Consider the following 68977-nt stretch of genomic DNA (forward strand, 5'->3'; position numbering starts at 1 on the left):
GGAGCTTGGCAGGGGAAGCCACCACACTAGCCTCTGGATGGAGCTCGGCAAGGCAGCCCGCTTCACTGGCATCTGGAGGGAGCTTGGCAAGGGAAGCCGCCTCGTTGACCTCTGGAGGGAGTTTTGCTGTGGACTTTGCTTTCATTTCATCTCCAGTCCTCCTTTCTGTATAGTAGCCGAGGGGGTTTGGCCATCAGGATGTGGACCAAAAAAAAAGAACGTGTGGCAACATAAAAAACATGACAGTTAGGAGTAGTGTGCCTTAGTGCTGCGGGCTGCTTATGTGCGCTGAGCGCCTCTGCTCACAGTGCTCAGTGCGAGGGGGAAATACATGACAGGGAAGAGTTTTTTACAGACGTCTATAGATTTTTCATTTAATTATCTTCTCTTGTGTGATTCATGAAATGATGACATGGTTTGTTCAAAAAGTCGTCAGTGAAAACAAAATGTTTATACAGAAAAGTATACATCAAGTTCTGAAGAGGTTCCTCATCTGTTCAGAGTCAAAAGCAGCAACGTGACACATTATTATGATACAAAACATAACCACTTTAAATTGTCTTATAGCCATAAACTAACATTCAGTCATGCTAGTTGCTTATCTGACGCTTTGTAAACAAGGAATTTTATATAACTAGACCTTTACAAATTTTACTTGAATCTCAAGCTGGTGTCTTTCTTAACCTTCAGGCTCCACACTATCACCCTGTTCATCTAAAAAACAGACTTATTTAATGCAGCTGTGTGTGATGTGTGTGCTACATAAAGTGCTAATCTCTATCTCCATCACATTAACACTTTACCCCCCTCCACCCCCCCAACACACACACAAGTTTCTGTTGACCACAAACAGCACCTTTTGTACTGCGGTCACTGTTCTCACACGGTGCCCTGCACTCTTTCTCTCTCAGATGTTCAGTCTTATTCATGTAAATAGTTTTCCGTTTACTAACTTAAATAACATTTTCATTTTTATTCTGTCTTTTTTAAAACTACTTTTAAAGATGCAAATAAAAGAGAATATTGTTCTTTAGCCCTTCACACTACAAAGGCATTCTGAGGCGTAAAGTACAGGCCATAATAATAATTAGGCACATTTAATTAGAGTTATTTATTATCTCTGTTATGTAAATTTTATGAAAACAGAATGATTATAGGCATTTGAACAGAAAAGTGTACATCAAGTTCTGAAGAAGTACCTCATCCGTCAAAAGCAGCAACATGATGCCTCACTACAAAACAAAACATAACCACTTTGAGTCGTCTTATAGCCATAAACTAACATTCAGCCATGATAATCTTCTATCCCATCCTTTGTAAACAAGAAATCTTATGTACCTGGTCCTTTAGAATTTTTACTTGAATGGTACTTTGTTAGCAATATTTTTATTTATTCCTCGTTCTGGTAGTGTTTCCAACTTAGAGACTGTGTTGCATTGGACGCTCTGTTTCTCTATTGTGCCGTGTTGTTTAACATAAGTTCTGAGTTTGGACTCTACAGATTTACTGTTTTACTCCAATAAAACTGCACTTGTTTATATGTGATTCATGAAGTGATGACATGTTTTGTTCAAAAAAGTCGTCAGTGAAAACAAAATGTTTATAGACGTTTGTACAGAAAAGTGTACATCAAGTTCTGAAGAGGTTCCTCATCTGTTCAGAGTCAAAAGCAGCAACGTGACACATTATTACGATACAAAACATAACCACTTTGACTTGTCTTATAGCCATAAACTAACATTCAGCCATGCTAGTTGCTTATCTGACGCTTTGTAAACAAGGAATTTTATATAACTGGACCTTTACAAATTTTACTTGAATCTCAAGCTGGTGTCTTTCTTAACCTTCAGGCTCCACACTATCACCCTGTTCATCTAATAAACAGACTCATTTAATGCAGCTGTGCGTGATGTGTGTGCTACATAGCATGCTAATCTCTATCTCCATCGTGTTAACACTTTACCCCCCCACCACCCACAACACACACACACACAGACACACACACACACGCACTAGTTTCTGTTGACTACAAACAGCACCTTTTGTACTGCGGTCACTGTTCTCACACAGTGCCCTGCACTCTTTCTCTCTCAGATGTTCAGTCTTATTCATGTAAATAGTTTTCCGTTTACTAACTTAAATAACATTTTAATTTTTATTCTGTCTTTTTTAAAACTACTTTTAAAGATGCAAATAAAAGAGAATATTGTTCTTTAGCACTTCACACTACAAATGCATTCTGAGGCGTAAAGAAGTACAGGCAAAAATAATAATTAGGCACATTTAATTAGAGTTATTTATTATCTCTGTTATGTAAATTTTATGAAAACAGAATGATTATAGGCATTTGAACAGAAAAGTGTACTTCAAGTTCTGAAGAAGTACCTCATCCGTCAGAAGCAGCAACATGATGCATCACTACAAAACAAAACATAACCACTTTGAGTTGTCTTATAGCCATGAACTAACATTCAGCCATGATAATCTTGTATCTCAACCTTTGTAAACAAGAAATCTTATGTACCTGGTCCTTTAGAATTTTTACTTGAATGGTACTTTGTTAGCAATATTTTTATTTATTCCTCGTTCTGGTAGTGTTTCCAACTTAGAGACTGTGTTGCGGTGGACGCTCTGTTTCTCTATTGTGCCGTGCTGTTTAACATACGTTCTGAGTTTGGACTCTACAGATTTACTGTTTTACTCCAATAAAACTGCACTTGTTTATATTTATTTTATTGTATGAAAAGTGAGTTATAAGTTTGGCTGTGAAGTGTTAAATGCTGCTCGTGTCTGTCTCAGGTTAACTGAAAACCACAGCTGATTTCCTGTGGAAGAGGTGTGGTTTTTCATCTCTTAGCGAAAGTGGAACATCTTGTGGCCCCTCGACCCAAACCACACTCTCCCATTCCTCTCATAAGTTGAGTGCTGAGGTGATACCTGCATTAATACGATTGTGTTCACATCACCATCATCACCATCATCATCATCACCATCATCATCACCATCAACACCACCATGTCCTCTCGTTCTCTCCTGCTGGTTCTGCTGGTTCTCTTCTACCTTCAGTTCTTCACAACTGCACAACTGTGTAAGATAAAGTTCACTTTTTGACGTTTTTACATAGTTTTCTGTTCTTATTGTTGAAAATAACCAACGTTAAGAAACAGTGTGTGTTGCTGTTGCAGTAAAGCACTAAGTGATGGGGTGGTGTGATAAAGCAGAGTTACTGTTTACAACCCCAAAGTTGATTATTTTCCTAAGACAGTGCATCCCCAAGTGTTTCATTTCTCTTATACCACAGCAATGTGCCAACAATTTATAGTTATCGTTAATGTTGAACATCTGTGAAACAATGTTATAGCAGCTTTAAACAGTTACAAGCCTCTCTTTTTTTCTCTCTCGAAATTCGTAAGTAAAAAAAAAACTCAACTTGACAAGTTACAGATTTACCTCTGACTTTTAGAAACCACTGACACTGTAACAGCTCATTCACAGGGACATGTATAGTGGACGCTCCTCATAAATGGATTAAAAAAGTAAAAAAACATAAAAAGAAACCTGAAATTTGCAGCTGCGCTACTGTTAGAGGTGCTATTACAGAAAATTAATCAGCACCTTCTGACCAATCAGAATCCAGAATCTAGAACAACACTTAGGTATTCAAAATATACCAGAAAAAAAAGCATTTCATTTTTAAAAAATTACTTAGTGAACATTTAATCAGAGTGCTAAACCACGATTGATAAATAAATGCATAAATGTTTTCACACAGATGCAATGGCACTATATGAATGCTGTTTCAAATACCAGCCACATCCAATCCATGCAAGACTCATTACAGGGTATAAAGAAACAGACCGGCGTCAGTGTCCAAAACCTGGAGTCATGTATGTTTTCAAACCCTTATTTCATTTTAATAATGAATATTAAGTAAATTATAGTTTTTCCATGTAAATCATTGCTTTATGGTTGTATAAAATATCATATAAATTTATTAGAATATAACTTAAAATAATTTTGGAGGTTTGTGATGCGTGAGAGTGTTTTATTTTCTGTTTTTATTGCAGTTTTAAACTGACCTAAATCTTCTCTCTCCTCTGTAGTTTCACGCTAAAGCGCGGTCGCCATGTCTGTGCAGATCCCAGAGTTGAGTGGGTGCAGAACATCATGAAAACAATTGACAAGGGCTCGTTTAGAAGCTGGGTCCAACCTGAAGGTGGGTAATCCTCTCTCCATAAATAACAAAATTAATATTCCTTTAAAAAATATCCTTTTATGTATCACTTTCTGTAACTGGTTTTGGTTAAATGTCTGTATAAGGGTTAAATTATCCATCAAGATTAAGATGATCTTTTAGTGTTTTAATCAGAGCCTGAAAAACCAGTTCCTACTGCCTCAGCCATAAAAGAATTTAAGAAAACTGTTCAGATATACAGTATTTCTATTTACTTGTTAGTATTTATGTTAGTATAATGGTGTCTATAGTGGTATAATATTAGTATTGTAGTATCTATAATGTTAAGGTGCTAGTATAGAAGTATAGACAGTTGTATGGTTTTAGTATGTGTTTGTATAAGGGTTAAATTACCTGTTAAATTTAATATGATCTTTTATTGATTCAATCAGAGCCTGACAATCCAATTCCTCCTCCCTCAACCAGTAGAAACAGTAAGAGAATTAATCATAAATACAGTATTTCTGTTTGTATATTACTATTTATGTTAGTATCTAAAGTAGTATCGTTTATAGTAATCTAATATCTATAATTGTATAGGAATATCTATGGTAGTATTTATAGTGTTACAGTCTTAGTGTAGTGTTAGTGTAGTAGTATTTATAGTGTTAGTGTTAGTATATGAGTATCTATAGTGGTATAATATTAGTATTGTAAAATCTATAATGTTAAGGTGTTGGTATAGAAGTATCTATTGTCTTTAGGTGTTAGTGTAGGAGTATAGACAGTTGTATGGTTTTAGTATGTGTTTGTATAAGGGTTAAATTACCTGTTAAGTTTAATATTATCTTTTAATTGTTTCAATCAGAGCCTGACAACCCAGTTCCTCCTCCCTCAACTAGTAGAAACAGTAAGTGAATTAATCATATATACAGTATTTCTGTTTGTATATTACTATTTATATTAATATCTAAAGTTGTATAGTTTATTGTACTCTAATATCTATAATTGTATAGAAATATCTACAGTAGTATTTATAGTGTTAGTATATGTTGGTATAAGGGTTAAATTACCTCTTAAATTTAACATGATCTTCTTTGTTTGAACCAGAGCCTGTTACTATTACCGAGCCAGTTTCTACTGCCTCAACCAATACAGAACGTAAGTAAATTAATCAGATATGAAATATTTCTGTTTGTATATTAGTATTTATTTTAGTATCAATAGTAGTATACTTCATTGTACTCTAATATCTATAGTAGTATAGGACTGTCTAGAGTGTTAGGATAGTATAGTTTTACCTGCAGTATATATAGAGGTATAGTATTACTTTTATAGTATAATGTTAATATGTTAGTACGTGGTATCTATAGTGGCATGGTGTTAGCATAGTAGTATCCACAGTAGTATAGTGTTAGTATAGTAGTATAGACAGTTGTATTGTTTTGGTATATGTTGCTATAAGGGTTAAATTACTTGTTAAGATTAATAAGATCTTATATTGTTTCAACTAAAGCCTGTTTAAACTACCCAGCCAGTTTCTACTGCCTTACCCAATACGGTTTATAGTACTCTAATATCTATAATTGTATAGGAATATCTATGGTAGTATTTATAGTGTTACAGTCTTAGTGTAGTGTTAGTGTAGTAGTATTTATAGTGTTATTGTTAGTATATGAGTATCTATAGTTGTATAATATTAGTATTGTAAAATCTATAATGTTAAGGTGTTGGTATAGAAGTATTTATTGTCTTTAGGTGTTAGTGTAGGAGTATAGACAGTTGTATGGTTTTAGTATGTGTTTGTATAAGGGTTAAATTACCTGTTAAGTTTAATATTATCTTTTAATTGTTTCAATCAGAGCCTGACAACCCAGTTCCTTCTCCCTCAACTAGTAGAAACAGTAAGAGAATTAATCATATATACAGAATTTCTGTTCGCATATTACTACTTATATTAGTATCTAAAGTTGTATAGTTTTTTGTACTCTAATATCTATAATTGTATAGGAATATCTATAGTAGTATTTATAGTGTTAGTATATGTTGGTATAAGGGTTAAATTACCTCTTAAATTTAATATGATCTTCTTTGTTTGAACCAGAGCCTGTTACTATTACCGAGCCAGTTTCTACTGCCTCAACCAATACAGAACGTAAGTAAATTAATCAGATATGAAATATTTCTGTTTGTATATTAGTATTTATATTAGTATCAATAGTAGTATTCTTCATTGTACTCTAATATCTATAGTAGTATAGGAATGTCTAGAGTGTTAGGATAGTATAGTTTTACCTGCAGTATATATAGAGGTATAGTATTACTTTTATAGTATAATGTTAACATGTTAGTATGTGGTATCTATAGTGGCATGGTGTTAGCATAGTAGTATCCACAGTAGTATAATGTTAGTATATTAGTATAGACAGTTGTATTGTTTTGGTATATGTTGCTATAAGGGCTAAATTACTTGTTAAGATTAATAAGATAAGATATATTGTTTCAACTAGAGCCAGTTTCTACTGCCTTACCCAATACGGTTTATAGTACTCTAATATCTATAATTGTATAGGAATATCTATGGTAGTATTTATAGTGTTACAGTCTTAGTGTAGTGTTAGTGTAGTAGTATTTATAGTGTTAGTGTTAGTATATGAGTATCTATAGTGGTATAATATTAGTATTGTAGTATCTATAATGTTAAGGTGTTGGTATAGAAGTATCTATTGTCTTTAGGTGTTAGTGTAGGAGTATAGACAGTTGTATGGTTTTAGTATGTGTTTGTATAAGGGTTAAATTACCTGTTAAGTTTAATATGATCTTTTATTGTTTCAATCAGAGCCTGACAGCCCAGTTCCTCCTCCCTCAACCTGTAGAAACAGTAAGAGAATTAATCATATATACAGTATTACTGTTTGTATATTATTATTGATATTAGTATCTGAAGTTGTATAGTTTATTGTACTCTAATATCTATAATTGTATAGGAATATCTATAGTAGTATTTATAGTGTTAGTATATGTTGGTATAAGGGTTAAATTACCTGTTAAGTTTAATATGAGTTTTATTGTTTCAACCAGAGCCTGACAATCCAGTTTCTACTGCCTCAACCAATACAGAACGTAAGTAAATTAATCAGATATAAAATATTTCTGTTTATATATTAGTATTTATATTAGTATCAATAGTAGTATACTTCATTGTACTCTAATATCTGTAGTTGTATAGGAATGTCTAGAGTGTTAGGATAGTATAGTTTTATCTGCAGTGGCATAGTAGAATCTACAGTTGTATAGTGTTATTATGGTAGAACCTACATTAGTATACATGGTACAGTATTATCTTTAGTATTATAATAATATAAATAGTGGAATATTAGTATATATAGTGATGTAGTATTACTTTTATAGTATAATGTTAATATGTTAGTACGTGGTATCTATAGTGGCATGGTGTTAGTATAGTAGTATAGACAGTTGTATTGTATTGGTATATGTTGCTATAAGGGCTAAATTACTTGTTAAGACTAATAAGATCTTATATTGTTTCAACTAGAGCCTGTTACTACTGCCTTACCCAATACAGAATGTAAATGAATGAATCATATATATATATATATATATATATATATATATATATATATATATATATATATATATATATATATATATATATATATATATAGGGGTGAGTCTTCCAGGGGGTCAGCTAATATCAGAGAGTTCGAGACAACCATGCAACTTTCAATCATTCCAGATTAATCAGTCGATTGTCTCAGCTGCCTGCTTTATTTAACTCTGATGTTAAATAAACTCTATGCAAAATGGTAAAGGTAGGCAGGTCTGCATATTATACGGTATATAAACCAATAAGGCTGCACAGTAGCTTAGTGGATAGTGTTACCACCTCACAACCTGTGTTGAGTTTCATGTGGTATCTCTGTGAGCAAATTTTTGCTGTTTTCTGTTTTAGCTACAAGTCATCCAGCTCAACAGGATTACACAGACGAACCGGGTAATTTATTTTGTCACTATTAATTTTTTAATGTGTGTCTGTGTTGTGTGTAGCCATTTTTATTAATTTTTCTTCTAATGGATTCCCAGAAAAAACACAATATAGGTGACGGCAACTTAATTTAATTAAAATCTAAAGCATCTTCATGCTATGATTGCTATTAGTTTTGGTTTTAAAAACTTGTTAAATTGAAGTGGTTCGATACAAAAGCCAATGATACTGCTGAATACAGACGAGTGAAAACACTCCATAAATGGTTTTTTTTTTCTGAATGGGAATTCACTTGGTAATGAATCACGCAAGTATTTATTATTTTTTTCGCAGCAAGTTATGTCTGTGATTTCTTCTATTTATTATACCTACAGTGAAACACAGAACTTTTGTTTAGGCTCTTCTTTCCTGTGTAATTCCCTAAATTCTGGTGTGGTTCATGTGACAATAGCCCCTAGTCGACACACTCAGGTTATATGCAAGTATGGAGACGTGTAAGCATCCTCGCATGACGTCCTGTCCTAGTCCCAGATACACACTCACAGAAGTATAAATCAGCCCAAAGTACAGCAGTGTAGTATCTACAGTGGTATAGTGTTAGTATAGTAGTATAGACAGTTGTGTAGTTTTAATATATGTTGGCATAAGTGTTAAGTTACCTGTTAAAATTAATATTATATTTTATTGTTTTAAACAGAGTCTGACAAGACACATTCTCCTGCCTCATCAAATATTGTAGGTAAGTGAATTAATCATACAGTGCATACAGTTTCTGTTTGCATTTTCGTATTTTTATTAGTGTCCATTATAGTGTCATTTATTATATTCTATTATCTATAGCTGTAGGGGAATGTCTGTGGTTGTATAGTTTTAGTATAATATGGTATTTTCTACAATGGTGGTATCGTGTTAGTATAGAAATATCTGTAGTGGTATAGAGTTAGTATAGGAGTAGGTATAGTGGTATATTGTTAGTATAGGAGTATCTACAGTGGCATAGTGTTAGTATAGGAGTATGTATAGTGGTATAGAGTTAGTATAGGAGTATGTATAGTGGTATAGTGTTAGTATAGGAGTATGTATAGTGGTATAGTGTTAGTATAGGAGTATGTATAGTGGTATAGTGTTAGTATAGGAGTATGTATAGTGGTATAGAGTTAGTATAGGAGTATGTATAGTGGTATAGTGTTAGTATAGGAGTATGTATAGTGGTATAGTGTTAGTATAGGAGTATGTATAGTGGTATAGAGTTAGTATAGGAGTATGTATAGTGGTACAGTGTTAGTATAGGAGCATCTATAGTGGTATAGTGTTTGTATAGTGGTATAGAGTTAGTATAGGAGTATGTATAGTGGTACAGTGTTAGTATAGGAGCATCTATAGTGGTATAGTGTTTGTATAGTGGTATAGTGTTAGTATAGGAGTATGTATAGTGGTATAGTGTTAGTATAGGAGTATGTATAGTGGTACAGTGTTAGTATAGGAGTATGTATAGTGGTATAGTGTTAGTATAGGAGTATGTATAGTGGTATAGTATTAGTATAGGAGTATGTATAGTGGTATAGTGTTAGTAAAGGAGTATGTATAGTGGTATCTTGTTAGTAGTGTATATAGTGGGGAAACAGTGAGCGTCTACAGTGAGGAGAAAGAAGTATTAAGACACTTTTGTTTTTCTTAGTTAATATACTTCTAGTGCATATATCCACTTCAAATGTACTCAATGTCTTTTCACTTTGTACTTATATAATAAGAATTTTTTTTTAAAGATTTTTTAAAGTTAATAAGAAGAGGCAGTGTGTCATGTTACCAAGAAACAGCAAAGCATAAACTTCTCAGTTCTGAAGATGTCAGAAACCTTAAAGTTACAGCTTTACTTCTGACTGTTACAAAGTGTAGATACTCTAACGGCTCATTCACTTTTATGGCGGATGCTCCACCTCACTGGATTAAAAAACCTAAAAAAAAATGTGATTTGCAGCTGCACTAAATTCTGAGCTGCTTTTATAGAAAATGAATCAACAGCTTATAACCACTCAGTAAGCAGAATGCAATACTGCCTTGAAATTTAACATGTACCTGCTATTAGAGCAGCTCATGTATTTAATCATTTAGTAAACATTTAATCAGAGTGCTAAGGCATGATTGATAAATGAATGCATCAATGTTTTCACACAGGTGCAACTGGAGCAGATGTGTATTGCTTCACATACTAGAAGAATCCAATAACTGTAAAATTTATTAAAGTGTATGAACATCCAAAAGCTGGAGCCATGTAAGTTTTCAAGCAGTTGTTACTCTTTAAATTTATATTATGATAAGTTATGACGACCAATTACTATGTGAAAGTACTTGATTTTTTTGTTTTTATTGCAGTTTTACCCTACAGGAGGATACTGTCAATTAAAAAAAAAAAAAAAAAAAAATATATATATATATATATATATATATATATATATATATATATATATTAAAGGATATTTTCAATTAAAAAGGCATAATTTTCAATTATGCCTTTGTTTCTGTTTTTTTTAAGTCACATTTTCACATTTAAAGGAAAACAATGTTGGTTGCATTAAAAGAATGATAATATCACGTAATAATAATATTGCACAATAATGTTATCTTTGATAGAGATGCTTAATAAAAAGATAATAAAAAAGTTATTTACTTAAACAAACAAACAAACACACAAGCAAATAAATACATATACATACCTAAAAAGACTATGGCTATTGCTTGTGAAAAACATTAGAAGAATTAAGGTCAATAAATAATCACTGTATTATGAGACAATACAGAAGTTCACATCCTCAACATTTCTATGTACATAAACTGATGGATACAGAAACATACATATAGATAGAAAAAATTATTAAGAATAGAAGATTCTAAGAATAAAAAGAAAATAAAATTATTTCCTAAAAAAGAGAAGGAATGAATTTCCTGTGGTGCTTTTCTGTACAAAATGCTTCACTGTCTATCACTGTCCATCTAGTGTGCAAATCTTAAAACAAAGCTCAGCATCTTTTGGAGGTGAAAATGCCCTGAACCACAAGCTGTAAAATGCCGCTGTTATTTTTGCGATAATAATTTCATTATTTCTACATATGGATCTATCCAAGCTTATTTCAATTTATACAACAGCAGCTCTGAGAGTAGCGCAGCTGCTGCACTTGTTCTAATACATTATCATTTCTATAGTAACAGTTCATTTACAGGGACTTGTACGGTGGCCAATCCACATATAAAAAAAATGTAATAGTTGATATGGTGAAGTTTTCCATAAGGAGATGTTTATTTATGGAAAGAGTCGCCAGTGTCAGTGCTTTGTAACAGTCAGAGGTAAAGTTGTAACATTAGGTTTTCTGACATCTTCAGGACAGAGGAGTTCACACCATGTGGTTTCTCGGTAACATGACAAGGTGCATTTTTTTTAACTTCATTAAAGAGGAAAAAGAGAGGCAGGTGAGGGAATGACTGTTTATAGCTGCTAACTAACTTTCCTGTTGTAACTATATACCAATAAAAAGTATGATGTATTGTTCTTTAATAAATAAAAAAAAATCATTGGCAAATTGCTATAGTGTATGAGGAGCAAAACACTTTGACATGTGCTTCAGAATGGTAACATTAACTACTCCATTACACACAGAGATTTATTCCTTACTTATTAATCAAAGAATCAGAGTCTGTGCTAGACTCATACACATTCAGATATTTATTTTAAATGTGTTTATCCTTAAAATAGACTATATCACATTAGCAGAAGTTGTACAAAAAACAAAACTAAACTAAAAACAATCTAGACTTTAAAATTCAATTACAGTAGTAAATATTCTTGTGTTAAACTGGCCCCACCTGCTGTCCATTGATATTAATGCAGCAGGCTGCATCAGGCAAACAGAAGAGAGTTTGGTGTTTGGAAAAAGTTGTCAATTTGCCTAGATCACTAAAAGATACAGGGGGGTCACAGTTAAAGGCAAAACAAAACAAAACAAAACAAAACAAAACAAATAAAATAAAATAAAATAAAATAAAATAAAATAAAATAAAATAAAATAAAACCAGTAAGTGTGTTACTATGGCTTTAAGCCACCAGAATAGCTTCAGCTTCAATACTTGATATGAGGAGTGGTAGTTCAGAAGGTTGTGAGTTCAGATCCCAGCATTGTCAAGCCCTTCACAGAATAAAGGTAAGGCCCTTAACCGTATCTGCTCCAGGGGTGCCGTATCATGGCTGTCCTTGTGCTCTGACCCCAGCTTCCTAACAAGCTTCCTAAGAAGCTGGGATACATGAAGGAAAGAATTTCACTGTGCTATAATGTGTAAGTGGCAAGTAAAGATGACAAAATAAAAAAAAAAAAGCCCTACACAGCATGTCAGAGCTACTGCGTTTCCTTTCATTTGCCACACATTTGTAGCTCACTGTGTGTTTTAGGTATGCTTACAGCTTGCTCTAGGCATGTCGACCTCATTTTAGCTAACAGGCCACATTTACTTAGGCCTTGTTATCAAACCTACAATGGGCATGTGAGCATTGCAGTGGCCTCATCTGATGAATCACGTTCTCTTTAATAAAAATATATACACACAGAGACACACAGACACACACACACACACACAGTATGGTCCACATACTTTTGATACTGACTCTTGACCATCACATGGATGGTCTCCACTGGGGAATGGGGCTCCAGTTTTTAGACTTACCTCCAGTCCCAGCTCCTCCCTCTCGGAAACCACCTTTGCCAGAGCCACAGGAACCGCTTCGCTCCATGGTTTAAGGAGACTGTGGTGGTATGCTTGAAGTGCATCACCTCTATCCTTTCACCTGACCACATAGTTGACTTCTCCGGAATAGCCGTGTGACCTCAAAGGGTCCTTGCCACTAAAACGAGCACTTTATGACCCGGTGCAAATTCCCATAGCCGAGTACCCCTGTTGTACAGCCGGGATTGACATTCCTATGCCTGTAACAAATTCTGTGTTAATTGCACAAGAGTGCGGAGTTTTGGTGTCAGGTCAAGAACGTATTGAATTTTGTTTTTGCTACTAGAAGGTCCCTCCTCCCAATTTCCACTACTGACAGTTAAGATGCCGCAAAGCTTGCGCCCTTGGATGAGGGTGCAACTCAGTTAAGATGCCGCAAGGCTTGTGGGACCTCTCATACTGCAAATAACAGGGGCTCAAGCCACATATCCCAATTCCATGCATCATTGTCAACAAACTTACGAATCATATTTTTAAGTATTTGAATAAGTGTTCGACCAGCCCACAATGGTGCAAATCAATTTAATTACATTAATTCCTACAGTTCACAAAGTGTCTGTGATTTGACCATAGTGCCCTGGTCAGTCAGGATCTCTTTCAGGATCACGCCACCTGCAAACATTGCCACGAATGCCCGGCAAATAAAAATAAGCCATTGGACGGTTGAGTTTTTTTTATCTTGGCCCAGTTGCCCAGCCATGGGATTATGATGAGCTGCATGGAACAGGAGCTCTCTGCGGCACATCGAAACTAACAACTGGGTCATCTCCTCCTTAGTTTGAGTGTCGATGTCACTCAATATATCCTATACTTGGGTGGGATATCGCAACATTAGGCTGAACTTGCTGACCGTCGATTACTCTCACTTGGTTGAAGCTATGCCTCAGGATCTTTTTGCCCAACTGCTCCAAGGGGAAATCCTAGAGGGGAATCCCTCCCCACCTTCCTTGTCCCCCTGACATGGAGCTAATGTCAAGTCAAGTGTTATTGTCGTTTCAACCATATACAGATAGTACAGTACATAGTGAAACCAAACAACGTTCCTCCAGGACCATGGTGCTACATCAAACAACATAGAACTACAGGAGACTACACATTTCTACATAAAGTGCAGCAAACATGTGCAAACAGCACAAGACAGTACAGTAACTACTAAAACAGCACAATAGCCACATTAAGAGACAGTGCAGTGCCGACTAGTACACAGTTCTAGTATGAAAGCATCAGGGATAACAGTAGTGCAAAAGAATAACAATATAATAAATTGCTGTGAATGTAAACATAACATACTATGACATAGCATTTGGCAGATAAGCTTATACTATATGTGGACATAGCAGTTATTGGGGTAGCAGCCAGGCGGAGAATATAGTAATGACAAGAAATTATATACAATATTTTATAAATACAATAGCAGCAAAAAAAAAATAAAAATCTAGGTAATAAACACAGAAATGTGTAAAATTGCAAAGGGAGTGTTATGGTGTTGAGTGTGTGTGTATGTGTGTGTGTGTGTACTGTCAGTCCAGTTTCTGAGTATTGAGGAGTCTGATGGCTTGGGGGAAGAAACTGTTAAACTGTTAAACAGTCTGGCCGTCAGTGCGGGGACATTGGGTCAATCGCCCCCTCAATCCCAAGCAAAATAAAGAAAAGCTGCACAAAAAAAACCCTAAAAATAATGACTAATCATTTTAAAACATAGCGATAATTCCCCTTCCTATACCCACACCTGTGGTGTTTAAACAGTATCATTATTCAAGAGCGCCCTATCTGAGCACGCAGAACAGTGTTAGTGAAACTGCTTATAAACAGAGAGCACAAGGTGTGAATTGAGCTGTGAATTAAACTGTGAATTAAACTGTGAATTAAACCATTTTGTTCACATTGTGACCATCATCACCACCATCATCAGTCATGTCCTCTCATTCTCTCCTGCTGCTTCTGCTGGTTCTCGCCTGCCTTCAGTCCTTCACGAAGACCAACAGTAAGATAAAGTTCACCTTTTCAATATTTAACTCATTTTTTGTCCTTATCATTATTATTATTATTAGTATTATTATTATTATTATTATTATTATTATTATTATTATTAGTAGTAATAGTAGTATCACTAAACTCCCCTGGTTTATAATGATGCTGAAATTCCTAAAAAGACGACCAGGTTGCAGAAAATAACCAGCGTTAATAAACTACTGCGTATGTGTCACACGGTTACAGTAAAATACTGAGTAACAGGGTGGAGTGATGAAGCAGAGTTACTGATATCACCCTCAAGTTGATTATTTTCCTATAACAGCACATCCCCAAGTGTTTTATTCTTCTTATACCACAGCAGTTTTTAACAGTTACAATTTTTATTTATTAAAGAATGACCTTTCATATGTTTTGTCCGTTTATAGTTACATTTAATGTTGGTGAAAAGAGTTAGTTCCTGTTCTCACTCATGTTATAGCAGCCATAAACAGTCGTTCCTTCACCAGCTTTTCTTTTATTCTCACTATTCAAGTTAATAAGACAAAAAAACACTGCTTGTCATGTTACAGAGAAAAGTGTAAACTCCTCTGTCCTGAAGATGTTGAAAAACTCAAATTTTAAAACCAAAGCGTTGACACTGGACACATAAATGTTAAATGAACATCTTAGAGAAAACTTCACCATATCAACGATTACACACATTTTCTAATCTGTTTCCGTGGAGTGTCTGCTGTACAAGTCCCTGTGAATGAGCTGTTACTATAGAAATGATAACGTATCAGAACAATGCATTAATATAAACCTGCACTACTGTCAGAGCTGCTGTTATAGAAAATTAATCAACATCTTCTGGCCAATCGCAATCCAGAATTCACAATACAACAACTGGCATCTCATAATAAAAGTGCCTAATATCTTATTACTGAACATTTATTCATGTAACTAAATGCATAAATGTTTTCACACAGAGGCACGTGGACCAGATAAATGCTGTTTCAGTTACCAGACACATCGAATCCCTGTAAGACTCATTACAGAGTATAAAGACATAGACCGTCAGTGTACAAAACCTGGAGTCATGTAAGCTTTCACCCCTCATTTATTTTTAATTATTTTCAATTAATAATAAAAAAAAGTTAGTATTTTCATGTCCGTTGTTGCTTTATGGTTATGTGTAATATAATCTAACTTTAAATACTCGTGGAGGTTTGGGACGTGTGAGAGTGTTTGATTTTCTGTCTTTATTGCAGTTATACACTGATGTAAATCTTCTCTCTCTGCAGTTTTACCCTAAAGAACGGCCGTCTTGTGTGTGCAGACCCCGATGTCGAGTGGGTGCAGAACAACATGAAAAAAATTGACCAGCGCCTGTATTTTACAAATGCACTTTTTATATAGCAGGACAGAAGGAATAGAGCTTTTTACTATAACTCATATTTAAACATAAACTGAGCCTATGTTTGACTTGTTTAACTGATTTATTCTATAGACTGTGGACATGAATTCATTTATCTTTTCTGTATAAATTGCATCTTAAATTTCAGGGCTTTTTTAAATTACATTTTCCCATTTTAAAAGAAAACAATATTGGTTGCATTCAGACATTTTAAAATGTTTGTTACATCTTTGATGCCAGCATTAATATAAACATATATGGCTAATACACACACACACAATCCCCACCCCCCTTCGCACACACAAACACACATTCCTGCTTTCCTGGATAAAATGACTTGGCATTTGATGGTTTTATTAAAGAGAGAGAAAGAAAATGAACAAAACAGAAGGGTGCAGTGTGTAATCAGAATGTAGAGTAAGATTTCATGAAAGAGTTTTGGCCACAGTTAGACAAAGAAGAACAATCACAGGTCATAATATCACAAACTTTGTCTTTTTTAGGGGAAAAAATGGCAATGAATCATTTAGGAGCTGAAATAATCGACTCTTATTAGTGAGCTGCCTGAGTCTGTGTGTGTGTGTGTGTGTGTGTGTGTGTGTGTGTGTGTGTGTGTGTACGTACTCTCTATACTTCTTGAGCAGCAGTGTCCTTGAGTGGTGGTTTCTTGTAGTAAAAATGTCCATGACCTCTGACACTGTGATTTTGAAACTCAGTGAGGAAACCATTCAAACAGTGCAACTGAAAACTCAAGGAAATCCTCAAAATGGGGAGACGTTTCAAATGGGAATGAGTCCCTGTGAATGAGCTGTTACCATAGAAAGGATAACGTATTAGAACAAGCACATTAATATAAACCTGTGATTTGCAGTTGCACTATTGTCAAAGCTGCTGTTATAGAAAATTCATCAACACCTTCTGACCAATCAGAATCTAACCCCCCCAATCTAACATAAAGCACATAAATCTAACCCCTCCAATCTCTCCAATCTCAGAGCTGCTGTTGGAATTCACCAGGTTAAATGTTACCAGTTGTATTCAACAGGTTGTAAGAAGTCTGTCACACACAGAAATACCTTTCCTACAGCATTCTAAAAAACAGACGCAGGGTGTGGGAGGCTGCGCTATCGGCCTCTGGCATGAGCAGGTCATGGGAGGCTGCATCATCGGCCACTGGAGTGAGCTTCCCAGGGGAGACCCCGTCGTCAGCCTCAGCCTCAGGCTGGGGCTCAGCAGGGGAGGCCACCTCACTGGCCTTTGGAGGGAGCTTGGCAGGGGAAGCCACCACACTAGCCTCTGGATGGAGCTCAGCAAGGCAGCCCTCCTCACTGACTTCTGGAAGGAGCTCGGCAAGGGAAGCCGCCTCATTGACTTCTGGACGGAGTTTTGCTGTGGACTTTGCTTCCATTTCATCTCCAGCCCTCCTTTCTGTATAGTAGCCGAGGGGGTTTGGCCGTCAGGCTGGCCATCCTCAAAAATTTTTCAAGGTCAGGGTTAAACTTGGCCCACCCATACACCACTCTCAGGAGACATAAAAACTTGGCTACCCTTCCTAGGCCTAAGTTTCCCGCAGCAACCGGGAGCTCCTCCCACTGGCGGGCTTGGCTGGTGAGCCAGGACAACAAGAACCTCAGCCCCTGCTTCTCTTCAGGCTTGGGGTCCAACAAGCTCTCAAAATAAAATTGGCACTTTAGCAAGAATCCTTCCGGAGGGCATTCTGTGCCTTCAAAGGGAGCTGGGGTGTCCAGGTGAATCCTCTGGGGGAACTTTACAGTGTCAAATGTTGGCATGGTCATCCCAAAATAACGCTCTTCTCACCTGCTGCATCCATGTTATCAGTGAAGTATTCTGTCATGTAAGGAGAGGTGAGACCGATGCAATTGCAGTAAAGTGTTATATCTTTAATGAGAGGCAAGCAGACAAATCCAGTAACCTCGGCCAAAATCAAGGTCAACAAACAGGCTAGGGTCAGGCAAGGAATAAACAGAGTCTATAAGGCTAAGGCAGAACACGAAAATCAGGAATGAGCAGAACTCAAGAAAACAAAGTAGCAAGCATAGAAACAAAAGGCTTAGTGAAGCCAGGCGGGTAAATACTGAACAATACTTCCCACAGGACAGAGAAACACGAGAGTTTATATACACAAACTAATTAAAGGGCAAACTGATAGCAGGTGCAAGTGATCAAGACACATGACAGAAACAACCAATGATGGGACATGGGTGTAGACAGGATGTGGACCATAAACAAACATGACATTTAGGAGTAGTGTGCCTTAGTGCTGTGGGCTGCTTATGTGCACTGAGCGCCTCTGCTCACAGTGCTCGGTGCGAGGGGGAAATACATGACAGAGAAGAGTTTTTACAGACGTCTATAGAGTTTTCATTTCATTATCTTCTCTTGTGTGATTCATGAAGTGATGACATGTTTTGTTCAAAAAGTCGTCAGTGAAAACAAAATGTTTATAGACGTTTGTACAGAAAAGTGTACATCAAGTTCTGAAGAGGTTCCTCATCTGTTCAGAGTCAAAAGCAGCAACGTGACACATTATTATGATACAAAAAATAACTTTAAATTGTCTTATAGCCATAAACTAACATTCATCCATGCTAGTTGCTTATCTGACGCTTTGTAAACAAGGAATTTTATATAACTAGACCTTTACAAATTTTACTTGAATCTCAAGCTGTTGTCTTTCTTAACCTTCAGACTCCACACTATCACCTTGTACATCATTCAGTCTTTACCTCCTTCACGATAACACTTTACCCCCCCTCCACCCCCAACACAAACACACACACACACACACACACACACACACACACACACACACTAGTTTCTGTTGACCACAAACAGCACCTTTTGTACTGCGGTCATTGTTCTCTTGTACTTCAAGTTCTGAAGAAGTACCTCATCCGTCAAAAGCAGCAACATGATGCATCACTACAAAACAAAACATAACCACTTTGAGTTGTCTTATAGCCATAAACTAACATTCAGCCATGATAATCTTGTATCTCAACCTTTGTAAACAAGAAATCTTATGTACCTGGTCCTTTAGAATTTTTACTTGAATGGTACTTTGTTAGCAATATTTTTATTTTATTTTATTTTATTTGCATTGGACGCTCTGTTTCTCTATTGTGTGATGATTTACTGTTTTTACAGATTTAATGTTTTACTCCAATAAAACTGCACTTGTTTATATTTATTTTATTGTATGAAAAGTGAGTTATAAGTTTGGCTGTGAAGTGTTAAACGCTGCTCGTGTCTGTCTCAGTTTAACTGAAAACCACAGCTGATTTCCTGTGGAAGAGGTGTGGTTTTTCCTCTCTTAGTCAAAGTGGAACATCTTGTGGCCCCTTGACCCAAACCACACTCTCCCATTCCTCTCATAAGTTGAGTGCTGAGGTGATACCTGCATTAATACGATTGTGTTCACATCACCATCACCATCATCATCATCACCATCAACACCATGTCCTCTCGTTTTCTCCTGCTGGTTCTGCTGGTTCTCTTCTACCTTCAGTTCTTCACAACTGCCAACAGTAAGATAAAGTTCACTTTTTAACGTTTTTACATAGTTTTCTGTACGTAATATTATTTTGGTTTATAATGTTGCTGAATTCCCTAAAGAGAAAAACAGGTTGTTGAAAATAACCAACATTAAGAAACAGTGTGTGTTGCTGTTACAGTAAAACACTGAGTGATGGGGTGGTGTGATAAAGCAGAGTTACTGTTTACAACCCCAAAGTTGATTATTTTCCTAAGACAGTGCATCCCCAGGTGTACCACAGCAATGTGCTAATGATTGCAATCTTTTATTTATTAACGAACGACACGTCCCTCTTTTAAACCATGTTTATTGTTGTTGAACATCTGCTAAACAATGTTATAACAGCTAAAACAGTTGTTCCCTCACCTTTTCTATCTTGAAGTTCATAAGACAAAAAAGCTTGACAAGTTACAGCTTTACCTCTGACCTTTAGAAAGCACTGTAACAGCTCATTCACAGGGACATGTATGGTGAACACTCCACATAACTGGATTAAAAAAGTAAAAAAAAAAAAGAAACCTGTAATTTGCAGCTTCAATACTGTTAGAGGTGCTATTATAGAAAATTAATCAACACCTTCTCACTAATCAGAATCCAGAATCTAGAACATTGCTTAAGTATTTAAAATATACCAGATAAAAAAGCATTTCATTTTTAAAATTACTTAGTGAACATTTCATCAGAGTGCTAAACCACGATTGATAAATAAATGCAAAAATGTTTTCACACAGATGCAATGGCACTATATGAATGCTGTTTCAAATACCAGACACATCCAATCCATGCAAGACTCATTACAGGGTATAAAGAAACAGACCGGCGTCAGTGTCCAAAACCTGGAGTCATGTAAGTTTTCAAACCCTTATTTCATTTTAATAATTAATAATAAGCAAATTATAGTTTTTCCATGTAAATCATTGCTTTGTGGTTTTATAAAATATCATATAAATTTATTAGAATACAACTTAAAATAATTTTGGAGGTTTGGGATTCGTGAGAGTGTTTAATTTTCTGTTTTTATTGCAGTTTTAAACTGACCTAAATCTTCTCTCTCCTCTGTAGTTTTACGCTAAAGCGCAGTCGCCATATGTGTGCAGATCCCAGCGATAAGTGGGTGCAGAACATCATGAAAAGAATTGACAAGGGCTCGTTTAGAAGACGGGTCCAACCTGAAGGTGGGTAATCCTCTCTCCATAAATAACAAAATTAATATTCCTTTAAAAATATCCTTTTATGTATCACTTTCTGTAATTGGACAGGTGGAATTAAGCTTTTTACTGTAAATCTAATTTAAAAATAAGGTTTTTTGAATTATTCTAGTATTATTTAACTGTTAATTATTTAATGAAACTATGGCCTGTGGGCATAAAGGACATTTCTAATAAGATATTATGTCTGTTTCTGTTTTATTTTTTTTAAAGGCACATTTTACATTGGAAAAGAAAATATTCAAAGACACTAAAATGTTCACAATGTCACATCTTTGATACCAAGAATTTAAAAAATTACATACATAACTAACTAACTAACTAACTAACTAACTAAATAAATAAATAAATAGTTACGCATAGTCAAAGCTCGGTTACACGGGTGTTTAATGTATTTTCAGGGTGTGTCAGTTGCTCTACTATAATGCTATTTTGTCTCATGAAAGTTATTATGCTAATATTATGACATCTAATTTACAAAATTAACAGCAGAACAGTAGAACCTGGACGAGACATTTGATGACAGGCGCTGAAAAGTATCTCAGAATTAATGAATTATTCTTTATTTTTCCACCCAAGGAATGATTAAAAATGTAAGTGGCAGTTTTTTTTACAGGTCTGTTTCTATTTGAGTAACACTGAATTATGGGACACACCAGTAAATAGAAAATATATATATATATGTACAGTCAGGTCAGGAAGTATTTGGACAATGACAGAGTTTTTGTGAAAAAAGCCTCCCATGTTCTGGAATAAGATTCTTTGGACTGATGAAACCAAGATTAACTTGTACCAGAATGATGGGAAGAGAAAAGTATGGTGAAAGAAAGGAACAGCTCATGATTCAAAGTATACCACATTATTTGTCAAATATGGTGGAGGCAGTGTTATGGCATGGGCATGTATGGCTGCCAATGGAACAGGCTCACTGGTGTTTATTGATGTGAGGGTGGCTGCAGTGAAGGCTTGGCAAAGCATCTCCAGGGAGGAAACTCAGAATTTGAGTTTTGAGAACATGGGCTCCAGACTTCAGGCAGTCATTGACTGCAAAGGATTTTCATCCAAATATTAAAATTATGGTTATATTTACAATTATGTCACTTTGTCCAAATACCTTTGAGCCCCTGAAAATGGAGGTAATTTGTTGAAAATGGCTGTAATTCCTAAATGGTAAATGCCATATTTTTGTGGAACCTCTTAGAATGAAGCTGAAAGTCTACACTTTGATCACATCTTGATTGTTTTATTTCAAATCCATTGTGGTGGTGTATAAAGGCAAAATCACAAAAACTCTGTCATTGTCTAAATACTTCTGGACCTGACTGTGTGTGTATATACACTGCCTGGCCAATTTTTGTTGCACTGCATTTAGCTTTGATTACGGCACGCATTCGTCCTGGCATTGTTTCAGCAACCTTATGCAACTTCACAACATTTATTTCCATCCAGAGTTGCATTAATTTTTGGCGGAGATCTTGCATTTAGGACAGAGAGTCTAACCACTCTGTAAAGTCTTCTCCAGCACATCCCAAAGACTTTCAAGGTCAGGACTCTGTGGTGGCCAATTCATATGTGAAAATGATTCCTCATGCTCCCTGAACCACTCTTTCACAAGTTAAGCCTGATGAATCTTAGCATTTTCATCCTGGAATATGCCTGTGCCATCAGGGAAGAAAAAGTCCATTGACGGGATAACCTGGTCATTCAGTACATTCAGGTGCTCAGCTGACTTCATTTTATTGCCGCACAATGAGGCTGAGCCTCGACCTGAGCAGCTGATGCAACCCCAGATCATAACATTGCCTCCAGAGGCTTGTACAGTAGGCGCTATACATGACGGTGAATCACTTCATGCATTTCCCTTCTTACCCTGACACGCCCATAGCTATGGAATAGGGTAAATCTGATTTTATCAGACCACATGACCTTTTTCCATTGCTCCACAGTCCAGTCTTTATGCTCCCTAGCAAATTGAAGTCATTTTTTCCGATTAGCCTCACTAACAAATGGCTTTCTTGTGGCCACACAGCTGTTTAGTCCCAATCCTGTAAGTTCTCATCACATTGTGCGTGTGGAAATGCTCTTACTTTCACTATTAAACATAGCCGTGAGTTCTCCTGTTGATTTTTTTATGATATGACATCACCAAGCATTTTAAAGATCTCCGAACACGATCATTCAAGATTTTTTTCCGACTACATTTCTGCTGTAAAGTTGATGGTTCACCACTATCCCTTCCAGGCTTTAATAATGCACTGGACATTTCATAACCCAGTTCCAGTGATTTCAGCAATCTCCTTAGTTGTTTTCTTTGCTTGATGCAGGCAAACAATTTTCCCCTTCAGTAACATCTTTTCCACGACCACGAAATGAGAAGCTACACACTGCATCAGTTAAGGTTAAAAGAATTGTTGCCAGGTGCAACATATTAATCACTGCAGTAATGATCCAATCATAGGCTCTTAAGTATTTGTTATTTAAACCCAAACAGCGACCTTTTTTTTGGCCAGGCAGTGTATATATATATATATATATATATATATATATATATATATATATATATATATATATATATATATATATATATAATGAAACACTCTATATACTTCTTTAAATATTTTAAATTCTTATATAATACCAAAATAAAATTAATAAATGTGCCAAAATGTGGCTGTCACCTTTGTGAGGTTTCATGGTAAAACTGACTTTTTTTTTTTATGCTCTTCACATTTCTTTAGCACACATATATTAAATTAAAATTTAAGAAGCAGTAACATTTGATATTAAAAAAACAATGCATATCATTTGAATGATTATTCTGTCTAGGATGTTTTGACAATAAAAGTTATTGTTAATTTATTTATTTATTTTTTAAATTCTGATCTGACTCACAATACTCCTGATATTCCTGTGAATGATATGTATTTTTCTGTTACTGTAACAATAGTCATACTGGGAAGTTGTCTGCATAGTATAGTATCTATAAATGTACAGTATAGTGTTAGTTTAGTTTATACTGTAGTATAGTAGTATAGACAGCTTTATGGTCGGTATTTGGTTAAATGTCTGTATAAGGGTTAAATTATCCATCAAGATTAAGATGATCTTTTAGTGTTTTAATCAGAGCCTGAAAAACCAGTTCCTACTGCCTCAGTCATAAAAGAATTTAAGAAAACTGATCAGATATATAGTATTTCTGTTTATATATTAGTATTTATGTTAGTATAATGGTATCTATAGTGGTATAGTATTAGTATTGTAGTATCTATAATGTTAAGGTGCTAGTATAGTAGTATAGACAGTTGTGTAGTTTTAGTATATGTTGGTATAAAGGTTAAATTACCTGTTAAATTTAATATGATCTTTTATTGATTCAATCAGAGCCTGACAATCCAATTCCTCCTCCCTCAACCAGTAGAAACAGTAAGAGAATTAATCATAAATACAGTATTTCTGTTTGTATATTACTATTTATGTTAGTATCTAAAGTAGTATCGTTTATAGTAATCTAATATCTATAATTGTATAGGAATATCTATGGTAGTATTTATAGTGTTACAGTCTTAGTGTAGTGTTAGTGTAGTAGTATTTATAGTGTTAGTGTTAGTATATGAGTATCTATAGTGGTATAATATTAGTATTGTAAAATCTAAAATGTTAAGGTGTTAGTATAGAAGGATCTATTGTCTTTAGGTGTTAGTGTAGGAGTATAGACAGTTGTATGGTTTTAGTATGTGTTTGTATAAGGGTTAAATTACCTGTTAATTTTAATATGATCTTTTATTGTTTCAATCAGAGCCTGACAACCCAGTTCCTCCTCCTGTACTCAGTAGAAACAGTAAGAGAATTAATCATATATACAGTATTTCTGTTCGCATAATATATTATATATTATATATTATATATTATATATTTATATTAATATCTAAAGTTGTATAGTTTATAGTACTCTAATATCTATAATTGTATAGGAATATCTATAGTAGTATTTATAGTGTTAGCATATGTTGGTATAAGGGTCAAATTCCCTCTTAAATTTAATATGATCTTCTTTGTTTCAACCAGAGCCTGTTACTATTACCGAGCCAGTTTCTACTGCCTCAACCAATACAGAACGTAAGTAAATTAATCAGATATGAAATATTTCTGTTTGTATATTAGTATTTATATTAGTATCAATAGTAGTATACTTCATTGTACTCTAATATCTATAGTAGTATAGGAATGTCTAGAGTATTAGGATAGTATAGTTTTACCTGCAGTATATATAGAGGTATAGTATTACTTTTATAGTATAATGTTAACATGTTAGTATGTGGTATCTATAGTGGCATGGTGTTAGTATAGTAGTATCCACAGTAGTATAGTGTTAGTATAGTAGTATAGACAGTTGTATTGTTTTGGTATATGTTGCTATAAGGGTTAAATTACTTGTTAAGATTAATAAGATCTTATATTGTTTCAACTAAAGCCTGTTTAAACTACCCAGCCAGTTTCTACTGCCTTACCCAATACGGTTTATAGTACTCTAATATCGATAATTGTATAGGAATATCTATGGTAGTATTTATAGTGTTACTGTAGCGTCACAACCGGCACCTGCCCGCCAGAGGGAGCCCTAGCCCGAGTTTTGATGCCACCCACGAGGAACACTTCTGGGGTTTTACGGACATTTAAGGAGCGCATTCACCACGCTAGGACGCGAAGTATTGTTTTCGGGACATTACCAAGCCTTTTCTCTCTGCCATTGTGTATTTGTTTTGCCTTTTGTGTATGACCCTGTTCACGTTTACGGATTACTGCCTTTGCCTTGTGTTTTGGATTTGGTTACCTCGCTGCTAGACTTTCTGGTTTTTCGGAATTGCGATGTAGCGGTACAACTCTTAGAGCTGCATCAAGGCACCGCACCGGCCGCAGATTACACCGTGAAATTCCTTACTCTAGTGGCCCAAAGTGGGTGGAATGACCCTGCTCTGCTAGCAGTATTTAGGGAGGGACTACGTCCAGCTTTACAGGCCGATTTGGCCTGTCGCAGCACGGACGTCACACTGTCTGAGTACATCACCACGGCTGTTCGTCTGGATAACCTCCTCCGCCAGCAACGACGCACGTCTCACCCTCACTATGAAGCCCGGGTTCGGGAGGGCTACAGCAGACCACGGGAGGAGGGTCCGGAGCCTGTGCAACTGGGCGGCACCAGTCTCGTTGGAGGAACATCAACGTCGGGCACGCCGTAATCTATGCTTCTACTGCGGGGGCGCTGGCCACCGGGTTAGCAACTGTCCCGAGAAACCATCTACCGCCAAGGTGAGATATGAGTTCATATTCTCCTGTATGATGCTGAAAGTGACTTTGCACTACACTCAGGGTACTATTGTGGTTCCAGCACTAGTGGACTCCGGGGCGGCTGTCAACCTCATCAACCAACAGCTTGCAGAGGACCTTCATCTTCCCACGCTGCCATGCCAACCCCCCCTGCGAGTGACGGCCGTCGATAATCGTCCCATCGGGGGAGGCCTCATCACTCATCAGACCCGTCTGCTCACCCTATAGGTTGGATTACTTCACTTTGAGGAGACAATGTTTTACATCATCCCCACTCCTTCGAACCCCATCATCCTGGGCTTCCCCTGGCTGCAACTTCATAACCCCATCATGTCCTGGAAGGAGGGAGAACTGATTAGCTGGTCACCCCACTGCCAGAACCACTGCCCCCACAAGGTCCAGTCACAGCCATGTCTCTTGACCGCCACTGAAAGTCCGGACACACCAGAGAACATCTGAATACCACACAAATACCAGGATCTACGAGAGGTGTTCAGTAAGGAGAGAACCAGGCAGCTACCCCCCCCCACCGCCCGTGGGACTGTGCGATTGAGCTGCTGCCCAACACCATGCCACCCAAGAGTAAGGTTTACCCTCTCTCTATCCCCGAGACCAAGGCTATGGAAGAATACGTCGAGGAGGCCCTAGCTACGGGCTACATCCGCCCCAGCACTTCTCCAGCAGCAGCGGGGTTCTTCTTCGTTGAAAAGAAAGGTGGGGGTCTGCAGCCATGCATCGACTACAGCGGACTGAATGCGTTGACAGTCCAATACCCCTACCCTCTTCCACTGGTACCAGCAGCCTTAGAGCAACTCAGGGAAGCTCGGATATTCACTAAGCTGGACTTGCGCAGCACGTATAACTTAGTCAGGATCAAGGAGGGGGATGAGTGGAAGACAGCGTTTCACACAACCAGGGGGCACTACGAGTATCTAGTCATGTCTTATGGACTAACCAATGCCCCAGCAGTATTTCAATCGTTCATAAACGAGATCTTCAGGGATGCACTCCACCGCTACGTCATCGCATATATCGACGACATTCTTATCTACTCGTCCACTTATTGGAACATGTCCACCACGTCAGAGCGGTCCTCACCTGGCTGCTGAAACACCAGCTATACGTCAAGGCCGCTAAATGTGAATTCCGCCGAGACTCCATTACCTTCCTGGGTTACATCATCTCTAAAAAGGGGGTGGAGATGGACGCCGGCAAAGTAAAGGCGGTCACGGACTGGCCCCAACCTACCACAGTCAAAGAATTGCAGCGGTTCCTGGGGTTCACAAACTTTTACTGGTGGTTCATAAGGAATTACAGCGGCATCGCTAACCCAATGACATCACTCCTGCTGGGAAAACCACGGCATCTACGTTGGACGGAACCGGCCCGATCCTGATTCACCCGGCTAAAGGCTAGCTTTACCACAGCACCGATCTTGAGGCACCCAGACCCCAGCCTGCTCTTCATCATCGAGGTGGATGCCTCCAGCTGCGGGATCGGGGCCGTTCTCTCACAGCATCATGGAAGTCCAGGGAAAGTTTATCCTTGTGCTTATTTTTCCCAAAAGCTAACCCCAGCTGAAGCTACCTATGACGTCGGCAATCGGGAGCTCCTTTCTATCAAGGAAGCATTAGTAGAATGGCGGCATTGGTTGGAAGGAGCGTGTCACTCGTTCATAGTGTTAACTGACCATCGTAAAATGGAATACCTGCGTAATGCTAAGAGACTGAACCCAAGACAAGCTCGATGGGCACTGTTATTTACCCGGGTCCGGTTCTCTGTCACATATCGACCAGGCACCAAGAATGGCAAGGCTGATGCACTATCCCGTCGACACGATCCCATAAATGCGCCCAGCAGCCCGGAGCCAATACTACCGCCCACCATAGTACTCACACCCATCAGTTAGGATATCATGGAGGAGATCCAGCGGGCCCAGGCCAACGAACCTCCACCCCCAGCTTGTCCACCCACCAAACTTTTCGTGCCTGCCTCTCTTCGTCTGAGAATAATGCGGTGGGTGCACAAGACACCCAGCTCCGGCCACCACCGGTATCCGGCGCTCCACAGCCCTGATCAGCAACCAGTTTTGGTTGGTTTTGGTGGCCCGCACTGGCATAGAACGTAGAGGAGTACGTGGGGAGCTGCAGCACCTGTGCTCGGTCTCGAACCAGCCGTCAGCTTCCCATGGGCCTGTTAGAACCTCTGCCCATTCCCAAGCGACCCTGGTCCCACATGGCTATAGACTTTGTTACTGACCTCCCTAGTTCTGCAGGATACACCACAATCCTAGTAGCCATCGACAGGTTCTCTAAGGCATGCCGTCTGGTCCCCCTCAAAGGCCTACCTACAGCCATGGAGACGGCGATTACACTATTTCACCACGTTTTCCGTACCTATGGCCTTCCTGAGGACATCGTGTCTGACCGAGGCCCGCAATTCATGTCCAGAGTCTGGAGAGCTTTCTGCACCCACCTAGGGGTCAACATAAGCCTCAGTTCTTGAACCAAGAGATCGGCAGGTACCTTCGCTCCTACTGTAGCCGTGAACAACAGCACTGGAGTGAGTTTCTCCCATGGGCAGAGTATGCCCAGAACTCCCTCACCCACTCATCCACGGGACTCACACCTTTCCAGTGCATTCTGGGGTATCAACCACCTCTGTTCCATATCGTCCGCCAAGTGAACCCAGTGACTTACCGACTGCAGCTCCCTGCCTCGTATCGGATCTCCCCCACCTTCCACGTATCCCTGCTCAAACCAGCACGCCCCCGCCAGGACGAAACAACCATGAGGAATGAACCAACGCCACCGCTCAACATTGAAGGGGCCCCAGCCTATAGGGTGAGCTCACTCCTCAACTCTCTATGCCTTGGGAACCGTTTACAGTATCTGGTGGACTGGGAGGGGTACGGCCCAGAGGAGCGATCCTGGGTAAATGCGGACAACATCCTTGACCCCTCCTTGGTGGAGGATTTCCATCGTCTCCACCCCAATCGGGTGGGCCGTCCACGTCGTAGAACACCTGGAGGTGTTCCTAGAGGGGGGCACTCTGTAGCACCACCCCCGGCACCTGCCTGCCAGAGGGAGCCCTCACCCGAGTTTTGACGCCACCCACGAGGAACACTTCCAGGGTTTTACGGACAATTAAGCAGCACATTCACCACGCTAGGATGCAAAGTATTGTTTCTGGGACATTACCAAGACTTTTCTCTCTGCCATTGTGTATTTGTTTTGCCTTTTGTGTATGACCCTGTTCACGTTTACAGATTACTGCCTTTGACTTGTGTTTTGGATTTGGTTACCTCGCTGCTTGACTTCCTGGTTTTTCGGACTTTGCTCTTGTTGCTCGTTTACATTTTCTGCCTGCTGATTTGGATTTGTTTGCTATTAAACTGCTGATGGATCCTACACAACCTGCCTCCGGTGATTCGTTACAGTTACAGTCTTAGTGTAATGTTAGTGTAGTACCATTTATAGTGTTAGTGTTAGAATATGAGCATCTATAGTGGTATAACATTAGTATTGTAAAATCTAGAATGTTAAGGTGTTAGTATAGAAGTATCTATTGTCTTTAGGTGTTAGTATAGGAGTATAGACAGTTATATGGTTTTAGTATGTGTTTGTATAAGGGTTAAATTACCTGTTAATTTTAATATGATCTTTTATTGTTTCAATCAGAGCCTGACAACCCAGTTCCTTCTCCCTCAACCAGTAGAAACAATAAGTGAATTAATCATATATACAGAATTTCTGTTCGCATATTACTACTTATATTAGTATCTAAAGTTGTATAGTTTTTTGTACTCTAATATCTATAATTGTATAGGAATATCTATAGTAGTATTTATAGTGTTAGTATATGTTGGTATAAGGGTTAAATTACCTCTTAAATTTAATATGATCATCTTTGTTTCAACCAGAGCCTGACAATCCAGTTTCTACTGCCTCAACCAATACAGAACGTAAGTGAATTAATCAGATATAAAATATTTCTGTTTATATATTAGTATTTATATTAGTATAATATCTATAGTAGTATAGGAATGTCTAGAGTGTTAGGATGGTATAGTTTTATCTGCAGTGGCATAGTAGTATCTACAGTTGTATAGTTGTTTATTATGGTAGAACCTACATTAGTATACATGGTACAGTATTATCTTTAGTATTATAATAACATAAATAGTGGAATAGTGTTAGTATATCAGAGTAATACCTATTGTATAGTATTACTTTTATAGTATAATGTTAACATGATAGTACGTGGTATCTATAGTGGCATGGTGTTAGTATAGTAGTATTTACAGTGTTACTATGTTAGTATAGAAGTATCTATAGTAGTGTAGTGTTAGTATAGTAGTATACACAGTTGTATTGTTTTAGTATATGTTGCTATAAGGGTTAAATTACCTGTTAAGATTAATATGATCTTGTATTGTTTCAACTAGAGCCTGTTACTACTACCGAGCCAGTTTCTACTGCCTTATCCAATACAGAACGTAAGTTAATAAATCATATAAATACGGTATTTCTGTTTATATATTAGTATTTATATTAGTATCAATAGTAGTATACTTCATTGTACTCTATATAGTTGTATAGGAATGTCTAGAGTGTTAGGATAGTATAGTTTTACCTGCAGTGGCATATTAGTATCTACAGTTGTATAGTGTTATTATGGTAGAACCTACATTAGTATACATGGTACAGTATCTTTAGTATTATAATAATATAAATAGTGGAATAGTGTTAGCATATCAGAGTAATATCTGTTGTATAGTATTACTTTTATAGTATAATATTAACATGTTAGTACGTGGTATCTATAGCGGCATGGTGTTAGTATAGCAGTATTTACAGTGTTACAGTGTTATCGTGGTACAGCAGTGTAGTATCTACAGTGGTATAGTGTTAGTATAGTAGTACAGACAGTTGTGTAGTTTTAATATATGTTGGCATAAGTGTTGTCACCTGTTAAAATTAATATTATCTTTTATTGTTTTAACCAGACTCTGACAAGACACATTCTCCTGCCTCATCAAATATTGTACGTAATTGAATTAATCATACAGTGCAGACAGTTTCTGTTTGCATTTTAGTATTTTTATTAGTGTCCCTTATAGTGTCATTTATTATATTCTATTATCTATAGCTGTAGGGGAATGTCTGTGGTTGTAAAGTTTTAGTATAATATGGTATTTTCTACAATGGTGGTATAGTGTTAGTATAGAAGTATCTGTAGTGGTATAGTGTTAGTATAGGAGTATGTATAGTGGTATATTGTTAGTATAGGAGTATCTACAGTGGCATAGTGTTAGTATAGGAGTATGTATAGTGGTATAGTGTTAGTATACGAGTATGTACAGTGGTATAGTGTTAGTATAGGAGTATGTATAGTGGTATATTGTTAGTATAGGAGTATCTATAGTGGTATAGTATTAGTATAGGAGTATGTATAGTGGTATAGTGTTAGTATAAGAGTATGTACAGTGGTATAGTGTTAGTATAGGAGTATGTACAGTGGTATAGTGTTAGTATAGGAGTATGTATAGTGGTATCATGCTAGTATAGGAGTATGTATAGTGGTATAGTGTTAGTATGGGAGAATCTATAGTGGTACAGTGTTAGTATAGGAATATGTACAGTGGTATAGTGTTAGTATAGGAGTATGTATAGTGGTATAGTGTTAGTATAGGAGTATCTATAGTGGTATAGTGTTAGTATAGGAGTATCTATAGTGGTACAGTGTTAGTATAAGAATATGTATAGTGGTATAGTGTTAGTATAGGAGTATCTATAGTGGTACAGTATCAGTATAGCAGTGTCTATAGTGGTATAGTGTTAGTATAGGAGTATCTATAGTGGTACAGTGTTAGTATAAGAGTATATATAGTGGTATAGTGTTATATACTATAGTGTTATATAATACACGTTTCCCGCCGTTCCAACATGCAGATACTAGCAACCACTCTCTTGCCATTGCTTCTTTTTTCTTTTTAAAAAGCAGACTTAACATTTGCCTATTTCAGCTGCTAATTAGAAGACGACGAGCGCGTGATGTTTTGTGTGGTACTGCATGTATTTATCAAGCAATTAAAATGCCCCTTCCCGAGCCCAGAACAAGGCGTCTGTGGATGAGGGTCCTAAGCATGGACTGGTGGGACAACGTCGTCTTGCACCACTTCACAGACGAGGAGGGAACATGGCACCTGGTGAGGCTACGGTCAGAGCCCCAATACTGCTGACAGCCGTGTGTCATATGTCATTACGTGATTTGTACGTCATTGCACATGCGCAGAACTATCTGGTTTCATTTTCAATCCGATGAAGTGTTTACATGTCCTCTCCATCGGATTAGAAAAGGTTTAAACCACCCCGTACGATCCGAATGAAATTTTAATCGTTTTTGGCCAATTCATTCCGATTGACGTGTTTACATGTGACTTTTTAAATCTGATTGTGCTTCTAGTCCAATTATGATCGGATTATTAGTGTCCATATAAACGTAGCTAGTGTTAGTATAGGTGTATCTATAGTGGTACAGTGTTAGTATAGGAGAATATAGCAGTATATTGTTAGTGTAGGAGTATGTATAGTGGTATAGTGTTAGTATAGGTGTATCTATAGTGGTACAGTGTTAGTATAGGAGAATATAGCAGTATATTGTTAGTGTAGGAGTATGTATAGTGATATAGTGTTAGTTTTTGTTAGTTAATATACTTCTACTGAATATATCCATATCAAATGTACTCACTTAAAGTCTTTTCACATTGTACTTATATAATGAGAAAAATTTAAAAAAGATTTTTCTAAGTTAATAAGAAAGGGCAGTGTGTCATGTTACCAAGAAACAGCAAAGCATAAACTTTTCATTTCTGAAGATGTCAGAAACCTTAAAGTTACAGCTTTACTTCTGACTGTTACAAAGTGTAGACACTCTAATGGCTCATTCACTTTTATGGCGGACGCTCCACCTCACTGGATTAAAAAACCTAAAAAAAATGTGATTTGCAGCTGCACTAAATTCTGAGCTGCTTTTATAGAAAATGAATCAACAACTTATAACCACTCAGTATGCAGAATGCAATACTGCCTTGTTATTTAACATGTACCTGCTATAAGAGCATCTCATGTATTTAATCATTTAGTAAGCATTTAATCAGAGTGCTAAGGCATGATTGATAAATGAATGCATCAATGTTGTCACACAGGTACAACTGGAAAACATGTGTATTGCTTCACATACTAGAAGAATCCAATAACTGTAAAATTTATTAAAGTGTATAAGCATCCGAAAGCTGGAGCCATGTAAGTTTTCTACCAGTTGTTACTCTTTCCTTGGAGAGTAACTGATATTATTTTAAATTTCTATCATGATAATTTATGACAACTAATTACTATGTGAGGTTACTTCATTTTTTTTTTTTTATTGCAGTTTCACCCTACATGAGGATATTGTTAATTTAAAAAAATATATATATGTATTAAAGGATATTTTCAATTATGCCTTTGTTTCTGTTTTTTTAAAGTCACATTTTCACATTTAAAAGAAAACAATGTTGGTTGCATTAAAAGAAATTAATTACAACACATAATAAAACTATTGCATAATAATGTTATCTTTGACAGCAATGCTTAATAAAAAGATAATAAAACATAAATAAACAAACAAAAAAAACTCACAAGCAAAAAAATACATATACATACCTAAAAAGACTATGGCTATTGCTTGTGAAAAACATTAGAAGAATTAAGGTCAATAAATAATCACTGTACTATGAGACAATGCAGAAGTTCACATCCTCAACATTTCTATGTACATAAACTGATGGATACAGAAATATACATATAGATAGAAAAAATTATTAAAAATAAAAGATTATAAGAATAAAAAGAAAATAAAATTATTTCCTAAAAAAAGAGGAGGAATGAATTTCCTGTGGTGCTTTTCTGTACAAAATGCTTCACTGTCACCATCTAGTGTGCAAATCTTAAAACAAAGCTCAGCATCTTTTGGAGGTGAAAATGCCCTGAACCACAAGCTGTAAAATGCCGCTGTCATTTTTGCGATAATAATCTCATTATTTTTACATATGGATCTATCCAAGTTTATTTCAATTTATACAACAGCAGCTCTGAGAGTAGCGCAGCTGCTGCACTTGTTCTAATGCATTATCATTTCTAATAGTAACAGCTCATTTACAGGGACTTGTACGGTGGCCAATCCACATATAAAAAAATGTAATAGTTGATATGGTGAAGTTTTCGATAAGGAGATGTTTATTTATGGAAGGAGTCTCCAGTGTCAGTGCTTTGTAACAGTCAGAGGTAAAGTTGTAACATTAAGTTTTATGACATCTTCAGGACAGAGGAGTTTACACTATGTGGTTTCTCAGTAACATGACAATCTGCATTTTTTTTAACTTCATTAAAGAGGAAAAAGAGAGGCAGGTGAGGGAATGACTGTTTATAACTGCTATAACGTAAGAGAGAAGAGGAACTAACTTTCCTGTTGTAACTATATACCAATAAAAAGTATGATGTATTGTTCTTTAATAAATAAAAAAAAAATCATTGGCCAATTGCTATAGTATATGGGGAGCAAAACACTTAACTACTCCATTACACACAGAGTTTTATCCTTACTTATTAATCAAAGAATCAGAGTCTGGGTTAGACTCTGTTATAATGGAACACAGTTGACACACATGATTATCTGTTGGTTAAACAATTAAATACATTCAGATATTTATTTTAAATATGTTTATCCTTGAAATAGGCTATATCACATTAGCAGAAGTTGTACAAAAAACAAAACTAAACAAAACTAAAAACAATCTAGACTTTTAAATTCAATTACAGTAGTAAATATTCTTGTGTTAAACTGGCCCCACCTGCTGTCCATTGATATTAATACAGCAGGCCGCATCAGGCAAACAGAAGAGAGTTTGGTGTTTGGAAAAAGATCACTAAAAGATACAGAGGAGTCACAGTTAAAGGCAAAACCAATATAAAATAAAATAAAATAAACAATAAGTGTGTTACTATGGCTTTAAGCCACCAGATCAGCTTCAATACTTGATATGAGGAGTGGTAGTTCAGAAGGTTGTGAGTTCAAATCCCAGCATTGTCAAGCCCTTCACAGAATAAAGGTAAGGCCCTTAACCATATCTGCTCCAGGGGTGCCGTATTATGGCTGTCCCTGTGCTCTGACCCCAGCTTCCTAACAAGCTTCCTAAGAAGCTGGGATACTTAGGAAAGAATTTCACTGTGCTATAATGTGTAAGTGACAAATAAAGATGACAAAATAAAAAAAAAAATCCCTACACAGCATGTCAGAGCTACTGCGTTTCCTTTAATTTGCCACACATTTGTAGCTCACTGTGTGTTTTATGTATGCTTATAGCTCGCTCTACGCATGTCGACCTCATTTTAGCTAACGGGCCACATTTACTTAGGCCTTGTTATCAAACCTACAATGGGCATGTGAGCTGTAACGTCACCACCGGCACCTGCCCGCCAGAGGGAGCCCTCGCCTGAGTTTTGACTCCACCCTTGAGAAACACTTCCGGGGTTTTGAGGGACATTTAAGCAGCGCGTTCTCCACACGAGGACGCGAAGTATTGTTTTCGGGACATTACTGAGTGTTTTCTTTTGCCTTGTTTACGGTTTTCTTCATGTGTATGACCCTGGTTTGTTTTTTCGAATTTCTGCCTTTGCCTTGCGATTTTGGTGTTGTATTTTCTCGCTGATTGACTTCCTGGTTTTTCAGACTTTTGCTCTCGTTTCCTGATTGTGTTTTCTGCCTGCCGTTTCGGATTAGTCTGCTTTCATCTCTGCTGATGGATCCTACACAATCCGCCTCGGACGAGGCTTTACAGAATACTTCACCGTCTTTGGATCCAGCAGAGCACGCGAGTTTCCAGGCGGTGGTGGCCCGCCAAGGCGCCATCATTCGTGCGTATCAGGAGCAACTCGCGGCGCTACAGGCCGCCCACAAACAGCTCCAGCAAGGACCGGCGGCTGATTACACCATAAAATTTCGTACCCTAGCGGCCCAAAGTGGGCGGAATGATCCTGCCCTGCTAGCGGTATTTCAGGAGGGATTACGGCTGGCTTTACAGGCCGAGTTGGCCTGCCACAGCACGGACGTCACACTGTCTGAATATATTACCAAGGCGATTCGTCTGGATAACCTCCTCCGCCAACAACGACATGTGTCTCGCCCACACTATGAATCCCGGGTTCGGGAGGACCACAGAAGACCACGGGAGGAGGGGCCAGAGCCTATGCAGCTGGGCGGCACAAGAGTCTCTCAGGACTAGCGTCAACGTCGGGTACGCCGAAATCTCTGCTTCTGCTGCGGGGGAGCTGGCCACCGGGTTAACAACTGTCCCGAGAAACCATCTACCTCCAAGGTGAGAAGCGATTTCGTATCTTCCTGTATGACACTGAAAGTGACTGTGCATTACACTCAGGGTACTATTGTGGTTCCAGCGCTAGTGCATTCCGGGGCGGCCATCAACCTTATTGACCAACAGCTCGCAGAGGACCTTCACCTCCCCACACTGCCATGCGAACCCCCCTTGCGAGTGACGGCCGTCGACAATCGTCCCATCGGGGGAGGCCTCATCACCCATCAAACCCATCCGCTCACCCTACAGGTTGGCCTACTTCACTACGAGGAGACAGCATTTTACATCATCCCCACTCCTTTGAATCCCATCATCCTGGGTTTTCCCTGGCTGCAACTCCATAACCCCATCGTGTCCTGGAAGGAGGGGGAATTAGTTAGCTGGTCACCCCACTGCCAAAATCACTGTCTTCGCAGGGTCCAGTCACTGCCATGTCTCGCGACCTCCATTGAAAGTCCTGACACACCAACGAACATCTCCATACCTCATGAATACCAGGATCTTCGAGAGGTGTTCAGTGAAGAGAGAGCCAGACAGGCCCCCCCCCCCCACTGCCCATGGGACTGTGTGATCGAGCTGCTACCCAACGCGATACCCCCTAAGAGTAAGGTTTACCCCCTTTCTCTCCCCGAGACCAAGGCAATGGAGGAATATGTCAAAGAAGCCCTAGCCATGGGCTACATCCGACCCTCCACTTCTCCTGCTGCAGCAGGATTCTTCTTCGTTGAAAAAAAAGGCAGAGGCCCGTGGCCATGCATCGATTACAGGGGACTGAATGCGTTAATGGTCCAATACCCCTACCCTCTCCCGCTGGTACCAGCAGCCTTAGAACAGCTCAGGGAGGCTCGGATATTCACAAAATTGGACCTGTGCAGCACGTACAATTTAATAAGGATCAAAGAGGGGGACGAGTGGAAGACCACCAGGGGGCACTATGAATATCTCGTGATGCCATATGGACTAACCAATGCGCCAGCAGTATTTCAGTCATTCATTAACGAAATTTTTAGGGATGTACTCCATCACTACGTCATCGCCTATATCGACGACATTCTTATTTACTCGTCCACCTATGACGAACACATCCACCACGTTAGAACAGTCCTCACCCGGCTACTGAAACATCAGTTATACGTCAAGGCCGCAAAATGCGAATTCCACCGAGACTCTATCACCTTTCTGGGTTACGTCATCTTGAAGAAGGGAGTAGAGATGGATGCCGGCAAAGTCAAGGCGGTTGCGGACTGGCCCAAACCTACCACAATCAAAGAATTACAGAGGTTCCTGGGGTTCGCAAACTTTTACCGACGATTCATAAGGAACTACAGCAGCATCGCTAACCCTGTGACGTCACTCCTGCGAGGTAAACCACGACGCCTCCATTGGAATGAACAGGCCCGAACCGCCTTCAACCAGCTAAAGTCAAGTTTTACTACAGCACTGATCTCGAGGCACCCAGACCCCAGCCTGCCCTTCATTGTTGAGGTGGATGCCTCCAGCTGTGGGATCAGGGCCGTACTATCACAACGCCTGGGAAACCCAGGGAAAGGTCATCCTTGTGCCTACTTTTCACGTAAACTAACCCCAGCCGAAGTTAATTATGATGTCGGCAATCGGGAGCTCCTTTCCATTAAGGAGGCATTGGTAGAATGGCGGCATTGGCTGGAAGGAGCATGCCACCCGTTCTTAGTATTGACGGACCACTGTAACTTGGAATATTTACTCAACGCTAAGAGACTGAACCCAAGACAGGCTCGATGGGCCCAATTCTTCACCTGGTTCCGGTTCTCGATAACATATCGACCAGGCACTAAGAACGGCAAGGCTGATGCACTATCCCGGTGTCACGACCCCATAAACTCGCCTAGCAGCCCAGAGCCGATACTACCACCCACCACAATACTCGCACCGATCGGGTGGGACATCATGGAAGAGATCCAGCGGGCCCAGAGCAACGAACCCCCACCACCAGCCTGCCCACCCACGAAACTCTTCGTACCTACCTCCCTACGTCCGAGAGTAATGCAATGGGTGCACGACGCACCCAGCTCCAGCCACCCCGTTATGGGCGTGAGTCCAACGGGATGGTAGTCGTTGAGGCAGGACACTGAAGACTTCTTTGATGATGTTGGTGGCCTTGAAGTACTTTGGAATGACAACGCTGCTCAGGGGGGTGTTGAAGTTGACAGTGAAAACATCTGCCAGCTGGTCTGCACATCCTCTGAGCACTCTGCCAGGAATGTTGTCTCGTCTAGCAGCCTTCCGTGGGTTAACTCTGTGTAGAGTTTTCCTCAAATCAGCTGTTTCTGCGGATTCCCTCAACATTTGCCGGTCATTTTGCTCTAAACAGTCCTGAAGAGCAGAGATGGTTCCTGCTGGCCATAACCAGTTTGTAGCATCTGACGAGTGGTCTGTATGCTGGGGTATACTCGATGTGGAGTAGCCGAGGTGGGGGCAGGGCACTGCCCGGTACGTGCCGGGGATGTTTGTGTAAACAAAATCCAGTGCATTCTCCCCTCTGATTGCAAAGTCCACATGCTGATGGAATTCAGGGAGCACTGACTTGAGATTTGCATGGTTGAAATGATGTTCCAAGATGACAGTTCATTAAGTGCCCAACCAGAGAGGGGAATGTACTGGACCACTGCTACACCACCATCAGCGGTGCTTATCGTGCTGTGCCTCGCGCTGCACTGGGTCAGTCAGACCACATCATGGTACACTTGATTCCGGCATACAGGCAGAAGCTAAAACTCTGCAAACCTACTGTGAGGACATCAAAGAAGTGGACTACTGAGGCTGTGGGGGAACTGCAGGAATGTCTGGATTGTACAAACTGGGAAGTTTTCAGGTCTGCCACCAATAGTCTGGACGAGTACACAGACACTGTGACGTCCTACATTAACTTTTGTGAGGACAGCGTCATTCCATCACGCACCAGGGTGAATTACAACAATGATAAACCCTGGTTCACAGCTAAACTCAGACAGCTGAGGTCAGAGAAAGAGGTTGCATTCAGTTGTGGGGACAAAGACAAATACAAAGAGGCCAAGTACAGACTTAGCAAGGAGGTGAGAAGAGCTAAATCAGAGCATGGTGAGAGAATGGAACAGAAACTCTCAGCCAACGACTCTGCCTCTGTCTGGAAAGGGCTTAAGGCAATCACCAACTTCAAGCCTAGAGCCCACCACTCTGTGAACGACCTGCGCTTGGCCAACAGCCTGAACGAATTTTACTGCCGCTTTGAAAGACAATGGGACATACCTGATATCCCCCACCCCCCCCAACAGTCATTGATCTGCATGACTTCCGATGCTACACCTGGATCACCCGCACAGCCTCACACCTCAGTGTCGCCCTCTTCCTCACCACTCACACCTCTCTCAAAGAAAAAAAAAACTAGATAGTAAATACAGAAATGTGCAAAATTGCAAAGGGAGTGTTATGGTGTTGAGTGTGTGTGTGTGTGTGTGTGTGTGTGTGTGTGTTTGTTGTCAGTCCAGTTTCTGAGTATTGAGGAGTCTGATGGCTTGGGGGAAGAAACTGTTAAACAGTCTGGTCATGAGTGCCCGAATGCTTCGGTACTATTTACCAGATGGCAGGAGGGTGAAGAGTTTGTTTAAATGACTGTTTAAATGACTGAACCCCCGCAAAGCCGTGGGCCCGGACACTGTCTCCCCCTCCACCCTGAAGCACTGTGCCAACCAGCTGTCTCCGGTGTTCACTAACATTTTTAACACCTCACTGGAGACATGCCATGTGCCAGCCTGCTTTAAAACTTCACAGATTATTCCTGTCCCTAAAAAGGCAAGGATCACAGGACTTAATGATTACAGACCCGTTGCCCTGACTTCTGTGGTCATGAAGTCTTTTGAGCGCCTCGTCTTGTCCCACCTCAAGGACATTACAGACCCTCTTCTGGATCCCATGCAGTTTGCCTACAGAGCCAACAGATCTGTAGACGACACTGTAAACATGGCCCTCCACTTCATCCTCCAGCATCTGGACTCCCCAGGATCCTATGTCAGGTTACTGTTTGTGGACTTCAGCTCTGCCTTCAACACTATCGTCCCATCTCTGCTCCGAGACAAGCTCTCACAGCTGAACGTGTTGGATTCATTGTGCAGGTGGATCACAGACTTTCTAACAGACAGATGGCAGTTTGTGAGGCTGGGGAAGTATGTCTCGGACTCCCGGATCATCAGCACTGGATCCCCCCAAGGCTGTGTCCTCTCTCCTCTGTTATTCTCCCTGTATACCAACAGCTGCACTTCTAGTCACCAGTCTGTCAAACTTCTGAAGTTCACAGATGACACCACCCTCATCGGCCTCGTCTCTGATGGAGATGAGTCGGCCTACAGAAGGGAGATGGACCGTCTGGTGTCATGGTGCAGCATGAACAACCTGGAGCTCAACGCTCTCAAGACAGCGGAGATGATAGTGGATTTCAGGAAGGATCCAGCCCCCCACCCACCTGTCATCCTCCGTGACACTCCGGTGACCTCTGTTGAGTCCTTCCGCTTCCTGGGTACCACCATCACCCAGGAGCTTAAGTGGGAGCAGAACATCAGCTCCCTCACCAAGAAGGCTCAGCAGAGGCTGTACTTCTTGCGGCAGCTGAAGAAGTTCCACCTCCCCGTGAAGATGATGGTCAACTTCTACACTGCCATCATCGAATCCATTCTCACTTCCTCCATCACAGTCTGGTTTGCTGCTGCCATTTATTTCTGCAGCTTGGCCTTGTCCCTGAATTTATTATTTCAGATGAATTTGTGAGCCATTTTTGTTTAAACATGGATACACCTGAACACATGGATTCCTCAGCAGTGCAAGGTAGAAAAAACTCTTCTCTTATTTAGCTACAAAGAGTCCAGTTCCACAGGATTACACAGAAGAACAACTACACACAGTAACATCACATGGAATTTCAGATATGTTATATGCAAATAAAATAAACTTCTTAACACAGCTTACTGTTTAAAACAGAAGTTTGGGCAGGTTCAATTCACACAGACGCTGTCAGTGCGGGGACATTGGGTCAATCGCCCCCTCAATCCCAAGCAAAATAAAGAAAAGCTGCACAAAAAAACCCTAAAAATAATGACTAATCATTTTAAATCATAGCGATAATTCCCCTTCCTATACCCACACCTGTGGTGTTTAAACAATATCGTTATTCAAGAGTGCCCTATCTGAGCACGCAGAACAGTGTTAGTGAAACTCCTTATAAACAGAGAGCACGAGGTGTGAATTGAGCTGTGAATAAAACTGTGAATTAAACAGTCATATCCTCTTATTCTCTCCTGCTGCTTCTGCTGGTTCTCGCCTGCCTTCAGTCCTTCACGAAGACCAACAGTAAGATAAAGTTCACCTTTTCAATATTTAACTCATTTTTTGTCCTTATCATTTTCATTATTATTATTATTATTAGTAGTAGTAGTAGTAATAGTAGTAGTAATAGTAGTATCACTAAACTCCCCTTGTTTATAATGATGCTGAAATTCCTAAAAAGATGACAAGGTTGCAGAAAATAACCAGCGTTAATAAACTACTGCATATGTGTCACACGGTTACAGTAAAATACTGAGTAAAAGGGTGGAGTGATGAAGCAGAGTTACTGATATCAGCCTGAAGTTGATTATTTTCCTATAACAGCACATCCCCAAGTGTTTTATTCTTCTTATACCACAGCAGTTGTTAACTTTTATTTATTAGAATGACCTTTCATATGTTTTGTCCATTTATAGTTACATTTAATGTTGGTGAAAAGAGTTAGTTCCTGTTCTCACTCATGTTATAGCAGCCATAAACAGTTGTTCCCTCACCAGCTTCTCTTTTATTCTCAATCTTCAAGTTAACAAGACAAAAAAACACTGCCATTGTCATGTTACTGAGAAAAGTGTAAACTCCTCTGTCCTGAAGATGTTGAAAAACTTACATTTTAAAACCAAAGTGTTGACACTGGACACATAAATGTTAAATGAACATCTTAGAGAAATCTTCACCATATCAACGATTACACACATTTTCTAATCTGTTTCCGTGGAGTGTCCACTGTGCAAGTCCCTGTGAATGAGCTGTTACTATAGAAATGATAACGTATCAGAACAATGCATTAATATAAACCTGCACTACTGTCAGAGCTGCTGTTATAGAAAATTAATCAACATCTTCTGGCCAATCGCAATCCAGAATTCACAATACAACAACTGTCATCTCATAATAAAAGTGTCTAATATCTTATTACTGAACATTTAATCACAGAACTAAATGCATAAGTGTTTTCACACAGATCCAATAAATCTGGACCAGATTAATGCTGTTTCAGTTACCAGACACATCGAATCCATTACAGGGTACTCATTACAGAGTATAAAGAAACAGACCGTCAGTGTACAAAACCTGGAGTCATGTAAGCTTTCACCCCCTCTTTTATTTTCTTTATATATATGAAACCAATCAATAAAAAAGTTTTTCCAATGTCTGTTGTTGCTTTATGGTTATATGTAATATAATCTAATTTTAAATTATCGTGGAGGTTTGGGACGTGTGAGAGTGTTTGATTTTCTGACTTTATTGCAGTTATACACTGATGTAAATCTTCTCTCTCTGCAGTGTTACCCTAAAGAGCGGCCGTAAGGTGTGTGCAGACCCCGACGACAAGTGGGTGCAGAACAATATGAAAAAAATTGATCAGCGTCTGTATTTTACAAATGCACTTTTTATATAGCCGGACAGAAGGAATAGAGCTTTTTACTATAACTCATATTTAAACATAAACTGAGCCTAGTATTGTTTAACTGATTTATTCTATAGACTGTGGACAAGAATTCATTTATTTTTTCTGTATAAATTGCATCTTAAATGTCAGGGCTTTTTTAAATGACATTTTCCCATTTTAAAAGAAAACAATGTTGGTTGTATTCAGACACTTTTAAATGTTTGTTACATCTTTGATCCCAGCATGAAAAAAATTGATCAGCGTCAATTTTACATATATGTAAACATATATATACATATATGGCTAATCAGTGTTTCCCCTTCAGGAACTCGAGCTGCGTCGAAACGCTATGGGAATGCCTTCAGCGTGACCACGCTCTGAATCACGCGTGTAATCAGTCCAATGGAAGGGCGAGACATCACAGGCGGGGTGACGTAGCGACCCGGAATCTTAAAAGCACGAGTGGTGGATACAGCGGCAGCTTTCTGTCATTCAGCAAGCGCTCTGTGTGTGTCAGTGTGATTTTGTATTGTCTGTCTAAGCATTATGTCAAAAGCGAAAAAAAAGAGTTGGCTCTCGAGGGAGCCGGCTGCTCGCACTGCGAGCATTTGCCACTGTGTGCGCTTCGCTCCCAGAGGGCTCTCTTTGAGGAGGAAGCCTTCACCCACGTTCCTCATGGTGCTGGCCCCGCTTCTGCCGAGGCGGAGCGGCGGTTACACTCATGGGGTTCACAAATGGATTTGGTGGAGGGAATGGAGATGGGCAAGTCCCTTTCTCCTTCCTCACCCACCAGATCCACTGCCCGATCTCTGGGATCGGAAGCCCGCTTTGCGGTTTCTTCCCCCTCGGGCGCCGATGATGATTTGCCCCCTCAATCTCCCCAGTATGAGGAGCTGTTGGAGGTGGTTTCTCGTGCTGTGGCCAAGCTAAATATTGACTGCCTCACCGAGAAACGGGCTGAACCGCAGAAAAGTAAGGTTGATGAATGTTTTCTGCGGAGTAAGCCGCCACCTCTACGCCGGAGCCTGCCTTTCTTCCCCAACCTGGGGGATGCCTTTTTTGGCCCGTATATTCAGTCCCGCCTCGAGTTATTATGCCAATGTGGTGGGGCTGGATGATCATGGTTACAGGGCTATGCCCCAGGTTGAACGGACGCTTGAGAGCTGTCTGTCCCCTCGCGAGGCATCGTCTCTGAAGGCTCTGGCATTGCCCTCCAAGCCGCTGCGGACCACCTCAGCGCTGGTGGGCAAAGGGTACACGGCAGTAGGTCAGGCTTGCACACCATGGCAGTTTTGCAGGCTTACCAGGCTGATCTGCTAAAAGAGCTAGACGAGGATGTGGAGATTACGTCTGAGCATGTTACTCAGCTCAGATGAGCCGCCGATCTGTCTCTCCGCGCCACCAAAGAGACTGCCCGCGCTATTGGCAGGTCCATGGCAGCACTGGTGGCGGCGGAGAGACATCTGTAGTTGACCCTGTCCGATATGAAAGAGAAGGACAGGGTCTTCCTCATGGATGCCCCGCTTGCGCCTTCTGGCCTGTTCGGCGACACCGTCAGTTCCGTCGTCGACAGGTACCAGGAGGCTCGTACACAAGCGGTGGCGTTCCAGCGGTTTCTCCCTCGCCGCTCTCTAGCTCTTGGGGCTGCTGGGTGGGAGCAGCCCCCTCCGTGTGCCAGCTCCTCATACCAGGAGGCGCAAAAACAGAGCTCTGGGCCGGGGTCTTCTAAGGCAAAGCCGGATCTGCGGACCGTTCTTTTGTCTAAGAGGACCTTGGCCAAGAGGTCCTGATGCTTGTGGCCCAGGACTTTTGTATACGCCTCATCATACGGTGCCCGTCTCTCCTCAGTGCCCTTGGGAGATCGACCTGCCAACCCTGCCACCCATGGTGCTTCAGGGCGCAGCGGTCTCCTGTGAGCACTCCTCTAAGTCTCCGCCCGGGAACGTAGCGGTACTGGGAGGCTTGCTACCTCTTCGGAGCTCTCCAGAGCAGCTAGTTCGGCCATCCTCTGCTGGTCCACCACTTCAGGGCACCGAGCTAGCCGCTCTCGTTACACCAGAGGTCAGTCTCGAGAGACTGATTCCCTTAGTAGACTATATGGCAGCGTGGAAACTTCTGCCGAATGTGTCTCAATGGGTCCTGCATACTGTAGAGAGAGGCTACTGAATCCATTCGGTTCTCCACCGCCTCATTTTTGCGGGATTCTTCCCACTTTGGTGGGTCCCGGGCAGGCTCTGGTAATGGAAAAGGAAGTGCTGGATGGAACACTCTCCTGAGGAAGGAGGCCATCAAGGTGGTCCCTCCTCATGACAGAGAGTCCGGGTTCTGCAGCCGGTACTTTATTGTTCCAAAGAAGGGTGGAGGGCTGCGTCCCATTTTGGATCTGCATCATTTGAACCGCTCATTAATGCGACTGAAGTTCAAGATGCTCATGATCAAACAGGTGGTGTCTCAGATCAGCTCCGAGGACTGGTTTGTCACGATCAATCTAAAAGACGCATACTTCCATATCTCCATCCTTCCCCAACACAGGAAGTTCCTGAGGTTTGCTTTTGGGGGCTAAGCTTACCAATATCGGGTTCTTCCATTCGGCCTGGCACTCTCACCCCACACTTTCACGAAGTGTGTGGATGCTGCTCTGGCTCCTCTGCGACTCCAGGGCATCCGCATACTGAATTATATCGACGATTGGTTGATATTAGCTCAATCGGAGCAGGCGGCAGTTCGGCATCGAGATATCGTTCTCGCCCACATGAAAGAGCTGGGGTTAAGACTAAACGCTGAGAAAAGTGTGTTTTCTCCAGTACAGAGATCCACTTATCTGGGCGTGGTGTGGGATTCGACCTCGATGCAGGTACATCTGTCTCCTGCTCGGATCAATCCTCACAGCAGTCGCGAGAGTAAGAGAAGGCTGGTCACTCACTGTGAAGTGGTTCCAGAAACTGCTGGGTCTGATGGCAGCTGCGTCCAACGTGATACCTTTTGGCCTGCTGTACATGAGACCCCTACAGTGGTGGCTCAAGACCAAGGGGTTCTCCCTGAGGGGAAGCCCGCTCCGCATGATCAAGGTTACGCGGCGGTGCCTACGTGCCTTAGACATGTGGAGGAAACCTTGGTTCTTGTCCCAGGGCCCGGTGCTTGGAGCTTCTTGTTGCCGCGTAACGCTAGCGACGGACGCATCTCTCACCGGATGGGGGGCGGTCATGAGTCTGTGGAGTGGCCGCTATCTCACCTGGCATATCAACTGCCTGGAGATGCTGGCTGTGTTTCTAGCATTGAAACACTTTCTCCCAGACCTAGGAGATCGCCATGTGTTGGTGCGCACTGACAACACAGCGGTGGTCTCTTACATCAACCACCAGGGAGGTCTGCGTTCGCGCCCCCTTTACAGGCTGGCGCACCAGATCCTTGAATGGTCCCAGGGGAAACTCCTCTCACTAAGAGCAGTTTACATCCCTGGACATCTCAATATGGGAGCAGACGCCCTGTCGAGGCAGGGTCCGAAGCCCGGGGAGTGGAGGCTCCACCCCGATGTGGTGAAGCAGATATGGAGAGTATTTGGCCAGGCTCAGGTGGATTTGTTTGCGACTCAGGAGACATCGCACTGTCCCCTCTGGTTCTCTCTGACTCATCCAGCTCCTCTCGGACTGGATGCTATGGTACAGACTTGGCCGAGGCTGCGTTTGTATGCCTTTTCTGCCTTTTTTCTGGAGAGGGTGCGCCGGGATGGGGTCCATCTGTTGCTAGTAGCCCCGTTCTGGAGTATGGTTCTCGGACCTGATTTCCCTTCTCGACGGCTCTCCATGGGAGATTCCCGTCAGGAGGGATCTCCTCTCACAGGCGGGGGGCGCCATCTTCCACCCCCGCCCGGAGTTGTGGAAGCTGTGAGTGTGGCCTCTGAGGGGGCACAACTCGTAGCTTCCGGTCTCTCAGCCGAGGTTGTTGAGACCATTCTCCAATCCAGAACTCCCTCATCGAGGAAACTGTACGCCTTGAGGTGGAAACTTTTCACTTCCTGGTGCGAAGACCGCCGGCTCGACCCAGTTAACTCCCCAGTTGGTACAGTGCTGGAGTTCCTGCAGGCCCGTTTGTCCGCAGGGTTGACCCACTCTACCTTGAAGGTGTATGTGGCGGCCATTGCAGCCTACCACGCCCCTCACGGTGGTCAGTCTGTGGGCAGACACCCCCTGGATACACATTTCCTCCGCGGTGCGCTGAGGCTCAGGCCTCCGGTGCGATCTCGTGTCCCTCCGTGGGACCTGGCTGTGGTGTTAGAGGCTCTCTGTAAACCCCCTTTTGAGCCTATAGAGGGGATTTCTGATCGTCTTCTCGCTATAAAGACTGCCTTTCTTCTGGCAATTTCCTCTCTTAAGAGAGTTGGGGATCTACAGGCCCTCTCGGTGGCCCCCTCTTATTTAGACTTTGCTCCCGGTCTGGCCAAAGCGTTTCTCTATCCTCGAGTAGGTTATGTACCTAAAATTCCCTCCTCTACACCATGGCCGGTCGTACTCCAGGCCTTCTGTCCTCCTCCCTTTCGGGAGCCCGACCAGCGGAGGCTTAACTGTATGTGTCCATTGCGAGCACTGAACGCATACATCCACAGAGCTGCCCTGTGGAGAAGGGCGGACCAATTGTTTGTGTGTTTTGGTCCCCCTAAGAGGGGTCTTCCTGCTACTAGACAGACCCTCAGTCGGTGGATCGTGGATGCCATCTGTCTGGCCTATGAGTCTTCTGATCTCCCCTCGCCCTTGGGGGTCAAGGCTCACTCTACCAGAAGCGTGGCGGCCTCCAAGGCCTTTTTGGCAGGTGTATCCATGCAGAACATCTGCAATGCTGCTGGTCGGTCCACGCCCCTGACGTTCACTAGGTTCTATGGCCTCGATATGCGAGCCACTCCCGGCTCTTCTGTTCTCTTGCCCTAGCAGTGCTCTTCCACACTAGGCAGGGATTTGTAAGTCTGGCGGCATGGGCATACTCGTTCCCATAGTGTTTCGACGCAGCTTGAGTTCCTGAAGGGGAACGTCTCTAGGTTACGCATGTAACCATGGTTCCCCGAGGGAACGAGACGCTGCGTCTCAGTGCCATACTTCCGGGATACCTGTCAGCGCTTGCTTCATTCCTCAGAAGCTGCGGCTGTATCCACCGCTTGTGCTTTTAAGCTTCCGGGTCGCTACGTCACCCCGCCTGTGACGTCTCGCCCTTCGATTGGACTGATTACACACGTGATTCAGAGCATGGTCAGGCTGAAGGCGTTCCCATAGGGTTTCGACGCAGCGTCTCGTTTCCTCTGGGAACCATGGTTACATGCGTAACCTAGAGACGGTTTGTTTCATCCTTTGGATTTTTTTCTCCCATGTTTGGGTTCCTGTTTTGCTGCAAAATTGCGTTTGATTTGTTGTTGTCTTCATGCAGAAGTGTATAATATTTTTCTCTTTTCTCTGTTTTTCTTAGTATTTTCTAATCTCGAATTATAATGTTACCAATAATACTTTATTTTTTTCCCCCTTCTTACTTTTTTTTTTAACTCTTTCTCCCTTATGAGTGGCTTGAATTGTCTAATCAGTCACTAAATACAGTAAAAGACTGTCAATAAATCAGATGTTCAGAAGTTTAATGCAGAAGTTCACATCCTCAACATTTCTGTGTATTTATGTAGACTCATAGATACAGAAATATACAAATAGATAGACAAAATTATTATAAGAAATAAATAGAAAGAAAAATTAGTTAGTTAAAGAAATAAAAGAATCAATTTGCTTTGGTGCTTCACTATTGCTGTCTTGTGGGCAAATCCTAAAACACAAAGCTGAGTAAGCATGTGTAATCACTGATATGGTGAAGGTTTTGTAAGGAGATATTTATTTAACATTTATGAAAGGAGTCACACACACACACACACACACAATCACACATGTAGTGGTCAGGGTTTTTTTTTTGAGTCAAGCCCCCTTTGCTAATCAGAAAAACAAATTAAGATCCCCCCTTTGCTTCCATTTCATCTCCAGTCCGCCTTTCTGTATAGTAGCCGAGGGGGTTTGGCCATCAGGCTGGCCATCCTCAAAAATTTTTCAAGGTCAGGGTTAAACTTGGCCCACCCATACACCACTCTCAGGAGACATAAAAATTTGGCTACCCTTCCTAGGCCTATGTTTCCCGTGGCAACCAGGAGCTCCTCCCACTGGCGGGCTTGGCCAGTGAGCCAGGACAACAAGAAACTAAGCCCCTGCTTCTCTTCAGGCTTGGGGTCCAACAAGCTCTCAAAACAAAATTGGCACTTTAGCAAGAAGCTTTCCGGAGGGCATTCTGTGCCATCAAAGGGAGCTGGGGTGTCCAGGTGAATCCTCTGGGGGAACTTCACAGTGTCGAATGTTGGCATCGTCATCCCAACATAACGCTCTTCTCGTTTGCTACATGCATGTTATCGGTGAAGTATTCTGTCATGTAAGGAGAGGTGAGATGATGCAAAAGTGTTATATCTTTAATGAGAGGCAAGCAGACAAATCCAGTAACCTCGGCCAAAATCGAGGTCAACAAACAGGCTAGGGTCAGGCAAGGAATAAACAGAGGCTACAAGGCTAAGGCAGAACACGAAAATCAGGAATGAGCAGAACTCAAGAATACAAAGTAGCAAGCATAGAAACAAAAGGCTTAGTGAAGACAGGTGGGTAAATACTGAACAATACTTCCCACAGGACAGAGAAACACGAGGGTTTATATACACAAACTAATTAAAGGGCAAACTGATAGCAGGTGCAAGTGATCAAGACACATGACAGAAACAACCAACGACGGGACATGGGTGTAGACAGGACGTGGACCAAAAAAAAACAGAACATGTGGCAACATAAACAAACATGACAATTAGGAGAAGTGTGCCTTAGTGCTGCGGGCTGCTTATGTGCGCTGAGCGCCTCTGCTCACAGTGCTCGGTGCGAGGGGGAAATACATGACATGGAAGAGTGTTTACAGATTTTTCATTTCATTATCTTCTCTAGTGATGACATGGTTTGTTCAAAAAGTCGTCAGTGAAAACAAAATGTTTATAGACGTTTGTACAGAAAAGTGTACATCAAGTTCTGAAGAGGTTCCTCATCTGCTCAGAGTCAAAAGCAGCAACGTCACATGTTATTACGATACAAAACATAACCACTTTGAATTGTCTTATAGCTATAAACTAACATTCAGTCATGCTAGTTGCTTATCTGACGCTTTGTAAACAAGGAATTTTATATAACTGGACCTTTACAAATTTTACTTGAATCTCAAGCTGGTGTCTTTCTTAACCTTCAGGCTTCACACTGTCACCCTGTTCATCTATAAAAACAGACTCATTTAATGCAGCTGTGCGTGATGTGTGTGCTACACAAAGTGCTAATCTCTATCTCCATCGCGTTAACACTTTACCCCCCCACCACCCACAACACACACACACACGCACTAGTTTCTGTTGACCACAAACAGCACTTTTTGTACTGCGGTCACTGTTCTCACACAGTGCCCTGCACTCTTTCTCTCTCAGATGTTCAGTCTTATTCATGTAAATAGTTTTCCGTTTACTAACTTAAATAACATTTTCATTTTTATTCTGTCTTTTTTAAAACTACTTTTAAAGATGCAAATAAAATGTCTTGTAGCCATAAACTAACATTCAGCCATGATAATCTTGTACCCCAACCTTTGTAAACAAGAAATCTGTGGCGTGAGCAGGTCATGGGAGGCTGTATCATCGGCCACTGGAGTGAGCTCGTCAGGGGAGACCCCGTCATCAGCCTCAGGCTGGGGCTCAGCAGAGGAGGCCACCTCACTGGCATCTGGATGGAGTTTTGCTGTGGACTTTGCTTCCATTTCATCTCCAGTCCTCCTTTCTGTATAGTAGCCGAGGGGGTTTGGCCATCAGGACGTTGACCAAAAAAAAGAATGTGTGGCAACATAAAAAACATGACAGTTAGGAGAAGTGTGCCATAGTGCTGCGGGCTGCTTATGTGCACTGAGCGTCTCTGCTCACAGTGCTCGGTGCGAGGGGGAAATACATGACACAGAAGAGTTTTTACAGACGTCTATAGATTTTTCAATTCATTATCTTCTCTTGTGTGATTCATGAAGTGATGACATGGTTTGTTCAAAAAGTCGTCAGTGAAAACAAAATGTTTATAGACGTTTGTCCAGAAAAGTGTACATCAAGTTCTGAGGAGGTTCCTCATCTGTTCAGAGTCAAAAGCAGCAACGTGACACATTACGATACAAACATAACATAGCCATGCTAGTTGCTTATCTGACACTTTGTAAACAAGGAATTTTATATAACTGGACCTTTACAAATTTTACTTGAATCTCAAGCTGGTGTCTTTCTTAACCTTCAGGCTTCACACTGTCACCCTGTTCATCTAAAAAACAGACTCATTTAATGCAGCTGTGCGTCATGTACATAGCATGCTAATCTCTATCTCTTTCGTGTTAACACTTTACCCCCCTCCACCCCCCAACACACACACACACACACACACACACACACACACACACACACACACACACACACACTAGTTTCTGTACTTTTTGTACTGCGGTCACTGTTCTCACACAGTGCCCTGCACTTTTTCTCTCTCAGATGTTCAGTCTTATTCATGTAAATAGTTTTCTGTTTACTAACTTAAATAACATTTTCATTTTTATTCTGTCTTTTTTAAAACTACTTTTAAAGATGCAAATGAAAGAGAATATTGTTCTTTAGCACTTCACACTAGAAAGGCATTCTGAGGCGTAAAGAAGTACAGGTCATAATAATAATTAGGCACATTTAATTAGAGTTATTTATTATCTCTGTTATGTAAATTTTATGAAAACAGAATGTTTATAGGCATTTGAACAGAAAAGTGTACATCAAGTTCTGAAGAAGTACGTCATCTGTCAAAAGCAGCAACATGATGCATCACCAGAAAACAAAACATAACCACTTTGAGTTGTCTTATAGCCATAAACTAACATTCAGCCATGATAATCTTGTATCTCAACCTTTGTAAACAAGAAATGGTACTTTGTTAGCAATATTTTTATTTATTCCTTGTTCTGTTAGTGTTTCCAACTTAGAGACTGTGTTGCGTTGGACGCTCTGTTTCTCTATTGTGCCGTGTTGTTTAACATAAGTTCTGAGTTTGGACTCTACAGATTTAATGTTTTACTCCAATAAAACTGCACTTGTTTATATTTATTTTATTGTATGAAAAGTGAGTTGTAAGTTTGGCTGTGAAGTGTTAAACGCTGCTCGTGTCTGTCTCAGTTTAACTGAAAACCACAGCTGATTTCCTGTGGAAGAGGTGTGGTTTTTCATCTCTTAGCGAAAGTGGAACATCTTGTGGCCCCTTGACCCAAACCACACTCTCCCATTCCTCTCATAAGTTGAGTGCTGAGGTGATACCTGCATTAATACGATTTTGTTCACATCACCATCACCATCATCATCACCATCAACACCATCATCGTCATCACCATGTCCTCTCGTTCTCTCCTGCTGGTTCTGCTGGTTCTCTTCTACCTTCAGTTCTTCACAACTGCCCAGAGTAAGATAAAGTTCACTTTTTGATGTTTTTACAGTTTTCTGTACGTAATATTATTTTGGTTTATAATGTTGCTGAATTCCCTAAAGAGAAAAACAGGTTGTTGAAAATAACCAACATTAAGAAACAGTGTGTGTTGCTGTTACAGTAAAACACTGAGTGATGGGGTGGTGTGATAAAGCAGAGTTACTGTTTACAACCCCAAAGGTGATTATTTTCCTAAGACAGTGCATCCCCAAGTGTTTCATTTCTCTTATACCACAGCAATGTGCTAATGATTGCAATCTTTTATTTATTAACGAACGACACGTCCCTCTTTTAAACTATGTTTATTGTTGTTGAACATCTGCTAAACAATGTTATAACAGCTAAAACAGTTGTTCCCTCACCTTTTCTATCTTGAAGTTCATAAGACAAAAAAGCTTGACAAGTTACAGCTTTACCTCTGACCTTTAGAAAGCACTGTAACAGCTCATTCACAGGGACATGTATGGTGGACACTCCACATAACTGGATTAAAAAAGTAAAAAAAAAAAGAAACCGGTAATTTGCAGCTTCAATACTGTTAGAGGTGCTATTATAGAAAATTAATCAACACCTTCTCACTAATCAGAATTCAGAATCTAGAACAACACTTAGGTATTTAAAATATACCAGATAAAAAAGCATTTCATTTTTAAAAAATTACCTAGTGAACATTTCATCAGAGTGCTAAACCACGATTGATAAATAAATGCATAAATGTTTTCACACAGATGTAGGTGGACCAGATGAATGCTGTTTCAGTTATCAGACACATCGAATCCATGCAAGCCTCATTACAGGGTATAAAGAAACAGACCATGAGTGTACAAAACCTGGAGTCATGTAAGTTTTCAAAACCTTATTTCATTTTAATAAATAATTAATAATAAGTAAATTATAGTTTTTCCATGTAAATCATTGCCTTATGGTTGTATAAAATATCATATAAATTTATTAGAATATAACATTAAATTACCATGAAGCATATTTGATAGTGTTTAAAATTTGTTAGAATATAGGAGTGTTTAGAATAGGGAGTGTTTAATTTTCTGTTTTTACTGCAGTTTTCTGACCTAAAAATGACCTAAATCTTATCTCTCTTCTGTAGTTTTACGCTAACAAGCGGTCAGCGTGTCTGTGCAGATCCCAGAGTTGAGTGGGTGCAGAACATCATGAAAACAATTGACAATGGCTCGTTTAGAAACCAGGTCCAACCTGAAGGTGGGTAATCCTCTCTCCATAAATAACAAAATTAATATTCCTTTAAAAAATATGGGCATGAAGGACATTTCTAATAAGATATTATGTCTGTTTCTGTTTTATTTTATTTAAAGGCACATTGGAAAAGAAAATATTCAAAGACATTAAAATGTTCACAGTGTCACATCTTTTATACCAAGAATAAAAAAAAAAATATATATATATATATATATATATATATATATATATATATATATATATATATAAATAAATTAATAATTTTGTCTCATGAAAGTTATTTATGCTAATATTATGACATCTAATTTACAAAATTAACAGCAGAACAGTAGAACCTGGACGAGACATTTGATGACAGGCGCTGAAAAGTATCTCAGAATTAATGAATTATTCTTTATTTTTCCACCCAGGGAATGGTTAAAAATGAAAGTGGCAGTTTTTTTACAGGTCTGTTTCTATTTGTATAACACTGCTGAATTATGGGACACACCATTAAATAAAAAATATATAAGAATTTAATGAAGAACTGTATATACTGCTTCACATTTCTAAAATACATTTTTAAAAAACAAATTGATCATTTTTTTCATTAAATTTGATATCAGTTTGATATAATTTTTTAAATATATGCTTATGAATTCATACTTTTTTAATATTTATAAAAACAAAGATAAAAGACATTATGTTTGTAAATTTGAAGTGAATATATGCACTGGAATTGTATTAAATGACAAAAACAAGCTATCAGAATACTTATTTATTTATTAAATTTTTTAAACCACATTGTTATATTTTTACAGACCCTTTTCTGTTTGAGTAACACTGCTGAATTGAGAGACACCACAGTAAATAAAAAATATATAAATATATAAATATTTAACAAAACTTTTCATATACTTCTTTAAATGGTTTTAAATGTTTTAAATTCTTATATAATACCAAAATAAAATTAATAAATGTGCCAAAATGTGCCAAAAACTCTGTGAGGTTTCATGGTAACGCTGACTTTTTTTAAGCTCTTCACATTTCTTTAACACACATATTTTTAATTAAAATTTAAAAAGCAATAGGATTTGATATAAAAAACAAAAAGATGCACATCATTTTAATGATTATTCTGTCTAGGATGTTTTGACAATTAAAGTTATTGTTAATTTTTTATTTATTTATTTATTTATATATTTATTTATTTATATTTATTCTGATCCGTCTCACGATACTCCTCATATTCCTGTGAATGATATGTGTTTTTCTGTTACTGTAACAATAGTCATACTGGGAAGTTGTCTGCATAGTATAGTATCTATAAATGTACAGTATAGTGTTAGTTTAGTTTATACTGTAGTATATTAGTATAGACAGCTTTATGGTCGGTATTTGGTTAAATGTCTGTAGAAGGGTTAAATTATCCGTTAAGATTAAGATGATCTTTTAGTGTTTTAATCAGAGCCTGAAAAACCAGTTCCTACTGCCTCAGCCATAAAAGAAAAACTTATGTGGTTTTAGTATATGTTGGTATAAGGGTTAAATTATTAGGTTTAATATGATCTTTTATTGTTTCAGTCAGAGCCTGACAATCCAGTTCCCCCTCCCTCAACCAGGAGAAACGTTAAACGAATTAATCATAAATACTGTATTTCCATTTGTATATTACTATTTATATAAATATCTAAAGTTGTATAGTTTATTGTACTCTAATATCTATTATAATTGTATAGGAATATCTATAGTAGTATTTATAGTGTTACAGTCTTAGTGTAGTGTTAGTGTAGTAGCATTTATAGTAAAAGTAAGTAAGTAAGTTTTATTTATAAAGCACATTTAAATTCAGCATTACACTGACCAAAGTGCTGAAAAAAAACCAATACAACAAATTCCAAATTAGAATAAAAAAAAAAAAACAATAATAATAAAACAATAATATCAACAATGACAACAGTACACAATAAGTTAAAAGCCCGGAAAAGCAAGAGAATAAAAATGTGTGTTAAGTCTAGACTTGAAAATAGAAAGAGAAGAGGCACTCCTAATGTCAGGTGGCAACTGATTCCACAGACGTGGAGCAGCGACTGCAAAGGCTCTGTCTCCTTTCGATTTAAGTTGAGACCGAGGCACATGTAATAGAGCTTTAGTAGCCGACCTGAGGGACCTGGGCATTGAATGCAAATGAATAAGATCAGAAACATAAGATGGGGCTTGTCCATTAAGAGCTTTGAAAAAAATAAGTAAAATCTTCAACTGAATTCTAAAAAATACAGGAAGCCAATGAAGGGATGCTAAAACTGGTGAAATAGGATCACGGTTTTTGGTGCCGGTTAACAGTCTAGCCGCCGCATTCGGAACCATCTGCAGCCGTGCCAAAGACGTTTGAGGAAGGCCAATATATAAAGAATTACAATAATCCAATCCAATAATCTAATTTATAGTGTTACAGTGTTAGTGTAGTGTTAGTGTAGTAGTATTTATAGTGTTAGTGTTAGTATATGAGTATCTATAGTGGTATAATATTAGTATTGTAGTATCTATAATGTTAAGGTGTTGGTATAGAAGTATCTATTGTCTTTAGGTGTTAGTATAGGAGTATAGACAGTTGTGTGGTTTTAGTATGTGTTTGTATAAGGGTTAAATTACCTGTTAAGTTTAATATGATCTTTTATTGTTTCAATCAGAGCCTGACAACCCAGTTCCTCCTCCCTCAACCACTAGAAGCAGTAAGAGAATTAATCATATATGAAATATTTCTGTTTGTATATTAGTATTTATATTAGTATCAATAGTAGTATACTTCATTGTACTCTAATATCTATAGTTGTATAGGAATGTCTAGAGTGTAAAGATGGTATAGTTTTACCTGCAGTGGCATAGTAGTATCTACAGTTGTATAGTGTTATTATGGTAGAAACTATGTTAGTATACATGGTACAGTATTATCTTTAGTATTATAATAATATAAATAGTGGAATAGTGTTAGTATATCAGAGTAATAACTATTGTATAGTATTACTTTTATAGTATAATGTTAACATGATAGTACGTGGTATCTATAGTGGCATGGTGTTAGCATAGTAGTATCCATAGTAGTATAGTGTTAGTATAGTAGTATAGACAGTTGTATTGTTTTGGTGTATGTTGGTATAAGGGTTAAAATTACCTGTTAACTTTAATATGATCTTATATTGTTTCAACTAGAGCCTGTTACTATTACCGAGCCAGTTTCTACTGCCTTACCCAATATAGAACGTAGGTGAATAAATCATATATATATATATATATATATATATATATATATATATATATATATATATATATACACTATTTATACAATAGCAACTAGAGTGGTGTAGTGTTAGTACATTACTTGTTTGGTAATTTGGGAAAATTTGAAGTTATTCAGTTATAAACATATGTACCTGATTTAGAGCATCTTCATGCTTAGTTTGGTATAGTTGTACATATGCGTCATAAATAATTGTAATATATTAATCATTACAGTTTTATAACCTCATGAAAAAATAGCCAAAGCTTATGTCATTTTTCCTACCAGAAGATCTGTGTTGTCAATTTCCTGTTTAATGCTGACCACACCCCTCTAATAAGATGTCACATGAATTAATTCATCTTACCTCTATCGAGCATTTTCCACTGTAAGGTCTCGGTAACAAAAGTTTTGTCTTTCACTTATCAGATCAGACAATAAATGAAAAAGACACCACAGCTTTCATGTCAGAAAATGCAGAAGAGAGATTAATAAAGTGAGGTGCAGGGAAAGGGGTGTGTCTTCCAGGGGGTCAGCTAATATCAGAGAGTTCGAGACAACCATGCAACTTTCAATCATTCCAGATTAATCAGTCGATTGTCTCATCTGCCTGCTTTATTTAACCCTGATGTTAAATAAACTCTATGCAAAATGGTAAAGGTAGGCAGGTATGCATATTATACGGTATATAAACCAATAAGGCTGCACAGTAGCTTAGTGGATAGTGTTACCACCTCACAACCTGTGTTGAGTTTCATGTGGTATCTCTGTGAGCAAAGTTTTGCTGTTTTCTGTTTTAGCTACAAGTCATCCAGCTCAACAGGATTACACAGAGGAACCGGGTAATTTATTTTGTCACTGTTAATTTTTTAATGTGTGTGTTGTGTGTAGCCATTTTTATTAATTTTTCTTCTAATGGATTCCCAGAAAAAACACAATATAGGTGACGTAAACCACGGCAACTTAATTTAATTAAAATCTAAAACATCTTCATGCTATGATTGCTATTAATCTTGGTTTTAAAAACTTGTTAAATTGAAGTGGTTCGATACAAAAGCCAATGATACTGCTGAATACAGACGAGTGAAAACACTCCATAAATGTTTTTTTTTCTGAATGGGAATTCACTTGGTAATGAATCACGCAAGTATTTTTTTTTTTTCTCAGCAAGTTATGTCTGTGATTTCTTCTATTTATTATACCTACAGTGAAACACAGAACTTTTGTTTAGGCTCTTCTTTCCTGTGTAATTCCCTAAAATCTGGTGTGGTTCATGTGACAATAGCCCCTAGTCGACACACTCAGGTTATATGCAAGTATGGAGACGTGTAAGCATCCTCGCATGACGTCCTGTCCTAGTCCCAGATACACACTCACAGAAGTATAAATCAGCCCAAAGTACAGCAGTGTAGTATCTACAGTGGTATAGTGTTATTATAGTAGTATAGACAGTTGTGTAGTTTTAATATATGTTGGCATAAGTGTTAAGTTACCTGTTAAAATTAATATTATATTTTATTGTTTTAAACAGAGTCTGACAAGACACATTCTCCTGCCTCATCAAATATTGTAGGTAAGTGAATTAATCATACAGTACAGACAGTTTCTGTTTGCATTTTCGTATTTTTATTAGTGTCCATTATAGTGTCATTTATTATATTCTATTATCTATAGCTGTAGGGGAATCTCTGTGGTTGTATAGATTTAGTATAATATGGTATATTCTACAATGGTGGTATCGTGTTAGTATAGAAATATCTGTAGTGGTATTGTGTTAGTATAGTAGTAGGTATAGTGGTATATTGTTAGTATTGGAGTATCGACAGTGGCATAGTGTTAGTATAGGAGTATCTATATGGGTATAGTGTAAGTAGCAGTATGTATAGTGGTATAGTGTTAGTATAGGAGTATGTACAGTGGTATAGTGTTAGTATAGGAGTATCTATAGCGGTATATTGTTAGTATGGGAGTATCTATAGTGGTACAGTGTTAGTATAGGAGTATGTACAGTGGTATAGAGTTAGTATAGGAGTATGTATAGTGGTACAGTGTTAGTATAGGAGTATGTATAGTGGTACAGTGTTAGTATAGGAGTATGTATAGTGGTACAGTGTTAGTATAGGAGTATGTATAGTGGTATAGTGTTAGTATAGGAGTATGTATAGTGGTACAGTGTTAGTATAGGAGTATGTATAGTGGTATAGTGTTAGTATAGGAGTATGTATAGTGGTATAGTGTTAGTAAAGGAGTATGTACAGTGGTATAGTGTTAGTAAAGGAGTATGTATAGTGGTATCTTGTTAGTAAAGGAGTATGTATAGTGGTATCTTGTTAGTAGTGTATATAGTGTGGAAACAGTGAGCGTCTACAGTGAGGAGAAAGAAGTGTTAAGACACTTTTGTTTTTGTTAGTTAATATACTTCTAGTGCATATATCCACTTCAAATGCACTCAATGTCTTTTCACTTTGTACTTATATAATAAGAATTTTTTTTTAAAGATTTTTTAAAGTTAATAAGAAATGGCAGTGTGTCATGTTACCAAGAAACAGCAAAGCATAAACTTCTCAGTTCTGAAGATGTCAGAAACCTTAAAGTTACAGCTTTACTTCTGACTGTTACAAAGTGTAGACACTCTAATGGCTCATTCACTTTTATGGCGGATGCTCCACCTCACTGGATTAAAAACCTAAAAAAAAAAATGTGATTTGCAGCTGCACTAAATTCTGAGCTGCTTTTATAGAAAATGAATCAACAGCTTATAACCACTCAGTAAGCAGAATGCAATACTGCCTTGATATTTAATATGTACCTGCTATAAGAGCATCTCATGTTTTTAATTATTAGTAAGCATTTAATCAGAGTGCTAAGGCATGATTGATAAATGAATGAATCAATGTTTACACACAGGTGCAACTGGAGCAGATGTGTATTGCATCACATACTAGAAGAATCCAATAACTGTAAAATTTATTAAAGTGTATGCGCATCCGAAAGCTGGAGCCATGTAAGTTTTCAACCAGTTGTTACTCTTTCCTTGGAGAGTAATTGATATTATTTGAAATTTATATTATGATAATTTATGACAACTAATTGCTATGTGAGGTTACTTCATTTGTTTCATTTTCACATTTAAAAGAAAACAATGTTGGTTGCATTAAAAGAATGATAATATCATGTAATAATAATATTGCATAATAATGTTATCTTTGATAGAAATGCTTAATAAAAAGATAATAAAAAAAATATTTATTTAAACAAACAAACAAACACACAAGCAAATAAATACATATACATACACAAAAAGGCTATGGCTATTGCTTGTGAAAAACATTAGAAGAATTAAGGTCAATAAATAATCACTGTACTATGAGACAATACAGAAGTTCACATCCTCAACATTTCTATGTACATAAACTGATGGATACAGAAACATACATATAGATAGAAAAAATTATTAAGAATAGAAGATTCTAAGAATAAAAAGAAAATAAAATTATTTCCTAAAAAAGAGAAGGAATGAATTTCCTGTGGTGCTTCTCTGTACAAAATGCTTCACTGTCTATCACTGTCCATCTATTGTGCAAATCTTAAAACAAAGCTCAGCATCTTTTGGAGGTGAAAATGCCCTGAACCACAAGCTGTAAAATGCTGCTGTTATTTTTGACATAATAATCTCATTATTTTGACATATGGATCTATCCAAGCTTATTTCAATTTATACAACAGCAGCTCTGACAGTAGCGCAGCTGCTGCACTTGTTCTAATACATTATCGTTTCTAATAGTAACAGTTTTTTTACAGGGACTTATACGGTGGCCAATCCACATATAAAAAACATCTAATAATTGATATGGTGAAGTTTTCCATAAGGAGATGTTTATTTATGGAAGGAGTCTCCAGTGTCAGTGCTTTGTAACAGTCAGAGGTAAAGTTGTAACATTAATTTTTCTGACATCTTCAGGACAGAGGAGTTTACACTATGTGGTTTCTCGGTAACATGACAAGCTGCATTTTTTTTAACTTCATTAAAGAGGAAAAAGAGAGGCAGGTGAGGGAACGACTGTTTATAGCTGCTATAACGTAATAGAGAAGAGGAACTAACTTTCCTTAAACCAATAAAAAGTATGATGTGTTGTTCTTTACTAAATAAAAAATAGTTGACACACATGATTATCTGTTGGTTAAACAATTAAATACATTCAGATATTTATTTTAAATGTGTTTATCCTTAAAATAGACTATATCACATTAGCAGAAGTTGTATAAAAAAAAAAAAAACAAAACAAAACTAAAAACAATCTAGACTTTGAAATTCAATTTCAGTAGTAAATATTCTTGTGTTAAACTGGCCCCACCTGCTGTCCATTGATATTAATGCAGCAGGCTGCATCAGGCAAACAGAAGAGAGTTTGGTGTTTGGAAAAAGATCACTAAAAGATACAGAGGAGTCACAGTTAAAGACAAAACCAATTTAAAATACAATACAATACAATACAATACAATAAAATAAAATAAAATTAAATAATAAAACCAGTAAGTGTGTTACTATGGCTTTAAGCCACCAGATCAGCTTCAATACTTGATATTAGGAATGGTAGTTCAGAAGGTTGTGAGTTCAGATCCCAGCATTGTCAAGCCCTTCACAGAATAAAGGTAAGGCCCTTAACCATATCTGCTCCAGGGGTGCCGTATCATGGCTGTCCCTGTGCTCTGACCCCAGCTTCCTAACAAGCTTCCTAAGAAGCTGGGATACACGAAGGAAAGAATTTCACTGTGCTATAATGTGTAAGTGGCAAGTAAAGATGACAAAATAAAAAAAAAAAAGCCCTACACAGCATGTCAGAGCTACTGCGTTTCCTTTAATTTGCCACACATTTGTAGCTCACTGTGTGTTTTAGGTATGCTTACAGCTTGCTCTAGGCATGTCGACCTCATTTTAGCTAACGGGCCACATTTACTTAGGCCTTGTTATCAAACCTACAATGGGCATGTGAGCATTGGAGTGGCCTCATCTGATGAATCACGATATCTTTAATAAAAATATATACACACAGAGACACACAGACACACACACACACAGTATGGTCCACATACTTTTGATACTGACTCTTGACCATCACATGGATGGTCTCCACTGGGGAATGGGGCTCCAGTTTTTAGACTTACCTCCAGTCCCAGCTCCTCCCTCTCGGAAACCACCTTTGCCAGAGCCACAGGAACCGCTTCGCTCCATGGTTTAAGGAGACTGTGGTGGTATGCTTGAAGTGCATCACCTCTATCCTTTCACCTGACCACATAGTTGACTTCTCCGGAATAGCCGTGTGACCTCAAAGGGTCCTTGCCACTAAAACGAGCACTTTATGACCCGGTGCAAATTCCCATAGCCGAGTACCCCTGTTGTACAGCCGGGATTGACATTCCTATGCCTGTAACAAATTCTGTGTTAATTGCACAAGAGTGTGGAGTTTTGGTGTCAGGTCAAGAATGTATTGAATTTTGTTTTTGCTACTAGAAGGTCCCTCCTCCCAATTTCCACTACTGACAGTTAAGATGCCGCAAAGCTTGCGCCCTTGGATGAGGGTGCAACTCAGTTAAGATGCCGCAAGGCTTGTGGGACCTCTCATACTGCAAATAACAGGGGCTCAAGCCACATATCCCAATTCCATGCATCATTGTCAACAAACTTACGAATCATATTTTTAAGTATTTGAATAAGTGTTCGACCAGCCCACAATGGTGCAAATCAATTTAATTACATTAATTCCTACAGTTCACAAAGTGTCTGTGATTTGACCATAGTGCCCTGGTCAGTCAGGATCTCTTTCAGGATCACGCCACCTGCAAACATTGCCACGAATGCCCGGCAAATAAAAATAAGCCATTGGACGGTTGAGTTTTTTTTATCTTGGCCCAGTTGCCCAGCCATGGGATTATGATGAGCTGCATGGAACAGGAGCTCTCTGCGGCACATCGAAACTAACAACTGGGTCATCTCCTCCTTAGTTTGAGTGTCGATGTCACTCAATATATCCTATACTTGGGTGGGATATCGCAACATTAGGCTGAATTTGCTGACCGTCGATTACTCTCACTTGGTTGAAGCTATGCCTCAGGATCTTTTTGCCCAACTGCTCCAAGGGGAAATCCTAGAGGGGAATCCCTCCCCACCTTCCTTGTCCCCCTGACATGGAGCTAATGTCAAGTCAAGTGGCTTTATTGTTGTTTCAACCATATACAGATAGTACAGTACATAGTGAAACCAAACAACGTTCCTCCAGGACCATGGTGCTACATCAAACAACATAGAACTACAGGAGACTACACATTTCTACATAAAGTGCAGCAAACATGTGCAAACAGCACAAGACAGTACAGTAACTACTAAAACAGCACAATAGCCACATTAAGAGACAGTGCAGTGCCGACTAGTACACAGTTCTAGTATGAAAGCATCAGGGATAACAGTAGTGCAAAAGAATAACAATATAATAAATTGCTGTGAACGTAAACATAACATACTATGACACAGCATTTGGCAGATAAGCTTATACTATATGTGGACATAGCAGTTATTGGGGTAGCAGCCAGGCGGAGAATATAGTAATGACGAGAAATTATATACAATATTTTATAAATACAGTAGCAGCAAAAAAAAAATAAAAATCTAGGTAATAAATACAGAAATGTGTAAAATTGCAAAGGGAGTGTTATGGTGTTGAGTGTGTGTGTATGTGTGTGTGTGTGTACTGTCAGTCCAGTTTCTGAGTATTGAGGAGTCTGATGGCTTGGGGGAAGAAACTGTTAAACTGTTAAACAGTCTGGCCGTCAGTGCGGGGACATTGGGTCAATCGCCCCCTCAATCCCAAGCAAAATAAAGAAAAGCTGCACAAAAAAACCCCTAAAAATAATGACTAATCATTTTAAAACATAGCGATAATTCCCCTTCCTATACCCACACCTGTGGTGTTTAAACAGTATCATTATTCAAGAGCGCCCTATCTGAGCACGCAGAACAGTGTTAGTGAAACTGCTTATAAACAGAGAGCACAAGGTGTGAATTGAGCTGTGAATTAAACTGTGAATTAAACTGTGAATTAAACCATTTTGTTCACATTGTGACCATCATCACCACCATCATCAGTCATGTCCTCTCATTCTCTCCTGCTGCTTCTGCTGGTTCTCGCCTGCCTTCAGTCCTTCACAAAGACCAACAGTAAGATAAAGTTCACCTTTTCAATATTTAACTCATTTTTTGTCCTTATCATTATTATTATTATTAGTATTATTATTATTATTATTAGTAGTAGTAGTAGTAGTAATAGTAGTATCACTAAACTCCCCTGGTTTATAATGATGCTGAAATTCCTAAAAAGACGACCAGGTTGCAGAAAATAACCAGCGTTAATAAACTACTGCGTATGTGTCACACCGTTACAGTAAAATACTGAGTAACAGGGTGGAGTGATGAAGCAGAGTTACTGATATCACCCTCAAGTTGATTATTTTCCTATAACAGCACATCCCCAAGTGTTTTATTCTTCTTATACCACAGCAGTTTTTAACAGTTACAATTTTTATTTATTAAAGAATGACCTTTCATATGTTTTGTCCGTTTATAGTTACATTTAATGTTGGTGAAAAGAGTTAGTTCCTGTTCTCACTCATGTTATAGCAGCCATAAACAGTCGTTCCTTCACCAGCTTTTCTTTTATTCTCACTATTCAAGTTAATAAGACAAAAAAACACTGCTTGTCATGTTACAGAGAAAAGTGTAAACTCCTCTGTCCTGAAGATGTTGAAAAACTCAAATTTTAAAACCAAAGCGTTGACACTGGACACATAAATGTTAAATGAACATCTTAGAGAAAACTTCACCATATCAACGATTACACACATTTTCTAATCTGTTTCCGTGGAGTGTCTGCTGTACAAGTCCCTGTGAATGAGCTGTTACTATAGAAATGATAACGTATCAGAACAATGCATTAATATAAACCTGCAATACTGTCAGAGCTGCTGTTATAGAAAATTAATCAACACCTTCTGGCCAATCACAATCCAGAATTCACAATACAACAACTGGCATCTCATAATAAAAGTGCCTAATATCTTATTACTGAACATTTATTCATGAGAGTGAGAGTGTTTGATTTTCTGTCTTTATTGCAGTTATACACTGATGTAAATCTTCTCTCTCTGCAGTTTTACCCTAAAGAACGGCCGTCTTGTGTGTGCAGACCCCGATGTCGAGTGGGTGCAGAACAATATGAAAAAAATTGACCAGCGCCTGTATTTTACAAATGCACTTTTTATATAGCAGGACAGAAGGAATAGAGCTTTTTACTATAACTCATATTTAAACATAAACTGAGCCTATGTTTGACTTGTTTAACTGATTTATTCTATAGACTGTGGACATGAATTCATTTATCTTTTCTGTATAAATTGCATCTTAAATTTCAGGGCTTTTTTAAATTACATTTTCCCATTTTAAAAGAAAACAATATTGGTTGCATTCAGACATTTTAAAATGTTTGTTACATCTTTGATGCCAGCATTAATATAAACATATATGGCTAATACACACACACACACACACACACACACAATCCCCACCCCCCTTCGCACACACAAACACACATTCCTGCTTTCCTGGATAAAATGACTTGTAATTGGTTGCGTAGTACATTTGAAGAGTTAATGGCATTTGATGGTTTTATTACAGAGAGAGAAAGAAAATGAACAAAACAGAAGGGTGCAGTGTGTAATCAGAATGTAGAGTAAGATTTCATGAAAGAGTTTTGGCCACAGTTAGACAAAGAAGAACAATCACAGGTCATAATATCACAAACTTTGTCCATTTTAGGGGAAAACATGGCACTGAATCATTTGGGAGCTGAAATAATCGACTCTTATTAGTGAGCTGCCTGAGTCTGTGTGTGTGTGTGTGTGTGTGTGTGTGTACGTACTCTCTATACTTCTTGAGCAGCAGTGTCCTTGAGTGGTGGTTTCTTGTAGTAAAAATGTCCATGACCTCTGACACTGTGATTTTGAAACTCAGTGAGGAAACCATTCAAACAGTGCAACTGAAAACTCAAGGAAATCCTCAAAATGGGGAGACGTTTCAAATGGGAATGAGTCCCTGTGAATGAGCTGTTACCATAGAAAGGATAACGTATTAGAACAAGCACATTAATATAAACCTGTGATTTGCAGTTGCACTATTGTCAAAGCTGCTGTTATAGAAAATTCATCAACACCTTCTGACCAATCAGAATCTAACCCCCCCAATCTAACATAAAGCACATAAATCTAACCCCCCCAATCTCTTGTCAGAGCTGCTGTTGGAATGCACCAGATTAAATGTTACCAGTTGCATTCAACAGGTTGTAAGAAGTCTGTCACACACAGAAATACCTTTCCTACAGCATTCTAAAAAACAGACGCAGGGTGTGGGAGGCTGCGCTATCGGCCTCTGGCATGAGCAGGTCATGGGAGGCTGCATCATCGGCCACTGGAGTGAGCTTCCCAGGGGAGACCCCGTCGTCAGCCTCAGCCTCAGGCTGGGGCTCAGCAGGGGAGGCCACCTCACTGGCCTTTGGAGGGAGCTTGGCAGGGGAAGCCACCACACTAGCCTCTGGATGGAGCTCAGCAAGGCAGCCCTCCTCACTGACTTCTGGAAGGAGCTCGGCAAGGGAAGCCGCCTCATTGACTTCTGGACGGAGTTTTGCTGTGGACTTTGCTTCCATTTCATCTCCAGCCCTCCTTTCTGTATAGTAGCCGAGGGGGTTTGGCCGTCAGGCTGGCCATCCTCAAAAATTTTTCAAGGTCAGGGTTAAACTTGGCCCACCCATACACCACTCTCAGGAGACATAAAAACTTGGCTACCCTTCCTAGGCCTAAGTTTCCCGCAGCAACCAGGAGCTCCTCCCACTGGCGGGCTTGGCTGGTGAGCCAGGACAACAAGCAAGAATCCTTCCGGAGGGCATTCTGTGCCTTCAAAGGGAGCTGGGGTGTCCAGGTGAATCCTCTGGGGGAACTTTACAGTGTCAAATGTTGGCATGGTCATCCCAAAATAACGCTCTTCTCGCCTGCTGCATCCATGTTATCAGTGAAGTATTCTGTCATGTAAGGAGAGGTGAGACCGATGCAATTGCAGTAAAGTGTTATATCTTTAATGAGAGGCAAGCAGACAAATCCAGTAACCTTGGCCAAAATCAAGGTCAACAAACAGGCTAGGGTCAGGTGAGGAATAAACAGAGTCTACAAGGCTAAGGCAGAACACGAAAATCAGGAGTGAGCAGAACTCAAGAAAACAAAGTAGCGAGCATGGAAACAAAAGGCTTAGTGAAGCCAGGCGGGTAAATACTGAACAATACTTCCCACAGGGCAGAGAAACACGAGGGTTTATATACACAAACTAATTAAAGGGCAAACTGATAGCAGGTGCAAGTAATCAAGACACATGACAGAAACAACCAATGATGGGACATGGGCATAGACAGGACGTGGACCAAAAAAAACAGAACATGTGGACCATAAACAAACATGACATTTAGGAGTAGTGTGCCTTAGTGCTGTGGGCTGCTTATGTGCACTGAGCGCCTCTGCTCACAGTGCTCGGTGCGAGGGGGAAATACATGACAGAGAAGAGTTTTTACAGACGTCTATAGAGTTTTCATTTCATTATCTTCTCTTGTGTGATTCATGAAGTGATGACATGTTTTGTTCAAAAAGTCGTCAGTGAAAACAAAATGTTTGTACGACGTTTGTACAGAAAAGTGTACATCAAGTTCTGAAGAGGTTCCTCATCTGTTCAGAGTCAAAAGCAGCAACGTGACACATTATTACGATACAAAACATAACCACTTTAAATTGTCTTATAGCCATAAACTAACATTCAGTCATGCTAGTTGCTTATCTGACGCTTTGTAAACAAGGAATTTTATATAACTGGACCTTTACAAATTTTACTTGAATCTCAAGCTGGTGTCTTTCTTAACCTTCAGACTTCACACTATCACCTTGTACATCATTGTCTTTACCTCCTTCACGATAACACTTTACCCCCCCTCCACCCCCAACACACACACACACACACACACACACACACACACACGCACACACACACACTAGTTTCTGTTGACCACAAACAGCACCTTTTGTACTGCGGTCATTGTTCTCTTGTACTTCAAGTTCTGAAGAAGTACCTCATCCGTCAAAAGCAGCAACATGATGCATCACTACAAAACAAAACATAACCACTTTGAGTCGTCTTATAGCCATAAACTAACATTCAGCCATGATAATCTTGTATCTCAACCTTTGTAAACAAGAAATCTTATGTACCTGGTCCTTTAGAATTTTTACTTGAATGGTACTTT

At 39.2% G+C, this 68977-nt stretch overlaps 4 protein-coding genes and 1 long non-coding RNA gene across 5 annotated transcripts; all 5 read left to right on the plus strand.

Annotated features, from left to right (window-relative positions):
* The first annotated feature begins 2991 nt into the window (after positions 1 to 2991).
* Positions 2992 to 10564, plus strand: LOC117595726 (C-C motif chemokine 2-like). Its single transcript, XM_053233232.1, has 11 exons — positions 2992 to 3088; positions 3773 to 3887; positions 4104 to 4216; positions 5285 to 5335; positions 6037 to 6078; positions 6279 to 6329; positions 7014 to 7055; positions 7256 to 7297; positions 8148 to 8189; positions 8878 to 8919; positions 10356 to 10564. The coding sequence occupies exons 1-11, from the start codon at positions 3016 to 3018 to the stop codon at positions 10391 to 10393; spliced, it is 651 nt and encodes a 216-aa protein (XP_053089207.1). The 5' UTR covers positions 2992 to 3015; the 3' UTR covers positions 10394 to 10564.
* Positions 10565 to 14864: 4300 nt separating this feature from the next.
* Positions 14865 to 16776, plus strand: LOC128318081 (C-C motif chemokine 3-like). Its single transcript, XM_053233052.1, has 3 exons — positions 14865 to 14934; positions 15893 to 16004; positions 16208 to 16776. The coding sequence occupies exons 1-3, from the start codon at positions 14865 to 14867 to the stop codon at positions 16320 to 16322; spliced, it is 297 nt and encodes a 98-aa protein (XP_053089027.1). The 3' UTR covers positions 16323 to 16776.
* Positions 16777 to 19688: 2912 nt separating this feature from the next.
* LOC128318080 (C-C motif chemokine 3-like) lies at positions 19689 to 31048 on the plus strand. The gene is made up of 5 exons (XM_053233051.1): positions 19689 to 19868; positions 20608 to 20722; positions 20939 to 21051; positions 30332 to 30373; positions 30857 to 31048. The coding sequence occupies exons 1-5, from the start codon at positions 19799 to 19801 to the stop codon at positions 30952 to 30954; spliced, it is 438 nt and encodes a 145-aa protein (XP_053089026.1). The 5' UTR covers positions 19689 to 19798; the 3' UTR covers positions 30955 to 31048.
* A 13980-nt stretch (positions 31049 to 45028) lies between these two features.
* Positions 45029 to 48675, plus strand: LOC128318105 (uncharacterized). The gene is made up of 5 exons (XM_053233233.1): positions 45029 to 45274; positions 45393 to 45605; positions 45697 to 45781; positions 46349 to 46493; positions 46936 to 48675. Exons 1-5 carry the CDS (start codon positions 45029 to 45031, stop codon positions 48464 to 48466), a joined length of 2220 nt encoding a protein of 739 aa, XP_053089208.1. The 3' UTR covers positions 48467 to 48675.
* Positions 48676 to 58181: 9506 nt separating this feature from the next.
* On the plus strand, positions 58182 to 61330 carry LOC128318219 (uncharacterized). The gene is made up of 3 exons (XR_008301698.1): positions 58182 to 58435; positions 59125 to 59162; positions 60501 to 61330. It is a non-coding gene; the product is annotated as an uncharacterized LOC128318219 (long non-coding RNA).
* Positions 61331 to 68977: the final 7647 nt, after the last annotated feature.

The sequence above is a fragment of the Pangasianodon hypophthalmus genome, chromosome 4 (genome assembly GCF_027358585.1).
Source record: "Pangasianodon hypophthalmus isolate fPanHyp1 chromosome 4, fPanHyp1.pri, whole genome shotgun sequence".
NCBI lineage: Eukaryota > Metazoa > Chordata > Actinopteri > Siluriformes > Pangasiidae > Pangasianodon > Pangasianodon hypophthalmus.

What these genes read in the sequence shown, in the direction of transcription:
- LOC128318105 (XM_053233233.1), top strand. Translation starts at nt 45,029, where the DNA reads ATGAAAGAGAAGGACAGGGTCTTCCTCATGGATGCCCCGCTTGCGCCT. An exon ending in CTGGGCCGGGGTCTTCTAAG is followed by an intron (nt 45,275 to 45,392) that starts GCAAAGCCGGAT and finishes GTCTCTCCTCAG; the next exon opens with TGCCCTTGGGAGATCGACCT. An exon ending in TGGGTCCCGGGCAGGCTCTG is followed by an intron (nt 45,782 to 46,348) that starts GTAATGGAAAAG and finishes TGTTTTCTCCAG; the next exon opens with TACAGAGATCCACTTATCTG.
- LOC117595726 (XM_053233232.1), top strand. Translation starts at nt 3,016, where the DNA reads ATGTCCTCTCGTTCTCTCCTGCTGGTTCTGCTGGTTCTCTTCTACCTT. An exon ending in TGCCTCAACCAATACAGAAC is followed by an intron (nt 5,336 to 6,036) that starts GTAAGTAAATTA and finishes TGTTTCAATCAG; the next exon opens with AGCCTGACAACCCAGTTCCT. An exon ending in TGCCTCAACCAATACAGAAC is followed by an intron (nt 6,330 to 7,013) that starts GTAAGTAAATTA and finishes TGTTTCAATCAG; the next exon opens with AGCCTGACAGCCCAGTTCCT.
- LOC128318080 (XM_053233051.1), top strand. Translation starts at nt 19,799, where the DNA reads ATGTCCTCTCGTTTTCTCCTGCTGGTTCTGCTGGTTCTCTTCTACCTT. An exon ending in AAGACGGGTCCAACCTGAAG is followed by an intron (nt 21,052 to 30,331) that starts GTGGGTAATCCT and finishes TGTTTCAACCAG; the next exon opens with AGCCTGACAATCCAGTTTCT. An exon ending in TGCCTCAACCAATACAGAAC is followed by an intron (nt 30,374 to 30,856) that starts GTAAGTGAATTA and finishes TGTTTCAACTAG; the next exon opens with AGCCTGTTACTACTACCGAG.
- LOC128318081 (XM_053233052.1), top strand. Translation starts at nt 14,865, where the DNA reads ATGTCCTCTCATTCTCTCCTGCTGCTTCTGCTGGTTCTCGCCTGCCTT. An exon ending in GTCCTTCACGAAGACCAACA is followed by an intron (nt 14,935 to 15,892) that starts GTAAGATAAAGT and finishes GTTTTCACACAG; the next exon opens with AGGCACGTGGACCAGATAAA. An exon ending in TGTACAAAACCTGGAGTCAT is followed by an intron (nt 16,005 to 16,207) that starts GTAAGCTTTCAC and finishes CTCTCTCTGCAG; the next exon opens with TTTTACCCTAAAGAACGGCC.